The following is a 71,813-nucleotide window of genomic DNA, read 5'->3' on the forward strand; positions in this document are numbered from 1 at the left end:
TCCATAGCTATATGGAACCCTATGATAACTAGGCACATCCTTTTTAGCTTTGGGTTTGTATCCCAAATCTCTATGACCATTGGATGGCTTTTGTACCCCTAAACCTAGGTTATGCTCATTTTGCCCTTTTAGGATATTTTCCATTCTTTTTAGGGTCTTTTCAATTTTATCAAGCCTTGACCTCAAGACTTGATTTTCTATCACTAAGTCCTTAGTTTTTAGTCCATGAGCATTTTTGTTTTTGGGCATGTATCTATTATCCTTAGTGTTCCCGCCCAAGTGTCTATCTACCTTCCTACCCTTAGGTTGGGTAGTTTTGGCATGTAGGGCCACATGCTTTTCCTTAAAGCCCTCATGCTTTCTATTCTTATGGTAAATTGCATTGAAATGATAAAAGTTAGAACTATCATGCTTTTTACCATAATGTAAAGGGGTAGACTCAATAAAAGTTACCTTCCTTTTTACCTTAGAGGCTCCCCCTTGACTTAAGCTTCCTCCTTGAGCCTTGACCATCTTCTTCCCCTTAGAAAATTGACTCCGGTAATGCCCCTTTTGATTGCAAGAGAAACACACAATGTGCTCCTTGCTCTTCTTTGTTCCGGGGATGGTCTCCTTTGGCTTCTCCTTGCCTTTTGGTGCCACTTGACCCTTCTTCTTGGCCAATTTAGGGTACTTACTTTTGTAGTGCCCATGTTCCCTACATTCAAAGCATATAATATGATTTTTATTATTAATTGAAATATTTATACCTTTGCTTGTAGGGGTGACATCTTTTCCTTTGGATCCGGAGGTAGAAGCTTCCTCTTGATCCAAATTTGATACTCCTCCATTTGATTTTGCTTGACTTGTGGAGGTGGATGCTTCTTCATCCTCTTTTTCTCTTGACCCGGATGTGGAGGATTCTCCTTCTTCTTGATCCGGTGTCAATGAAGATTGCTCCCCCTCAATCCTAGAGGTGGAGGCTTCTCCTTCTTCTTCATCCTCTTGTACATGAAACAAGGAATATGCTACTTCCTTGCTCTTTTGATTGCACTCCTTTGAGGATGAAGCTTCCTCTTGGACTTCTTCTTCGGAAGTTGAGCATCTCTCAACTTCGGAGTCCTCCTCTTGATCTTGATCCATTGAGTCGCCCTCTTTGGATTCCTCTTGATTTGGTACAGTGGAGGGGATCTCATGGATTAATGCCAACTTGCTCCAAAGCTCCTTGGCATCCTTGAATTTTCCAACTTGAGCCAAAATATTGCTTGGCAATAAGTTGACCAAAAGCTTGGTCACTTTATCGTTTGCCTTGCTCCTTTGAACTTGCTCTTGACTCCATTTGCTTTTCTTGAGAGGCTTGCCCTTGGAGTTTGTTGGAGCTTCAAATCCTTCCATGAGAGCAAACCATTGCTCTATCTCCATCATCAAGAAATTTTTGATTCTTGATCTCCAAGAATCGAAGCTTGTGGATGTGTATGGTGGAGCCACCCTTGTGTCAAATCCAAGTCCATCTTGGAATTGCATCTTGAAGTTGAGCCTTTTGATTTCTTTGACTTTGATGAATTTGCTCCAACTTCTTCGCCCTCTAGCTTTGCTTGTTTTGTTTGCCCCTTCCGGCGATGATTCCGGTGAAGAGCGGCCTCGCTCTGATACCACTTGTTAGGACCAAAAGTAGCTAGGGGGGGGGGGGGGGTGAATAGCTCGTCGCGTGCCCGGTGTTCGGCGTTGCTTGTTTCTTCGAAGATATGCAGCGGAAAATACAGAAACAAATCACACAACGCTAACACGGTTGGTTTACTTGGTATCCACCTCACAAGAGGTGACTAGTCCAAGGATCCACACCAACACACACACCCTGCACTAAATAAAACTCTCCTTTATGGTTACTACCAAGGGCGGAGAAGCCCTACAAGACTCAATACAAGAAGAAGAAAGGGTAGTAAAGAAATACAAGCTTACAAGCTTACAATGAGTGTACAAACCCTAACCCTAGTTTCTTCTTCTTGCTTTGATCGGCCTCTTGACTTGGAAGAGCCTCCAAGAACCTTCAAGAACTGGCGATCTCGAGCTTGAGAAGAGCTGTGGAGGAGCTGGTGAAGATCTGAAATGAATCGGTGAAGAGATGCTGAAGACAACGCTCGCCTGCGGCTCAAATACGCCTCAACGGTCGGATCCCGATCGATTCGATTTTTCCCAATCGATCGGGGAGGCTTTGGATCGATCCACGGATCGATCCAGAGCGCCTCTGTGCTCTGGAAAAGCGCCTGGATCGATCCACGGATCGATCCAGCGCTTATCGCGCGAAGCAGCAGCGTCCCAATCGATCCACTGATCGATTGAGACCTCTGGATCGATCCACTGATCGATCCAGAAGCTTTCTGTTCGCTGGGAAAGGTCTGGATCGATCCACTGATCGATCCAGAGCCTGGTTTTTGCCCAAAACCAACATCCAGTCAACCTTAACCTGTTGGTACGTCATGCCTAGCATCTAGTCAATCCCTTGACCTGCTAGGACTTCCTCACCAAGTGTCCGGTCAATCCCTTTGACCCACTTGGACTTTTCTTTCATGCCAAGTATCCGGTCACTCTTTTGACCTACTTGGACTTTTCTTTCATGCCAAGTATCCGGTCACTCTCTTGACCTACTTGGACTTTCAATCTGCCTAGCTTCACTCACTAGGACTTTCACCTGGCTTCTCTCACCAGGATTTCCATCTGCCTAGCTTCACTCACTAGGACTTTCACCTGGCTTCACTCACCAGGGTTTCCTTCCAGTCTGGTATACCTACTTGACTCTTCTTCATTCACACTGATCAGTCCATGATCAGAATCTCCCCATATGAACAACTGCACCTGCATTGTCCATGTGTCTACATGTATTGTCAAATATCGAAACTATGACCAAGACTCAAGCTTGATCAAACCAGTCAACCTTGACCTAAGGGATATTGCACCAACAAAAAATTCCTATAATATACCATAGTTGAGATTCAAATCTTAGACATCGGATTAATTATTTAAAGGACCTAATTACTACACCGTAACTTAGGGAAAAGAAATATATTTTTGAGAAATATGAAAGTAAGACTTCACTACAAAAAATCTGCTAGTTAGGGACGAAATTTGGGATGAATTTGATAAAAAAATTCGTCGCAAAATTTTTTGCGACGAATTTTGGGACGAATTTATATTCGTCCCAAAAATGGTGTTGCAAAAATATTAGCGACGAATACATAATTTCGTTGGAAATATTTGCGACAAATTTAAATTTTCGTCGCAGAATTCGTTGCAAATTTGCAACGAACATTTATTCGTTGCAAATTTCATAATTTTTTATCTGCAACAAATATATTCTTTTGTCCCAAATTTGCAACGAAAATTTTTCGTCGCAAAAAAGGTTGCCTAATTACAAATGACTAGAGGGGGAAAAAACTCGAAGATTTGCGACAAAAAAATATTTTCGTCCCAAATTTGGGACGAATACAGATTCGTCCCAAATTTGGGACGAATACAGATTCGTCCCAAATTTGGGACGAATCTGGTTTCGTCCCAAATTTGGGACGAATCCAGATCGTAAATTTGCAACAAACCTAGATTTGTCCCAAAAATGTTGCTTTAAAGACGTTGGGTAAAAAAGCTATTTGCGACGAATTCTGGGACAAATCTGAATTCGTCCCAAAAGTTGTTCCTAATTTGCGACGAAAACCTTAATTTTGTCCCAAATCTGCGACGAATTCTGGGACAAATTTTGATTAATCGCAAAAGATTTACGATAAATTTGCGATAAAAACATATTTGTCGCAAAATTTGTCCCAAAAATAAAAAAAAAATCCAGAATCTTTTTTTGATTTTTCTGTTATTCTGTTTACATATTACACTTATAACATCTTCAACAATTTATATCAAATACATCCATATACAACATCCAAACAAATCATCCCAAAACTAAACTCATCATATCCAACACATCCATAATCCATATATCTTATATCCAAATAAATCATTCCAAAACTAAACACGTCATATTCATATATACAACTAGCCAAAATCCAAACAAGTTCAACAACTCATAATATCAAACATGAAAGTTCTAACAATCCAAACAACAAATGTAACAAGTCATCCAAAGGAAAATAAAATACATATCGTCATGTCTCAGGAGCTTCGGTCGCCTTCCATGCTTCTTTTCCTGCGTTAAATTACAAACAAACAATAAGTAACATTTATAACTAAAAAAAATATATCAAACATATTAATAATATCTGTATCTAACATTTACATACATGAATGAAATTTGTTACTAAGATTGTTTGTCATAACATGCAAAGTATCATCATGACAAAATGCAAAGTATCAATGTGAAATTAAAGTTGTTTGTAATTCATATCCTTTGTTCAAGCCTCATGTTCATATATACAAATAACCAAAATCCAAACAACAAGTTCAACAAATTGATAATGAAATAAGTACATTGATAATCCTTTTACTACTTGTGTGCTTAATTTTGTATAGTTAAATGTGTGTATAAGTGCTCTTAAAAAGGGTTCATCAGTATACTCACATTTTTACATATATACTCATAAAATCCACTATTAGTATGCCTGTTCAACCGGTCGGTTAACCGGTTTACCGGTTTATCGGTTCCGGTTAATTCCGGTTTACTATGATTTATTTAAAACCGGTTAACCGACCGGTATCTTATTGATTCTACCGGTTCCGGTTGAACCGGTTCCGGTCGGTTAACCGGTTCCAACCGAGAACCGGTAAAGACTATTGAGCTTGGGTATGTGTACTTAGTGAAGTGGGAACCAACCGGTAAAAAAAATAGCTGGTAAACTTGGCCATGAGCGGAAATATTCGGCAGGTGAACATTTATGTGGCAAAAGAAGCTCAGTCAGTGGAATCTTGTAAGGCTGGCACCTTAAACTCACTGGTGCCCGAAGTTCTGGTTTCAAGTATTGCTTTTGTCAGATAATTTGAGAATCCTCTTCCGCATAGTTTCCTTCATAATTTCCAGAAATGCCACTTCCATAAAAAGGATAATACAATTATACAAAACTTGAACCCAAAGGGCACATCTCTCAAAGTGTGAAACTCCAGTAGTCACATTGCTAAGAACTGGATCCTACAAGCAATGGTTTTCAAATCATGCCACAAGGTACGTAAAAATATCTCATGCACTAAAAAAATGACTTGCTTCACATTCATACTAACCCATAAACTATTCCTATATTCAAATCAAGCGTTGGGAGTATTATTGAAGAGGCTGGAGCTACTCAAAAACTAAATCTAAATGCACATGATACACACCCTTGTATGACAATTGAAATTAATGGCTTAAATAAACCTTAGTGTATAAATTAAGCCATTCATCCTCCTCTGATATCTCACACCACTAAGTTATTGTGGTTCTTCATTTTTAATAGCTCTTTGCAATTTATATTATGAATGAGAAAACCAACTCATCTCATGCAATTGAATTTATCTAAACCCAATTTTATAGAAGATACTTAAAGAGTGAAGCAATAGTGCAGACCAAATAGTCATTACTTTCTAGCCATTAATATCTATGGAATAAATATATCTTCTGCAACCTAAACTCTCCTGCATATTTAAAGAGAAACACATCTTATAGAGAAAAATGACCAGGCCAGTCTGATCAAGCACAGTTACTATGATATGAAATGAGAAATATAAATGCAGATGACTCCTGTATAATGAAATAATGAACTAGTAAATCTATGAGTTTAAAGGCCTTGCTTTTCAACGTATTTCCCTTTTCTTAAGTTCAAATAGTCAACTACAGAGCACTGTCAAGATTTTGTACTAGAACAAGATTTCCAGTGCCAACAAAAATAATAACAAATGATGGTAAAAGAATTGACGAAAGAACTCAAATCAATATTAGAGATAGTTACTCTATGAAAGGTTCAAAAGAATGATCACCAAATTAAACTAGTCACTGCATCAAAAAGATGACATAATTGTAACTCAAACATCAAAATTATGCAAAGGCAGCATAGAATTAGTATAACACATCACAGTATAAGGCGTTCTAAAAAACAATCAAAAGAGCAAGGACATGAAGATACAAAGCTAAATTAATAATAAGGTAGTAGAATTATTTTGCAGTGTTATCTTATATAGATAGCAAACATGACATAAGAAGCAATGCATCAAGGTAAAATGAAAATATAGAATCAACTATAACATGACATGAAAAAAATTCAAACATAAAATTTACCATAAATTTATCAAGAATCACCACCATCGCCATCATCATCATCACCATCATCACCGTCACCGGGAGGAATTTGACTTGAAACAGAACTTAACTGAAGATGCCGCATAATAAAATCTTGTTGTCGACGCATTTCTCTCATTTCTTCATCCCTGTCCTTTATAATGCCCTTCAACTGGGAAACCTCTTCAGTCAAGTTATGCATCTGCTGGGTATGTGCGGAGGAGGAAGAAGATATATGACCAACTCTATGGGTTCTGCTCAATGAACTCATTCCGAATATCTTTCCTCCCCCTTTTGGCCCCCCACTCGCCTGTAGCCATAAATTGAAATCACTACCAACAGACGGCTCAGACCCCTCAATATCAGAACTAGCAGAAGCTGAACATCTCTGTGCTACCTCTAGCTCAACATATTTTTCCTGCATTGTAAAAAAAAATAAAACAAATTTATAATAATAAAATTTTAGGAATGCAAGAGTATAAAGTTAGAACAAATACATTAATAATAGATTCTAAGTTATAAATTAAGATCCAAAGTTTATTCAAACCTTAATTGCTTTAGTAGCTCTGTTCCCGCTCCAAGTCTTATCTTTTTTCTGACAAATTAGACTCTGACTTGACATTCAACAATCTTGCGGTGAGAGATAATTTCGTGTGAGTGTCACAACCAGCCCATAATGGTTCATCAGCAGCACTCAACACTTCTTGAAATTTATTATATGTTTCATCAACACCTGGTATTTCTACCTCCTCCAATGGTGATGTATAAGTATTAAACATTTGTTCAACTGGTGGAGGATAACTAGAACTTATACCATGCATGTCGGGATTGAAATTCTGACCTGCTGCATCAATTATCATCCTCTGATATGGATTTAGTTGATTATAATAACTCTGATCACCACTAACTGAGACTTCTATATTTCGTTCATAATCCTCATCAGATATAAACAGCTCACCATGAGATGTCCAATTATAGTAATTCGGGGTAAATCTAAATCTACAAAGATGCTCTTCAACTTTATCAGAGGGTAAAAATTTACCATTGTGACACTTTCTACATGGACACCTTATCTTATTGCCATCCATATACTCAGCTTGACTACATGCAAAATTCAAAAATTGCCTCAAGCCAGTGATAAACTCATCAGTTAAACCCCGACGATTAGGCAAATTCTTCTTATACATCCAACTTCTTTCATTCTGCATTTTGTTTGTTTACAATAAATTACAATAATAAAAAACTTCTAGACAACAAACTAATGGTAAATATGAAGCAAGTGAACATACATATGAAAATACTATATAACAACCAAAATAAAAACAAGAGATAGTACAATAGACAAATACAGTAACATTATTAGTAAACAAGTATAAATACATATACTTGCAAAGGAGAACAACAATGAGCGTCTCTCCAAACTGTGTCGGTGTACAAACCTACACAAGAAATAATAAAATGTTTACAATTGTATATAAGATTCAAAAATAATTATATCCTCCGACACCGATGGAAAGCAACAGCCGATCGCCGGGGTCAGTAGCAGCAGCTAGGATCCAGTAGCGGCTGCCAACAGTGGCACGAGATTGGCAACAGCCGGCAACAGCTGCTGACGGCAGAAGGAGACCGACAGCAGCCCCCTAGGCATCATGGGGGGGGGGGGGGGGGGGGGGGGACCGGCAAGCCAGCGTCGCCAGGCGGTCGGCAACGACCTTGGGCCGGCAGCGGCCGCCAAGGCCACTAGCGGCCACCAAGGCCCAACTGCAGCATATAGGGGGTCGGAGATCCGTGCGTGCAGTGCAAGAACAGCCGGCGCGACCAAGCTTCGGTCGCCGCCTTACGCTCTAGTATGGTTGGGAAAAAAGAGGGGGAGAAATGAACTTTACCTGCTGGAGATCGTGGCCGGAATAGGGCAGAAGGTTAGCCGCCGCCGCACGAGCTGATGGAGAAGAGAAGAAAAATAATTAGGGCACGGGAGGGATTGGGATTATTGCGATTTTTGCGACGAAAACAAATTCGTTGCCAATTTCGTCCCTAATTAGGGATGAAGTAAATTTCGTCACAAACTTTCTATTTTTTTTTAAGTGATTCTAAAAATTTAGAAAATCACCTTAAAGAGCTCAGAATGACATGAAACAAATTTCTTCGGGTTCGTATCGTTCTCCTGATCTCATTAATGGGGTCAAACATAATTTTTAACAAATATACTGATGATTATAAATTTTTTACCCCGAACGAGTAATAAATATTTGATTCTTGTTGCAAAAATTTATTAACATCGGTATATTGATTAAAAATTATGTTTGGGCCCATTAGTAAGATCACGAGATTGATACGAACTCATAAAAACTTGTTTCGTGTCATTCCGAGTTCTCTAGGGTCATCTTCCAATTTTTATAAGTTTAACCTAAAAAAATAGATTTTTGCGACAAACTAGAAATTTGTCCCAAATTAGGGATGAACTTCTGAGTTCGTCCCTGATTTGGGACGAATTTCAAGTTTGTCGCAAAAATTAATTTTTTCATAAATCAAATTAAATGCGTATAAAATATGAAAGATGGATCTAGAGAGCTCGGAATCACAAGAAACAAGTTTCTATGGGTTCGTGACGATCTCCTGATCACAATGATGACCTCAAATATTTTTTTTCACACAATATATTTAGGTGAGTGATTTTTGGATATCAAAACCACCTAATCATTTTCAAACTCTAACTCTTTTTTACCAAGTCTTAAGGTTTATAGAGTGCATCTAACTATTATTACGATTAAAAAATTTTATTAGTTATTTGAGGCCATCATTGTGATCATGAGATCGATACAAACATATAGGAACTTGTTTCATGTGATTCCGAGCTTTCTAGGCCCATCTTCCGTATTTTATACGCATTTATTTTGATTTTACAAAAAATTAATTTTTGCAACAAACACGAAATTCGTCCCTAAAATCTATTTTTTAGGTTAAACTTTTAAAAATTAGAAGATGACCCTAGCGAGCTCGGAATGATACGAAACAAATTTCTTTAGGTTCACATAGTTCTCCTGATCTCATTAATGGGGTCAAACATAATTTTTAACAAATATACTGACGATTATAAATTTTTTACCCCGAACGAGTAATAAATATTTGATTCTTGTTGCAAAAATTTATTGACATCGGTGTATTGATTAAAAATTATGTTTGGGCCCATTAGTAAGATCACGAGATTGATACGAACTCATAGAAACTTATTTCGTGTCATTCCGAGTTCTCTAGGGTCATCTTCCAATTTTTATAAGTTTAACCTAAAAAAATAGATTTTTGCGACAAACTTGAAATTCGTCCCAAATCAGGGACGAACTCAGAAGTTCGTCCCTGATTTGGGACGAATTTCAAGTTTGTCGCAAAAATTAATTTTTTCATAAATCAAATTAAATGCGTATAAAATACGAAAGATGGACCTAGAGAGCTCGGAATCACATGAAACAAGTTTCTATGGGTTCGTGTTGATCTCCTGATCACAATGATGACCTCAAATATTTTTTTCACACAATATATTTAGGTGAGTGATTTTTGGATATCAAAACCACCTAATCATTTCAAACTCTAACTCTTTTTCACCAAGTCTTAAGGTTTATAGAGTCCATCTAACTATTATTACGATTAAAAATTTTATTAGTTATTTGGGTTATCATTGTGATCATGAGATCGATACGAACCCATAGGAACTTGTTTCATGTGATTCCGAGCTCTCTAGGCCTATCTTCCGTATTTTATACGTATTTATTTTGATTTTACAAAAAATAAATTTTTGCGACAAACACGAAATTCGTCCCAAATCAGGGACGAACTCAGAAGTTCGTCCCTAATTTGGGACGAATTTCCAAATTCGTCCCTAAAATCTATTTTTTAGGTTAAACTTTTAAAAATTAGAAGATGGCCCTAGCGAGCTCGGAATGACACGAAATAAATTTCTTTGGGTTCACATCGTTCTCCTGATCTCATTAATGAGGTCAAACATAATTTTTAACTAATATACTGACGATTATAAATTTTTTACCCCGAACGAGTAATAAATATTTGATTCTTGTTGCAAAAATTTATTAACATCAGTGTATTGATTAAAAATTATGTTTGGGCCCATTAGTAAGATCACGAGATTGATACGAACTCATAGAAACTTGTTTCGTGTCATTCCGAGTTCTCTAGGGTCATCTTCCAATTTTTATAAGTTTAACCTAAAAAAAATAGATTTTTGCGACAAACTTGAAATTCGACCCAAATTAGGGACGAACTTCTGAGTTCGTCCCTGATTTGGGACGAATTTCAAGTTTGTCGCAAAAATTATTTTTTTCATAAATCAAATTAAATGCGTATAAAATACGAAAGATGAACCTAAAGATCTCGGAATCACATGAAACAAGTTTCTATGTGTTCGTGTCGATCTCCTGATCACAATGATGACCTCAAATATTTTTTTCACACAATATATTTAGGTGAGTGATTTTTGGATATCAAAACCACCTAATCATTTTCAAACTCTAACTCTTTTTCACCAAGTCTTAAGGTTTATAGAGTGCATCTAACTATTATTACGATTAAAAAATTTATTAGTTATTTGAGGCCATCATTGTGATCATGAGATCGATACAAACCTATAGGAACTTGTTTCATGTGATTCCGAGTTCTTTAGGCCCATCTTCCGTATTTTATACGCATTTATTTTGATTTTACAAAAAATTAATTTTTGCAACAAACACGAAATTCGTCCCAAATCAGGGACGAACTCAGAAGTTCGCCCCTAATTTGGGACGAATTTCCAAATTCGTCCCTAAAATCTATTTTTTAGGTTAAACTTTTAAAAATTAGAAGATGACCCTAGCGAGCTCGGAATGACACGAAACAAATTTCTTTAGGTTCACATAGTTCTCCTGATCTCATTAATGGGGTCAAACATAATTTTTAACAAATATACTGACGATTATAAATTTTTTACCCCGAACGAGTAATAAATATTTGATTCTTGTTGCAAAAATTTATTGACATCGGTGTATTGATTAAAAATTATGGTTGGGCCCATTAGTAAGATCACGAGATTGATACGAACTCATAGAAACTTATTTCGTGTCATTCCGAGTTCTCTAGGGTCATCTTCCAATTTTTATAAGTTTAACCTAAAAAAATAGATTTTTGCGACAAACTTGAAATTCGTCCCAAATCAGGGACGAACTCAGAAGTTCGTCCCTGATTTGGGACGAATTTCAAGTTTGTCGCAAAAATTAATTTTTTCATAAATCAAATTAAATGCGTATAAAATACGAAAGATGGACCTAGAGAGCTCGGAATCACATGAAACAAGTTTCTATGGGTTCGTGTCGATCTACTGATCACAATGATGACCTTAAATATTTTTTTCACACAATATATTTAGATGAGTAATTTTTGGATATCAAAACCACCTAATCATTTTCAAACTCTAACTATTTTTCACCAAGTCTTAAGGTTTATAGAGTCCATCTAACTATTATTACGATTAAAAAATTTTATTAGTTATTTGAGGCCATCATTGTGATCATGAGATCGATATGAACCCATAGGAACTTGTTTCATGTGATTCCGAGCTCTCTAGGCCCATCTTCCGTATTTTATACGCATTTATTTTGATTTTACAAAAAATTAATTTTTGCGACAAACACAAAATTCGTCCCAAATCAGGGACGAACTCAGAAGTTCGCCCCTAATTTGGGACGAATTTCCAAATTCGTCCCTAAAATCTGTTTTTTTAGGTTAAACTTTTAAAAATTAGAAGATGACCCTAGCGAGCTCGGAATGACACGAAACAAATTTCTTTAGGTTCGTATTGTTCTCCTGATCTCATTAATGGGGTCAAACATAATTTTTAACAAATATACTGACGATTATAAATTTTTTACCCCGAACGAGTAATAAATATTTAATTCTTGTTGCAAAAATTTATTAACATCGGTGTATTTATTAATAATTATGTTTGGGCCCATTAGTAAGATCACAAGATTGATACGAACTCATAAAAACTTGTTTCGTGTCATTCCGAGTTCTCTAGGGTCATCTTCCAATTTTTATATGTTTAACCTAAAAAAACAGATTTTTGTGACAAACTTGAAATTCGTCCCATATTAGGGACGAACTTCTGAGTTCGTCCCTGATTTGGGACGAATTTCAAGTTTGTTGCAAAAATTAATTTTTTCATAAATCAAATTAAATACGTATAAAATACAAAAGATGGACCTAGAGAGCTCGAAATCACATGAAACAAGTTTCTATGGGTTCGTGTCGATCTCCTGATCACAATGATGACCTCAAATATTTTTTTCACACAATATATTTAGTTGAGTGATTTTTGGATATCAAAACCACCTAATCATTTTCAAACTGTAACTCTTTTTCACCAAGTCTTAAGGTTTATAGAGTCCATCTAACTATTATTACGATTAAAAAATTTTATTAGTTATTTGTGACCATCATTGTGATCATGAGATCGATACAAACCCATAGGAACTTGTTTCATGTGATTCTGAGCTCTCTAGGCCCATCTTCCGAATTTTATGCGCATTTATTTTGATTTTACAAAAAATTAATTTTTGCGACAAACACGAAATTCGTCCCAAATCAGGGACGAACTCAGAAGTTCGTACCTAATTTGGGACGAACTCATAAGTTCGTCCCTAATTTGGGACGAATTTCCAAATTCGTCCCTAAAATCTATTTTTTTAGGTTAAACTTTTAAAAATTAGAAGATGACCCTAGCGAGCTCGGAATGACACGAAACAAATTTCTTTGGGTTTGTATCATTCTCCTCATCTTATTACTCACCTCAAAATAAATTTTTAACCAATACACCAATGTTTGTAAATTTTTGGAACAAGATTTTAATATTTATTACTCGTTCGGCGTAAAAATTTTTTAAACATCTGTATATTTCTTAAAAATTTTGTTTGAGCCCACTAATAATACGAGGACAATGGTACGAACCCATAGAAACTCATTTCGTGTCATTCCTAGCTCTCTAGGGTCATCTTCCAAATTTTTAAAGTATCACTTAATAAATATAAATTTTGCGACGAACTCGGGAATTCGTCCCTAATTTGCGACGAAAATGGCGACGAATATATATTCATCGCCAATTTGCGATGAAACTAGTTATTTTTTCGACGCTGATTGGCAACGAATTTTGCGACGAAAATAAATTTATTGCGAATTTGCGACGAATTTCTTTCGTTTCTATTTTCGTTGCTAATTTGCGATGAATTAGGATATCGTTGCAAAATTAGTCGCAAATTTACAACGAATTTTATTCGTCCCAAATATTCATCCCCAAATTGTATTTATTTTGTAGTGCTTGTAATTTGATAATTTTAAAAAATTATTGGCTCCCTTGGTAAAACGCTGTCAATATACAATTCAAGTAATTCAATTATAGTAGAAGGTAATTATACCGGTAGTGAGCATCCTTAGGTTATCTATTCTATAAATATATCATCTAATAACTAATTTAGTTATATCCTGGAAGTGTTCTTAGGTTATCTAAACAAAAATAATTAGATTAGATAACATTGAATACCGATTTTATTTCATGAAAGTTTTTCACCAATTAATAGGATAAATTAAAAAATACTTACAATAATGAACTATCTAAAAATTCAATATCCTTTAATTATAAGTCTTATTTAAAGGAATTTTTTTTTATAAATATATTAACTAGAAATCGATTCATGGTACTTGAGAAATCATTGAGTGCCTTTAACGCTGTATTATAATTCTAGAAGTAATCCTTACATTATCTAAATTATATAATAAAAATAAATTATGAACTTATAAATTATAATTTACTGTAAAATGACTAAACATTGAAAGAAGATACGCGTCCACTGGGTATTGACTGCCGTTGGAGTATTTCATCCAAGTTTGACCACCTAGGAAAAACAGCTCAGCAAATATACAGATCCATAAAAAGAGGTGAAAACTAATTTCGCTAATTTAGTGATTCTCGTTTGAGTATAATTATTTTTTGAATGTTAGAATATTCATATTAGTTATCTTATATAAAAATTTTATTTTAAATTTTAGATAGAATAGTTAAACCTATTTCCTAAATTTAAATTTAATAAATAATGATTTTCTAAATTTAGGGAATCAAATCTCTATCTTAAATATATAATAATATTTTTTTTAATCTCTCTTCTTCCATTAATTCTCTTTCCTTCTACTCATTCTTTAAATATAATAATAAAAAATAGAAGAATGAGAAGAAAATAATAAAAAATTAAAGATAATGAAAATTTTAGGATAATGAATGTAATGTATAGTAAAAAATAATTATTTAAATTTAATAAAGTAAATTATTTAATCTAAATTTTAGATATAATGATAAGAAAATTGATATGCTGATCATCACAAATACCTTCATTTAAGAGAATATTTTAATATAAAAAATTTAAAATTTAAAATCTTCTCAAATTTAGAGCCCGTCCTTCCTTCTATGAGAAGAAAGAATCTTTCTCCATCAATCCTTTGCCCCATTATTTTTCAAAAATATATTTTTTTAATTTAAATTTATTCATCTTCTATTTATTTATTTTACTTTATTCATTATTTTATTTTATTTATTTTTAATTCCCTTCCACGTTCTTTAATTTCTCATAAATTTATGAATCCCTTAAAATCTAACCCATTTTTTCATCGCTATCCCATAACAGAAATGCCCCTCATCAGTATCCCATATTCCCATAACATAAATAGGACATTTGAATAACCTCAAGAAATACTCACGATAAACACTTCCTAATTTATTTTAATAATTAATAAAAAATTATCATAAATGAATTAGTCATCTCAGATTCCGTATTATTTAATTTATCATATTTTTTTAAGAAAAAATACCTTTAATCTCCCTATATTTTCAATCAAATAATATTTTACTCCTGTATTTTAAAAAATAACATTTAACTCCTATTTGATAAAAGTTAAATGTAAAAAAATTATAAAACATAATTTTAATAATATTAAGAGGAAAAAATTATATTGAATTTATTGATACTTTATGGCTATTTCTATTTTCTTTGTTGATATATTAACTAATTCTAGATAATTCAAGACCTAATTGATATTTTCAACATGTCTATAGTTGCTTATTTACTAATTAAAATCACTAAATTATTTATAATCTCCAATATATAAAGATTAATACTTAATTATACAAATAAAATAAAATTAAGTAGTTTAAAATGTATATTTTCATCGCCCCGGTTGCGTAGCCTTCGAATATAATGTCTAATAATTATTTTCTTCTCTTCTTCCTAAATTAAAAATTTTAAATTTACCTTTGTCCACAATTATATAAGATTCTGTAAAAATAGATAAAGATATAATTTTCTTTTCTTATGCGAAGATAAATTTTCTTTCTTTTGCTTTCTCATACATGCATGTGAGCCACACATTTCAGCTCATCATTGACTTGACCGTCAAAGAGAATAATGTTGGACGTTGCATCAATTGCAATGTTAGGGAGGATGTTGCATCAGTTGCAACGTTAGGAAGATGAAGAGGGTGTCTTTTCACTTTCATCTTCCCCCATTGAGCGTCATCAAAGCATCGGTTTATAATCGATGCTTGCTTCCTATATAAATTGTCGTCCAAGAACAATCAAAATAGAGGTGTGCGACAGTGATCAGTGTGTGCGTAGTGGAGCGACGATGGGCAAAGGGAACATCTATCGAGAGGGATTTGACTTGTGAAACTTGAAGGGCTTTTCGGTTTTAATTTGTGATCACACTTCCGACAGCAGTAGCATCATCGCCTGCAGCTTCTTCGATTTCTTCTCGGGAGATCACTGTGAGATATTACATGTTTCATTTCCTCTTTGTTTCGTGCTATTAGGAACAACAATGATATCAGAGCATTAATTCTAATGAAAACCCCCTGGAAGTTTTCTCTATTCTACCCATGATTTTGTTGACAAAATCGTGATCTGCCGCCTCTAAACGAAATTGTGATATGCAATTAATGTTGGCAGGCTACTGACTTTCATGGCCGGCGAACATAGATGACCGGGTTTAAAAGGTCGACGATCGACTAGCCACCGTATTTGTTACGAGAAAAGGAGCACGGGAAAAATGAGGAAGATGAACAATACTTTTTGACGGCACAATAAAATTTTCTATGTTTTAATTGATTACTCAATCGATTCATTCATTTGAATTGATTGAAAAGAAAATTTGAATCGATTAATTTCATGGCACAGTGATTCATGTGCTTAATCGATTCATCAATCGATTGAATGCATGTCAAAAATTTTTTTGTCATATTTTAATCGATTCAATTAAATGAATCGATTGAAATTTTATTGCAGCTTGACTGTCACAGTACACTTTAACAGGACTCCTGCTACCCTTAACAATCTTCAGATGCTTTAGAAACTTTTTTAGCTAGATAACCTCTTGCACAGTCGCTGCACAAGCCACATACTCAGCTTCCATTGTCGACAAGGCTACACAAGCCTGCTTCTTGCTGTTCCATGAGATGCCACCACCATTCAGCAAAAAGGTATAGCCAGATGTGGATTTTCTATCATTAAGGTTCCCTGCCCAATTTGTATCTGTGTAGCCACTCAAGCTCATATCTGATCCTTGGAAACAGAGACAATAATCTAATGTTCTTTTGAGATATCTCAATATCCTCTTCACCGCTTTCCAGTGTCTCAATCCTGGGTTTGACTGGAAACGATTAACTAAGCCAACAACATAACTTATATCAGGACGAGTATACAACATATTGTACATTAAATTACCCATAACACTGGCATATGGTTTTTTCTTCATTTCGGTTATTTCCTTAGGAGTCTTGTGATACATACTTTTGCTCAAAACAGTACCTCTCGCTTTAGGCGTCTGTTCAATGCTACAATCTGACATATTGAAGTGTTGTAGCATCTTAGTGATATAAGCTTCTTGAGACAAACCCAAAAGCGTACGCCCACCATGTAGGTTGAGCTTGCAAGTGTCAATTCCTTTAACTTCAATTCTTGCATTGTTTCCTACATATATCTATTTGTTTTCAGTTGATACCCGACGGTACTCCACATATGTAGCTTGATCACGAGCTATATGGTTTGTTGCTCTTGAATCTACAATCCACAAAGGATAAGAATCAACTAACAACACTGTACTTACAACATAATGCTCATGGAAAAGAAGCTAAAGATGGATATACCTTTTTAGGCTCAGTACAATCCCGAGCAAAATGATCCTTCTTGCCACAGTTGAAGCAAGTCAGCTTACTTTTAGGGTTTTTTTTTCCCATATCTCTTTCCTTTCTTCTTGATTTAGGTTATTATGTAAATTTTTATAGTCATTGTGTGAAATTTCGAATTAACTCTGTGTTAATTGGGCATGGTTATATGGTTCTTAATGTAGAACCAAATAATAATGATGGTTGTTTTTCAAACATTGCTTTTACTAATAATGTTGATGTTAATGATGAAATTTGACATGCTAGACTATGACATATAGGACAAGAACAAATGAATAGATTAGCTAAGGAGGGCATTTTAGACACTCATGCTAAGATTAACTTGTCTATATGTGAGCATTGTCTTGCTAGAAAGACAACTAGGAAACCATCGAAAGAAGGGGAGGATTTTTGCTGTGGTTTTCTCCTCGGCCGCCACCATAAATCGAAGAAAAAGCTTCTTCTTCGTCTCTTGCCTCCACCACCGGGGAGATTCACCGGTGACGACCACCTCTGGGCCACCTCCTCCCTTCTCCACGTCGACGCCACTACGCTCTCTCCCTCACGCATGCCACCGCCCTCCTCACACAGACCACTGGCCGTCGCCGCCCATGCTGCCTCGCTCTCGCGCACGCTGCCTCCGATGTCACTCGCCGTTGAGGCCTTCCGTTGCCGGGACAGGACCGCACCTCTCCTCTCTTCCTCCCCGACGGCCAGTACCGCATCCAGTGGATACCATCGCGTCTGGCCACCAGGACACACCTCGTCATCTTCTTCTCTCACGTAGGCAGCATCTCTCCCCCCCCCCCCCCCCCCCACCCACGATTGTCGTCCCTAACCTCTGTCGTCATCGATGGTCGCCTCTTGCTTTCCTCCTCTTCTCTACTCGTGAGACATCACTGCCTCGCAGTGTCGTTGGCATCGCCGACCAGTCGCTGGCCACCCACAACTCGCTCCAGAATTGAGGGTGTTGTCATCGCATTCCATGACCCTCATCTTCACGCGACAGCTAGTTGTCGCCTCCTTTTCTCCCTCTCAACCTTTGTTGACCACAGCGCCCGCGAGAGCACCCGTTCCATAACCCTTGGCGAGCACTCCTCAACCGTTGGCCCCGCTGCTGGCACCTCAGATTCGTCTGTCCGATTTTCTGACTCGATACGTATTGTCGTACACCTCTGATGTCGATCAGGCCCCCGAGCCCTCGCTGTCATTATGTTTTGACTTTCTTGCCGCCGTTGTATCCCATCCTGTGCGTCGATATCTTATCTCGATCTACGTGCCAATGTCATATCTTGGCCTGCACGTCGATATCACATTCGGTTTCATGCCATCGCGTCTAGCTCCGTGTCATCAGATCCAGCTCTCCAACTTGTTCAGAGTCATCTACTCTTCCAGGTCATGACAACTCGACCAGAGTCCCGACCAGCTCACCGATCCATCCGAGGGCATCCCTTAGGTCAGAGTACGTTCTCCATTCATATTCTATATGCATTTCATTATTTTATGTCTTAGTTTATTATTTATATATTCGTTGGATCTGCCTCGAGCATTGGGGTACTAGGGATCGGGTCAACCCGGTCGCTGGCTGCAGGTAGCGTTGATAGAGGACTTTTGACGACTTGGTCAACATAGAAGCCATCTCAGCATACCCCCCTCCGGGACATCGTAATTCCGTCAACATTCCATCTACCTCACCCGTCAGTCCGTTTGACTCAGATTAGGATTTCGACAAATATACTATCTTCACTCGTCGCTCCATAGGTATTCGGGAGTCGAGGGATTGACTTGGAGCTTCAGTTGGCCGATAGGTTAGTTTTCCATTATATTTTTCCTCGACTCCACGGGTATTCAGGGAGTTGAGGGACTGAGAGAGATCCTCAGCCGATTGACACAACTCCTTGATCAGGTATGTTACGGGCTCTGCTCCCTTTTTTATTGTTATAGGATCTGCTATAGCTCATTGATAAGAGAGTAAGATCCAAGTTCCTTGATCAAAGACTAGGGCCTTCGATCTTTGATCGGACACTAGGAACCCAGCTCCTTGATCAGACATTAGGGGCACAACTCCCCAGATCAAACACTAGGGACACAGCTTCCCGATCAGTGACTCGTAGTACAACTTCCCGATTGGGATCTAGGGGTTTCGCTCTTTGATTACAGGCTAGGGCGTTACTCTTCGATCAGGGACTAGGGGCCCAACTCCCTGATTAGGTGTGCTACAGGCTTTGCGCCCTCCACCCATGTGACTCTGCACCCTATCACTACTATATGCTCTGCACTCTCCACCTATGTGGTTTTGCATCCTCTGACGTCTACAGGCTCTGCACCCTCCACTTACAATACTCTTCTTCCTTCCATTGCTACGGGCTCTGCTCCCTTATATTGCCCATCCCTTTGATGGTTATAGCTCAGATTATTATCTTCTTCCCTTGCTCCACAGGTATTCGTGAGTCGAGGGATTGACTTGGAGCTTCAGCTGGCTAACAGGTATGATAAAGGCTCTGCCCTCTCATATTGATACGGGCTCCGCTTTTATGGACTTCAAAGCTTATCCTCCCTCGTTCAGGGTCGAGCTATCGCCACTGGTCTTAGACTAGAGTATTGCCACCGACCTCGGATCGGAGTATCGCCAATGACCTCCTGGTCGGCTCTCTAGACTCTCTCCCCAACGCGAGTTATAAGCGAGCATGCTCTTGCGACCAACGACCTCCTGGTCGGGCTCCAGACTCTTGCCCCAGCGCGAGTTATAAGCGAGCATGCTCTCGCGACCAACGACCTCTCGGTCGGGTTCTAGACTCTCGTCCCAGCGCGAGTTATAAGCGAGCAAGCTCTCGCGACGAACGACCTCCCGGTCGGGCTCCCGACTCTTGCCCCAGCACGAGTTATAAGCGAGCATGCTCTTGCGACCAACGACCTCTCGGTCGGGTTCTAGACTCTAGCCCCAGCGAGAGTCATAAGCGAGCATACTCTCGCGACCAATGACCTCCCGGTCGGGCTCCAGACTCTTGCCGCAGCGCGATTTATAAGCGAGCATACTCTCGTGACCAACGACCTCTCGGTCGGTGTCCTAGACTCTCGCCTTAGTGCGAGTTATAAGTGAGCATGCTCTCACGACCAACGACCTCCCAATCGGCGTCCCAGACTCTCGCCCCAGTGTGAGTTATAAATGAGCATGCTCTCACGACTCCCAGATTCTCGCCCCAGTGCGAGTTATAAACGAGTAGGCACTCACCGCTCTCGTGTCTCACTCGCCGCTCTGGCTGACACTCATCGCTCACGTCTCACTTATCGCTCTGCTTGGCACTCATTGATTGTGTCTTGCTCGCCGCTCAGCCCGACACTTGCCGCTCACGTCTCACTCATTGCTTTGCCTCGCATTCGCAGCTTGTGTCTCACTCATCGCTTCGCCCCGCATTCGTTGCTTGGTCGATACCCGTTTTCCTTCTTGCTTGGCATTCGCATAACTGCCTGATCGCTCTGCTCCCGTTCGCGCTCGACCCACGGGCTCTACTCTCATTCTCATGTGGTCTCATATGCTCTGTGTCTATCCAGCACACAGGCTTTGCACCCACTTAGCATTCTTTCGGTCACCAAGTCAGCTTTCTCTTAGTCGACCGATCAGTATTGCCTGGTCGTCCGACCACTCATTTGTGTAACTAGACATTCTCACGGTCATCCGCTCAACGTTCTCTCGATTGCTCGGTCGGCATTGTCACAGTCGTGCGCTCAGATCTGCTGGCCCGTTCTCTTTCCACCCGATCAACATTGCCTCTGTTGTCGGGTTGGCACTCTTATGGTCGCTCACTCGGCATTTGTCCTATCGTTAGTTCGGCATTCGATCGATCACCTGCTTGGCATCCGATCGACATTGTTGTTCGTCGCTCAATCAGCACTTGTCCTACTCGTTGCTCGGCTCACTGGTTTCATGCCCACTCTGCTCATGACTTTCTATCCCTTGCGCCTTTGATTTCACGAGCTACGCTCCTGCTGTTTTCGGGTTTCATGCCCGCTTGGCTCATGGGTTTTACTCCTGTTTATTTTTGATTTCACGGACTATGCTCTCACTCAATTTTTGGGTTCCACGCCTGCTCGACATCGTGCGACATACTCTCGATTTCCTAGTCGACATCAGGTCAGTCATTTGCTTTGCATCTTGTTCAGATTCGTTTGGTTGTTCGTTAGCCACTCGCTCAACATTCTCTCTGTTACCCGGTCGACACTTTTTGGTCGCCTGGTTGCATTTTACGGACACTCGGTCGACACTTTTTGGTTTCCCAGTCGTGGTTTATTGTCGTTCAGTCACGCGCTCGGCATCGCTCGCCTAGCATCTCTATACCCAATCGACGTTCTCTAAATTTTCTGGTCGACATTTTCTCAGTCGCGCGCTCGGCTTCACTAGCTCGTTCTCATTCTACCCGATCGACATTATCTCTATTGCATGGTCGACATTTTCTTGGTCGTGCACTCAGCTTCGCTCGTCTATCCTCTTTCCACCTGATTAGTATGTATCTCTGTTGCTCAGTCAACACTCCTTCGGTCGATTGCTTGGTATCTTCGTAGCCACTCGATCGATATCGCTCGGCTATTCACTTTGTTCCATTCGGCCTATCGCTTAACGTTTCTCTTAGTCGCTCGCTTGGCTTTCGCTCAACAACACTCGGTCGTTCGTTTTGTCTCGTTTGGTAGCCCGCTCGGCATCGATGTAGTTTTTGGCTCAATGTCGCTCGACTATCTGCTCGGTATTGTTCGGTCTCTCGCTTGGCATTCGACCAATTGCCTGCTCGGTATTATCTTTCATCGCTCGCTCAGTATCATTTTCGTCACTTGTTCGGTATCGCCACAACTATTCGTTTGATGTTATACGATTGACCTAGAGATCTGACTCCACATTCAGGGGCGATCCTAGTTTACGTTGGACTTGGTCTAGTTAGTCGGACTTGCGTCTGCTTCGACTAGACTTGAAGGGGAGACTTGTGATACAGATATATCTTGAGGACCCCAGTGGAATTAAGGAGAAAGGGGAGAGTATTTTGGTAAAAACACTGTTTAGGGCATAAGGGGGGGGGGGGTATGAAGTTAGCACGGTTCACGGGGGAAAAGGGGGTTGGGGGTTTATTTTTTGCTCCGTCGCCACAACAAGCAGGAGGGAGCTTATGCTCTTCGTCCCAGGATCTCGTCGCCACCACGATCACAGGGAGGATGCACAGCCATCGGCATCGGCATCTACTCCGGCACCATCCTCCCTCCTCGTTTCCCTATTCAAGGCTGCCTTCGCCATTTCCGCCGACGCCAACAACCACCTCCCTCTCCACGCTGATAGCACACATACTGCCTCCCCTTCTCTCCCTTCCGACATCCACAGCTACTTGTTGGTAGCCTTCTCTCCTTCGCCTGCAGTTGGCCATCGTCAGCACAACGTTGCCGCAACAGACTCATCCATCTCGTAGCCCTCTCGGTCGGTTAGCCCTTTGCTAATTAGCCACGCAATTTGGCGTCTCTCCCTCCTCAGCGATATCCTCCTATCCCTCATGTGGGAACATAGCTCCGTTTGCTAGCGTTGTTCCATAACCCCCGGCAAGCACTCCTCAGCCGTCGGCCCCGCTGCCGACACCTCAGATTTGTTGGTCCGGTTCTCCGACTCTCAATACGCATTGTCGTACGTCTCCGATGTCGATCGGGCCCCCGAGCCTTCGCTGTCATTATGTTCTGACCTGACTTGTGTGATATTCTTATGTTCCGGCCTTCGTGCCGCCATTGTCTCCCGGCCTACGCACTGATGTCTTATCTCGACCTGCGTGTCAATGTCTTATCCCGGCCTGCGTGCCGATGTCTTATCCCGGCCTACGTGCCGATGTCTTATCCTGACTTGCACGCCGATGTCTTTTCTCGGTCTACGTGTCGATGTCTTATCCTAGCCTACGCGCTGATGTCTTATCTCGATCTACGTGTTAATGTCTTATCCCGGTATGCGTGCCAATCTCATATCCCAGGCTATGTGCCGATTTTATATCCCGGCCTGCGTGTCGATGTCATATCCTGGTCCGTGTGTCGCTGTTAGGTCCCGACCTGCGTGTTGTCTTCCAATCGGATCTAGGTCGTGCTCGACTAGGTGTCGTCAGATCTAGCTCTTCATGTTGCTCGGAGTCATATGCTCTTCCGGGTCACAACAACTCGAGCATTGTGCCGACCAGCTCACCAATCCCCTTGAGGGCGCCCCCTGGGCCAAGGTACGTTCTCCGTACTCACTCTACATTCATTTCATCTTTATACGTCTTAGTTTGTTACTTATATACTTCTTGGATCTATCTCGAGCATCGGGGTACCAGAGACCAGACAACCCGATCACTAGCTGCAGGTAGTGTTGACCGGAGGACTTCTGATGACTTGGTCAGCATAGAAGTATCTCAGCATACCCCCCTCCGGGACATCTCGATTCGGTCAATATTCCATCTACCTCACCCGGTGGTAGGGGTGTCAATTCGGGTGGGTCGGGTCGGGTTGGGTCGGGTTGAGTTTTTTTTTTTTTTAACCCGACCCGAACCCAAAACACCTAAACCCGAACCCGAACCTGACCAACCCGATCAACCCGAACCCGACCCATATAACCCGAAAATTCGATTCAAAATGACTTTTTTTGGGCTATTTTCCCTATAATTCTTCATTTTTTATCTCAATACTTCATCATTATCATACAAACATGATATTAATATACATAAAAACAACTAACTTTTTAAAATAAAATTTGATTTAACCCATAAAACCCTATATTTAAGTCAACCCGGGTGAACCCGAACCCAACCCGACCCAATCCGAAAATTTTTAACCCTCCAACCCGAACCCGACCCGAACCCGAAAAATGTCCAACCCGAACCTGATTTTTTTCGGGTCGACTCGGGTTGGGTCGTTGGGTCGAGCTCATTTTTGACACCCCTACCCGGTGGTCCGTCTGACTCAGATTTCGAGCAGGATCAGTGACCAATTAATATCGAGCTTTGGCATTGTGACATGATCATCTTGTAGTCTATGTGACTAACGTGTTCTATGTGACCGAATAACCTTTTTGGATTGACTTAAATGAGTGGGAGATGTTGGACATTGCATCAGTTGCAACGTTAAGAAGGACGTTGCATCAATTGCAACATTAGGAAGATGAAGGGGGTGTCTTTTCACCTCCATCTTCCCCCATTGAGTGCCATCAAAGCATCGGTTTATAACCGATGCTTGCTTCCTATATAAATTGGTGTTTAAGAACAGTCAAAATAGAGGTGTGCGACGGTGATCAGTGTGTGCGCAGTGGAGCGATGGTGGGTAAAGGGAACATCTATTGAGAGGGATTTGACTCGTGAAATTTGAAGGGCTTTTCGGTTTTAATTCGTGATGACACTTTCGACAGCAGTAACATCATCGCATGCGGCTTCTTCGATTTCTTCTCGGTAGATCACTGTGAGATGTTACATGGTTAATTTCCTATTTGTTTCATGCTATTAGGAACAACAAGTAACACCAACAATGTCAACATGTAGCTGACAAGCTCAACTTTGTAGGACACCGAGAACGGATGCACCGATAAATCGACATCAACTACAGATCCGAGTAAGTGACGAAAGACATCATCATTAAATACTTATATGAGAAATGATATTCATCTAGAAAATTCTTAAGGATAGACACATAAATGATGGGACCCATCATTTCACTTTTTGTGGGTCCCATCATTTATGTATCTATCCTTAAGAATTTTCTAGATGAATATCATAGCTCTACTTATATATATATATATATATTCTTTTATATATATATATTTTCTATAGATATACCATCGATCCAACTAATTAATAATTAAACAGTAAATCTTTAAGACATATATATAATTATTTTTCACATAATTAATTTTTTCTTCTTAAGGTTATCTTTTATATAAGGACATCATTAATTTTTTATTAATTTTTTCATATTTAAAGTTAAGTGTTATTTTTTATATATAGGGGACAAAATAGAGGACAGATCCTCTGGTCCGCAATTTACGGATCAGGAGATGGTCCACTATTGTAGACCCTTGATTTAGATGGACCTTATCAACTTAAAGGTGGACTTCATCCAAATCAATGGTCCTCGTGCAGTGGACCAACCCCTAGTCCGCAAATTACGGATGAGAAGATCCGGCCCCGACAAAATACTACCGGATAAAAGCTACAAGAGGGTTAGAAATGATATTCATCTAGAAAATTCATGTAGAAAATTTTTAAGAATAGACACATAAATGATGTGACCCACAAAAAGTGAAATGATGGGTCCCATCATTTATATGTCTATCCTTAAGAATTTTCTAGATGAATATCATAGCTCTTTTTTTATTTTTATAATTAGAATATTTGAATCAATAAAGAACCCTTTATTATAAATGAATATTATAATATTTCCATTCCTTGATAAATCACATATATTAGAGAAATACAAACATCTAAACTAGGGACATTACCTGGTTCAAGATTTTTCTCTATCTCGAACAACTTGAGAAAACAACCAGGCTTAACAAGGAGTTCATATAGATAGGTCATGGAAGCACCTGAATTTTGTTTTTTTAGGCACTTGGATCATAGAGGAGTGTTAATACCGTAGGTACTGATTGAGAAATTATAGATTGTAACTACTTGAGGGAAAAGCAATTGATAATCCGTTTGATATGGAGTAAAAAGGGAAAAAAAAATAATAAAGGACCAAAATAAATCATTATTTTGCTGATCTAAATTTTAATTTTGAATGTTGATCTAAATTCTAATTTTGAATGTTGAAATTATTCTAAGCGAAATATCCTTATTAAAAAGTAACCTCAGACATCTAGATAAAAAATGAAAAGCTAACCTTAATTAAATATGATCTATATATAGGTCAAAAATCTTACTTCTTCTTGAAAGAAAAGCCTTCACAAAATTTCAAGGTTCCAAAATTCACTAAGCGCTAATCGGGCACTAGACTAGCGCCTATGCCACTTAGGCGGGGTCTGGGCACTGCTAGGCCGATTCTATGGAATCAATATAAATTACATAATAAATCACATTCTATAACTCCAACGCAATAACATCAAATTTAAAATGAGTACAAAATGACATAATTAATAAAATATCACAAATTTATTCTACTTTTCTTCATAATTTAATAACTTATTTTTCATCGGACACAAACTCAATATTATCATTATGATCCTCCTCTTCTTCTTCGGATGCAAAATCATCCTCGTGAAATTCTCTCAAATTCTTTGGGATTGTTTGATGAAATGATACTTCAAAAGGATGAGCCTTTGGCCAACCTTTAATTCAAATGCATCCAAATTGCTTAATTGAGGAAAAATTAGACAACAAATTTGTATTCAAATCGATTTTTTTAACCTTTTAACTCTCCGATTTCTCAAAAATATAAACTTCTTCATTCGCTTTGATATCTCCAGCTTTGATTACTCAATACAATGAAGATGAAGTTTGGTATTAACCACTAGGGTAAGCCAATAAATCGATTTTCTTATTGGATCAAAATTTAGGGCTTATAAAACTTAAGCTTAACATACAAAAAAGATTACATTTAAATTTTTTAGATTGTGCTTTAAATTTAAAAGCTCAAATTAATAAAAATCATGAAAACCCTGTACTATTTCCATGATGCCTAGATGATTCGACCAATTAATCGACGCTTAGGGCTGCAAAATTGCGCCTAGATGCCAAGGCTAGCCGACAAGGCTGCCTAGGCTAGCCGATTAGCATGTTTTCGGTGCGGTTGGTGTATAGCACCTAAGTTGACTTTTAGTACATTACAAAATTCATATATGCACCCACATAAACAAAAAAAAGATAGCAATTCTGAAGGAGATAACCATCCAAAAACTCATTCCATCACCCTCATCAAACCAAAAAAAGATCTAAAATTTTAAATTGATAAACCAAAATTAAATGAAGATAGAATAAAGTTTATCATTAAAAATATCTTCATCATCAAATGACATACAATAAAGTTGGAGTAAAGTGTTGGTATAGCAAAATTACACCAATACACACATCAAAGGCATTACAAAATCCAAGAAGGAAGTTTATAAGCTATTGTGATTATAAAGTTAGTACTCAAACATTTTAATATACCATCTAAATCCAAAATCACTAACATCTAATGAATGTCATCTACTATTTGCATGCAAAAAAATGATGAATGCAGATACTTCTAGTGGATGGATGAAATAGAAGAAGAAGCACAAGACTTCAACAACTTCACTTTCCAAGTTGAAGTTAAACTTTCAACAGACATGTAAGTTTTTTTATTTTTGCTTTTCATTTTTTGTCTAAAAGTCTGAGATTACTTTTCAAAAGTGTTTCAGTTTGAATAATTTGAACATTTAGAATTAGGATTTAAGTCAGCAAAATAATGAATTATTTGGGTCATTTACTATTTTTTTTCTTTTTGACTTTAGGTCAAAGGAAATTAAGTGTTGTTGTTTAAATATAAGGGGACAAACTGCTACTTGATAGAAAACACAGGTGCTACTTGATAGAAAACACAGGTGAGCTTAAAGTTATTTAGCCATATTACAATGATATCTTCTAAAATGCCTAAGAGATAAAATTGATAGATAAGGTATTCGGCATAAGTGGCATTGAATCAAGCAAATAGAACTAATCAATTCATAAACCAACCAACAGGAAGATTATGAAAGTAGATTAACATTGAATATAACAATTCAGTGGGAAAATTCTAGCATTTTGTCAGAAGCCAGTGACATAATAAATGATAAATCCTCAAGAAACATTTGGTAAAAGAAACAATAAGTGTTATCTCATTCTAACAGGTAATAACAGAACGAAGCCCTCTAGTAGCACTCTCTAATCAAATAAGCTGAATCCCATGTCATCATCACTTTCTTCCTTCGGTTCCTCCTGCATTACAAACACAAAAAAGTGATTAAAGAGTCTCTACAGCATAATGCGAAAGATATGAATCCAGTTAAACAGAAAGCTCTCACCTTTTTATCCTCAGCAGCTTGTGCAGCGGCGGCAGGAGCGGCACCACCAGCAGCGGTAGCAGCAGAGACAGCAACCGGAGCACCACCACCGCCGCCTGCAAGAACATACAAATGGGATTTGTTAAAAAAAACATTAAGTAATAAAACAACAATAAATCAATAAACATAACAAAAAGTCGAACCAGATCCAACGCTGAGGATGAGGTCATCAACGCTCCTCTTCTCGAGGAGCCTGGCAAAGAGGGCAGCCCAGTACGATTCGATGCCCACGTTGGCGGACTTCACCAAAGTTGAGATTTTCTCTGACTGCTCCATTCACGGAGGTAATGTGTGAATGGGATAAATCACGAAGATGAAGATGACAAAAAAAGGAAAGTACAAAAAGAGGCGAACCGTGATGGGGATGCCATCGTCGTAGAGAATGAGAGCGGCGTAGCTGCAAGCGAGCTCCGAGACCGACATAGCAACGCTGATTCCTCTGAAACAATGGAGGAGTGCAGCGAAGAAGGAGACTGCAGAAGTCGGCGCTCGGTTGAAGTGCGCGAATGATATATAAGGGTAAAACTAGGGTTCCACTCGGGGCGTGGGTAACGTGAAATGGTGTGATAGCAAAACAGATTGGCTTGTTACCAGGCCCAAATTGGCCCACTGTATCGTATTCCACCAATAGGGCGTTAGAAGATGATGGACTGTGGCCGGCGCGAATTAACTCTCCTGGTCTCGGGCTTATGGCGGGCTTGGGACCCCACTGCGGGAAAGGTCTGCACCTCCGCCGTACGATTAGGCCGTATTGAATCTCGACCGTTGGTTACCGTTTGTATTGAGAAAAAGTCCGAGGACGGATATCGCCATTTATAATAATTCCATTTGGATGATCTCGACTACGCGACGCGTCTCTTTGATTGCATCGGCGTCGATCTCTCCTGGAAGTTTGCAGGAGCGAAGAGGGGAAGGAAGTTATCCCCCAAATCCGATCGATCAATCGAGGCTTGGAATCGGCTCCTTACGAAGGTTGATCAATCGTTTTTCCCCTTCTCGATTCGCGTAGTTTTTTATTTTGAAGAATTTCGAACGAATTATTTGCTGACAATTTATCTTTTTCCTGCCTTGCTTGATCTCCTTTCCGCCGATCTGTAATCTTTTATAAAAAGTAATAGTTTGATTTTTTTTTTAAATTTTTAAAATTTTTGTGCAGATAGATCTTACGGATCTTTATCTAGGACTTTGGACCTGGACGAGGGATTCGCGGCTAAAACTTTGTTTTTGTTGAGGGCGGTTGTTTAGGAGCCGGCTAAGATGTTTACTCGGCTTTTCGGAAAGCCCAAGGAACAAACCAATACCTTGGCCACTCTCGATAAACTAAATGAGGTTATTGATTTCTTCTTCCTCTAGTTTTGATTCATGTATTATACTTGATTGATTGTTAAGTTTTCATGAGGCCTGATCCTGAAAGCGTTTATTCGATTATAAGTCAAAATAATTACTTGTTTCTTACCATTTCAGCAAACTGGGAAAACAATTGGTTGTAGCAGACACAGAGAAATTGTTTGATCCCTTTATTTATGTCGATTTTCTTTTTTGCATCCTCCAAATGCCCTGATCTTGGTATGTTTAGATACATGAAAACAGAACCTTACTCTCAGTGTTATTTTTACTGATTTCTTTTAAGAAGTACCTTTTCTGCTAAACCAAGCTAAGTTTTATATCCCTTGAGAGTGTTTCCTGGGATGTACTATTGCGGCAAATGCAAGTATTTCGTGCATTTTCTTGAACTCTTCCCGATTAAAATAGGAATTTGAGTCACCATAAATCTGTATAATTATAGAAGAGGCTCTTCAATCTGGGTAAAGCATCTTGTCTGTGTTTTCAATCTTAAGCTGAATGAACAAGTTTTTTGACATGTAATGAAAGAATTATGTAGGAGGTTTCTTGCTCTTCAAGAGTTAGAGCGTTAGACCATTTAAACTTTTTCAAGATTCTGGTATTTTGTTCCTCAAGCTAATGGTAAAAAAGAAAGAAGCTAAGGCTTTCCAGATTTGAAGAAAGGAAACTAAATGGTGTAATGGAAAGGGAGAAGATACCTAAGGACACATGGACTCCAAGAAGAATGATGGGGTTCTCCATACAGAAAAGAATTTAGGTGTTCAAATGTGATAAGAGAGTGCAATCAAGGATTTCGATACCATGTAGTTATCAAATTCTGTTGGCGTCAAGAAGGACAAGAGAGGCATTAAGGGGTGTTGAAGGTACTGGTGAGGTGCCTAATGGATAGATTCTCGGTGATTGATTCATCATCATCATCCACACTCATAGAGTTGTAGATTGCCTATATGTTGTTCATATAGGCTTGGAACCAACATGGATAGTGTTATAATGAGTTATAATGGTTGGGACACACTGTGGCATACCTAAGGACACATGGACTCCAAGAAGAATGATGGGGTTCTCCATACAGAAAAGAATTTAGGTGTTCAAATGTGATAAGAGAGTGCAATCAAGGATTTCGATACCATGTAGTTATCAAATTCTGTTGGCGTCAAGAAGGACAAGAGAGGCATTAAGGGGTGTTGAAGGTACTGGTGAGGTGCCTAATGGATAGATTCTCGGTGATTGATTCATCATCATCATCCACACTCATAGAGTTGTAGATTGCCTATATGTTGTTCATATAGGCTTGGAACCAACATGGATAGTGTTATAATGAGTTATAATGGTTGGGACACACTGTGGCATACCTAAGGACACATGGACTCCAAGAAGAATGATGGGGTTCTCCATACAGAAAAGAATTTAGGTGTTCAAATGTGATAAGAGAGTGCAATCAAGGATTTCGATACCATGTAGTTATCAAATTCTGTTGGCGTCAAGAAGGACAAGAGAGGCATTAAGGGGTGTTGAAGGTACTGGTGAGGTGCCTAATGGATAGATTCTCGGTGATTGATTCATCATCATCATCCACACTCATAGAGTTGTAGTTTGCCTATATGTTGTTCATATAGGCTTGGAACCAACATGGATAGTGTTATAATGAGTTATAATGGTTGGGACACACTGTGGCATACTAACAAACATGTGATGGTTTCATGTAGGCTTGGAAGTGACATTTGATAGTCTTATAATGGGCTGTAATGGTTGGGATACACAGTGACACACTAATAAACTCGTGCAACACTTTTGATCAATTACTTAAAGTTCAATCCTTTCTCGAAGAAGTTTCTGTTAATTGTTAACCACATTGTTTAAAAAAGAGGATCGTGCATTTGCATGCCCATATAAAGTAAAGCAATTACTAGTTGTTGAATCTGTGTATTGTGCAGAAAACAACAAATTGAACATGTGTACAATTTGGGCCATTTAATCACATGATGTTTAGTTGATATATTACGGCTAATTGTGATGGTTAGCACTTATCAGTACAAAGTTCTTTGTCCTTCCTCATATGAATTGTGACTTAGGGTATGTTTTCTAAGACTGAAAAAGTTAGGGAAAGAAAAAGTGGGCTGCGCAATGAGGGTGAATAGCCATTTTCTCTTGTTTCCTTGAGAGGAAAATTATCATGGGGGATAAAAATCCCAAGGGAATCAAATCACCCCTTTTCCATAGAAAATTGTTTAAGTCAAAGAAGCAGAAAATATATTTCTTCCTTTTTCCATCGAAAACTGCCAGAAGCACACAAATGGGCAGAAAATGTATTTATTCCCACCTGGACACTTGTGAATCATGATCCCTAGCCTTTCCAAGCAAAACCTATTTTCTCCTATTGCATTCCAATTGATACAGGTGATGGCACATGCCTTCTTCACACGGTTGTGTTCCCAATTCACACGACATAGGCGATGATGATATTTTTATTCTCAATCCACATGAAGATGGTGTATGTGTTCCCAATCCATATGATGATGGCTGTGGTTGGATTTTTCAATCCACGAAATGCAGACTTTGCTCTTCCCAATCAGACGACTCTCCTTGATGGTGTGTCTTGTCTTACGTGTTTTCTCCAATCTAGCTTTCACCCTTTTCTCAATCCAAGTTTTTCTTCTTGACTACTTTGAATGTATGAACATCTCTAGCTGGTGTGTCTTGTCTTATGTGTTTTCTCCAATCTAGCTTTCACCCTTTTCTCGATCCATGTTTTTCTTCTTGACTACTTTGAATGTATGAACATCTCTAGCTGATGTGGGAGGTGACTGGTGACCCTTGGCAAACAAGATAGGTCTATGACACTGGTTAAAATTACAAGAATGGGCAGCAATGAGTTAACTGCGAGGGTTGGCTATGCCGAATGAGAAAAGTGGAGTTTCGGGTATGCAACTCTATGCAGATTGATGAAGGCGTTTTGGGAAAATCAATGAATATTTGGTTCTTTTCAGTCCAAAGAAATGTAAGAAAATAACTCCTACAGATTTTAATCCCTTTCCATAAACTCAAGATTTGATCCTTGTCTGTGTAACTTCACAATAATTATCCATGATGAATGTAAATTTTTTCTGAGTTTTTTCCTTTCTCCCTAAGAAACAGACTCTCAAGTAAAGTCTTTTTTTTTTCCTAAGAAAAGATCCTAGAGCATATACAACAAATGATCCCAAATAAGAAAAGGCAAGAATGCTCTATTTTTAATTCTGTCCTACAATTTCAGTCTAAAATTGCACCAAATGTCATTGTTGAACCTTGAAATGCTTAACATGTTAAATCTATACATTTCATTGTTTTTTATTTTTTTACTTGAACAATATAGAATTTATTTAAATATGATGATGAGATAGTATGAGATAGAGCCCAATAACTTAGGAGGATCCATATAGCCGACTCCACCTAGTGGAATAAGGCTTGGTTGTTATTGTTTGTTTAGTATTGCAAAATTAAATGCTTTTCCACGAATCATTTGAATAAGGGCATAATCAAACAAGAATCTCAAAATACACAGTTTTAGATAAAGAACTCTTGAATAAAAATTGCATGTTTTAAACAATCATGAATCTAAAAATATGCTAATAAATATTATATCATATTATCACGTAGAATATGAAATGAGCTATTCTGGATGCAGTACACAAACTTCATTTATTATATAAATGTATGAACTATACAAAGAACACAATAGTTTCAGTTTAATTACTCAATCAGTTACTAATTGATTGCAATAAATTAGTCTAACCAATGCTAATTACTGCAGCAAAAATCCCACAACACCTCTTTTATGTTCACCACCCATGGGCATGCTACTAATGACTTGTAGCACAAGATATTGTTGATTCTGGCCATTACTTAGTGCTTATCCCTCATAAAGTTGGTGCACTCCCGAAGGAATTCCTTCTACAAAATTGAGCACTCAAATTGATCCAATTTGGCTCATTTTTCGATCATTTTTTGGATGGTTTTTTCGAGGTTTTTTGGATGGTTTTTCCCTAGGGTAGAGAAATCTATCCAATTTGAGATCCAAAGCTAGGAATGCTCTAATCTGTAACTCACTTTCACGAGAGGATTTCCTTTGAAATGGATCGTGACCCCACTTTCTCCCCCTCGGGGGGATTTCCTAGTCTAGACTGACCCTATATGAACCCCAAGGCCAATGACAGCATCCTTTGTTGGTGGTTCACAATGGCATATGTTCACGGAATCGAAACATTTGTTGTTGAGACGTGTTGCTGTGATGGGGAAAGATGCATTGAGCGAAGGAATTTAGATGGATGAGGGGTGGTTTTTGCGTGACAACCCTCCCCAAACAATTATCTTTTGAAAGACCTAACCCTAAGATGAGGGGCTAGTTATCTTTTGAAAAACCTAAACCTATGTTTGGAGGAAGGAAAATGTTGCATTACAAATTATTAGCTAACAACTACAAGGTATATTAGACTCAACTTAGGCCCTAACCCTGAAATATCTAATGTGGGACCAATATCCCCATGACTCGTACTACCTAATACTCTTGACACATAAGTTCTTATCATGTAAATAAATGTATGTTCCTTATTCCTAAGAATATTTAGTTCCTTATATGAATATTTTATGCTTACTATTGTTGCATTAATTCTCAATAGTTCTTTCCTTGTACATGCTTTAGACACTTGAAATGCTTGAGAAGAAGGAGAAAGTTTTATTGAAGAAGGTTGATGCGGAGGTTGAAAAGGCTAAGGAGTATACCAGAGCAAAGAATAAGAGAGGTAAACATCTGAGTCTGATTGTGGAGTTTCTCGTATTCATACTTGATAATTTTGCCAATTTAAGTCAGTAGCATTTCTTTGTATAATCTTGCAGATAAACATTAGAGAATAATATTTGTGCTTGATGGTGAAGTTTTTAGTTTTCATGTTTGATAATTTTGCTAATTTAAGTTACTAGCATGACCTTTGTCAAATCCTTGATAGACATCAGCTACTTTATCTGTTACATATCTTAAACTTCTATCTTAATTAATAATTTTGCACATCTTAAGATGCATAAGTATTTTATTTTGATTGAGAACACTTAACATATTAGATTTGATTGAGTCTGTTGGATTTAAATCCCACTTTCTCCTTTGGGCATCATTGCAACTATTTGATATGTGGATCTTTTTTTGTTGTTGTGTTGGTGTAATCTTCAAGGAAGTGAATGATTTGTGTTCTGATTCTTTGGGCTTCCTGTCCTTTGGCCCAATTTCCACTGATGATGTGTCTTCTCACTATATTATATATGTTTTTTATTTACATATAATAGTAATGAAACTGGGTAGGATTTTAATCTCCCCGTTCATTGGAAAAATGAAATGTTTGATATGTGGATGGGGTTTAATTAGATTTATGGCAATGAAGCTCTTGCACAAACTTAATACAGTTATTTTCATAGCTAGCTTAGCTAAGACACAATATTTTTACATTTATTTATGGTACATAGAAACCCACTTGAGTCGTTTCTGAATAAAATGTAATCCTGGGATTTTCTTGCTTCTAAGATAATAGCTAACGCCATGGCTCTATTTCTTGATGTAATCCAAGATTCCAAGGGACATATTTGATTATTCTATCTGTGATTTTTCAAAGGATATGTATGTTAATACCCTTGGGATAATTTTTTATTGACAATTTTATTTACCTTTTTAGAAATTTATATTTCTGTAACAGCATATGAGAACTGAATATTTATGTTTGTGCAATCACTGCTGCCTTTGATACTCACCATCTTATGTTTATTTGCTGTGCTAACTAATGAAAAACTGTGTTTTCACCTGTATTAGCTGCTATACAATGCTTGAAGAGGAAGAGACTTTATGAGCAACAAGTTGAGCAGCTTGGCAACTTCCAGTTGAGAATTCATGATCAGGTACCACTTCAGCCTGAAGATGATAAGTTAATTTGCAAAAGATGAGAAATTCTGTCACTAAACATCACAGCTATGCTGAGTATTTGTTTTATTGCTTTGGAATGCAAGATGATAATGCTGGAGGGTGCAAAAGCTACTACAGAGACAGTTGATGCCTTAAGAACTGGAGCAGCAGCAATGAAGGCCATGCAAAAAGCAACGTAATTCATTACATTTTTGTGATGAGACTTAGAAATATCCTTTTCTTGCTATTAGATTGTGCATGCCTTTCCAAATGACTAGTCTAAGATTGCTTAGAATGTTATAGCAGTAAGAACTATGAATGTCTTAATGTCGCATTCTCTGAATTTTAGATTAGTTTGAATCAGTTTATTGTTCCTTGATGTTTTGCTGATTTTAGCTGACTTCAGTTTTTATGATGACTTTGGCCATTGCATTTCCAGCCTCTTTTATTGCTTCAAATTTTGGGTACTCATGGGCTGTATTGTTGTTTGTTTTATCCTACAGTAACATTGATGACGTTGATAAGACTATGGACGAGATTAATGAGCAGACAGAGAACATGAAACAAATTCAGGAAGCATTGTCCACACCAATTGGAGCAGCAGCTGATTTTGATGAAGTACACCTCCTCATGTTCTATAGTTTACTTTGTTCTTGATGTCTTAACATTCAATTCAACCTTTCTGTTCAGGATGAATTGGAAGCAGAACTAGAAGAGCTTGAGGGAGCAGAGTTGGAGGAACAGCTTCTTCAACCTGCTACAACTGCTCCTGCTGCTCCAGTCCATGCTCCTGCTGGTAGAATTGCTCGACCTACTCAGAAAAATACTGCTGAAGAAGATGAGCTTGCTGCTTTGCAAGCTGAGATGGCAATGTAGTCAGGTACAATGATCCTTACAAGTTGCAATTCTCTAATGTATGCATGTCGAATACTTGTATGAAAATTTTATCTTGTTTTCTCATGTTCTAATCTTTTCTAACTACTGTTAACTTCATGTCAAATAATTTGGAAGTGCTGTCTGAGAAGGGAAATTTTGTTACTTTATGTCCATGTCTTGCTTGGAGAGTCTCTTTTTTCACGTTGGAGTGGTTGATGTTTGTGAGGTGCTTTTAAGTTAGTTGATATTGGTGCTGTTCTGCTTAGTGGACATGCTGCTCATTTTTGAAAACAAAGAAACTGTAACATTCATGCTAACTGAATGACTTGAATAGTTTCGTGTAACAGTAATGAAATAAAAATATGTTTGGATTCCTCAATCCTTGGTGATAGCTCGAAGCTGTGATGTAAGAAGGGAATAGGGGTTTAATTCCTCATTAATATCCATTCTACTCCAATATGTTTATCTCCATAGATTAGTGGAAGCGTAACCTTTGACTGATTCTTAGTTGCAATGTAATGACGACAACAACAACCAAGTCTTATCCTATTAGGCGGGGTTGGCTATATGGATCTTTCTACGTCATTGGATTATATCCTCTATTATATCATCATCTATATTTAAATAAATTTTATCTTGTTTATTGCTGCAAATTTAAATTTTCTTTGGTCTTCCTCTTTTAATGTATATATTTTTCATAGTTTCAGATGAGTGAAATTTCATGTTAACTTACACACATGTTTTCTACTCATTCGATTCGACCAGAAAACACACTTTCACGTGCAATGGATCTTAAATCCAAACTTTTTTTTTTACAAAAAAAATCACTTCAAATCTTTTTTAATTTATATATTTGTTTTAATCTTTAGCAAATAATTTTTATATTTCCCCCCTCTGTTTTCTTATGGCAAAGGAAATGGCTGGATGGAAAATATTTCACAATTTTTTTCCTGTGAGTTTTTTCCCTTGTCCTTTTTCTTTCCACTGGTTCCTTCTGTTGTAAGAAACAGCATTTTCCAGAGCTATGTCATTTTGTACTTCATGAGTTCAAAGACATCTTCAACTTCATTTCTAGCTAGTAATATCCTTACCCTGTTTTTATGAAGTGTTGGTTGATAATTCTATTTTATTTATTTCATTTTCTGCTTCATTGTCAAGTGGTCTGCTTTTGTGTTCTCTCTTGCACAGCAATTAGCTTTAACATTTTGTTACAATTCTTCTTATTGAGGAAACTGATGAATATCCTTTCTTTATCTAGTCTATTTGTGTTCTGCCAGACATTCATTTGAATCAATAAACAAAATTTCTCTCTACTTGAAAGCGTAGGCTGTCATATCTTCTTATTGTGGATCTTCCAGCCAAGGAAATATTATAACTATCATGACTACCTCATTCCTTCAATGATTCTAGTTATTCTATCCAATCCTTTTAGTGAGTCGTGACTATTGTGTACTGCAGCTTCCTTGTTGATTTGCTTCAGTAGGCTACAACATCATCAAATATTTTTCTTTCTAGCCATTAACGGAATGGCTTCCAACTTCAATGCTGACCTCCTGGAATTATCTTGCTGGAAAACACAATCATCAACCGTCCATCTTGAATTATCTTAAGCTGTTCAGTACTACTTGCTGCCCTGATTTTCTTTTCTGTTTGATTCCATGCATAATGTTTGGACAAGATTGGGCGATTGCATATTTTTATAAAATTGTTTTTGTTCTATTTTTTAATTATTGTTGTGGCAAGCAGTGAAGGCCAGATTTATTGGTTCCAAATTTTGGTGCTGTCTTTAAAACTAAAGGTCCACTAGATTTCAACTACAATGTTTGCCTATTGGAATTAATTTTGGTCACTAACCTTCCATCGAGTCATTATCTCTAATTGTTCAATTGCAACTTGCTCCCATTTTCTTCAATTACTTGCAACTCTCTGCTGCCTGTATTGTTTGTAACTCCTTGATCACAAATTAAGTCTCGGCAACTTAATATGGACATTTATTCTACTCCATTTTTTTTTAATTAAAACATTTTCTTCACTTGCAAAACGATAGGTTTCCTCTTCGATCAACATTGCCTATAAGTTTCTTATCATATTATGCGCACAAGTATCTTGTTAATGATGCTGATATCAAACTAATTCTTCTGTGTCATTATTTCAGTGTTTGGAGTGTTTTTATTCTTCTGCAGGCTTCTTTATTCTACTGTGAGAAAGTGATGCTGAATAAGTGAAAATGACTTGTCCTTCAAGGGACGGTGGAAAATTTGAGTTGAAAATGCAACAATACAGTCTGTATGATAAACTGAAGTGGTTAAAGAAACGAGTTTGCCATTGACTTAATATTATCTATTTGTGGTTCCTTGTGTCTATACATACACATTCTTGATGTAACTATTGAACCACTATGCTGTACCCTGACAGTTGGTGTGTTTATTAGCTCTTTTGCCGCAAAAGTTTACATCGAAGGGCCGGCCCATTCACTCGAGTGTCTAAACGAGTTGATGGTGGAAATTTTCATATTTGGATTGACCTTAACTGCCCCTCCAGAGTGTGCAATCTCCGCCTGTTAGCAGCGTAAAAGTCTTTTCTTTATCATGTATTCAAAGTTGGACAACAAATTATTCAAAGCACGCACTTGAGTGTGCATCAAATCATGCATCCATCAAACTAGATAACTTGTTTCATTTATAGTCCCTTGATGACCATTTTGGTTTTTTTTTAAAACCTGAAATGATATGATTGGAGTCATATATAAATATAACTAAGGGGGAGTGGTCTGACTTTAAGGAGTGTTATATTTGTGAATTGGCCATTAAAGATTTTTTTTTTTGTTTAAAATATCATTTTGATAGCAATAAGCTAAGTTTGCGAAGCAGTCTTAAACCCAAAGCTTTTCTTAAACTTTAGCTCCCCTTTGATCCTAGATATTCGTAAAATCTTGCACCTCTAAATCAGGCTGTTCCAAATAATGAATTCAATGAAATCACAGAAGAGCTGTACCAATTGGAACAGTGTGCAATAATACAAGTCATTAATGCGTTACAACAGTTTAGACTCATCCACTCTCTAAAAGGATAAGAATACAATAAATGCATAGAAAAGGATAATTGATAGAATGACTGGTACCCAGTTGTAAAACAATACGACGAGCAACTTTCACAAGCAGCATATTTTCTGCAAGATTGCATGTCTAGTGATACGGTTGGTGATGGAGGCCCCCAAAAGGAAAGGGGAGAAGGGTCAAGGCCATATGACGGTCAAAAGTCAAGAGGATGTGGCAGTCAAGACGACTTGACGGTCAAATAGTCAAGCTGACGGGGCAGTTAGAATTGAGCATAGGGGATAGTCGGGTAGCCGGAAACCCGACAGACTTGTTGATTAAAGGGGATAAGCAGTAGGAGAACGAAGGGAGACGACAGGCGAGGTACCAATCACAGGTCAGAATCAGCAGAGCTGAGCAGAGTCAGCTCAATCTACAGGCCTGCGGTAGAGGGCCAGGAAATACAAAGCATAGAGGCAGGTCAGAATCGGCAGAGCTGAGCAGAGTCAGCTCGATCTACAGGCCTGCGGTAGAGGGCCAGGAAATACAAAGCATAGAGGCAGGTCAGAATCGGCAGAGCTGAGCAGAGTCAGCTCGATCTACAGGCCTGCGGTAGAGGGCCAGGAAATACAAAGCATAGAGGCAGGTCAGAATCGGCAGAGCTGATCGGCCGAACTGAGCAGAGTCAGCCCATCCGGCATGTAATACTTAGAGGCTAGAGCCGGTCAGAAGAGGCGAGGCCGGTGCAGGTCACAATGGATCAGAGAAGCTAAGTAGTGCGGGTGCCGGGGATCTTAACGGCCCGTCGAGGATAATCATTACACACCAACAATGCGTGCGAAAGCGGAAGTTCCTAAAACGAGAAGATGCCCCCATAACCAGTAGTAGCCTGCCAGCTGTCCCCCACTACAAGACAAAATTCATGTACGAATGCGGAGGTTCCAAAATGGAAAGATGCTTGCACAACAAATGGCAGTACGATAGGTGTCCGGAACTAGGCGACAAAGCCCAGCGTCTAACGTTTTTTCTGACAGGATGGCAGGTTCCAAAAGGAGGAGGCATAAAAGGCGAGAAATCCCTCGTATGCAGGTACGCGCACACACTCTCTCGTCACTTTTTTCCACAACTGTTTTTCTTTCTTTTTCTTCTCTCTGCTTTTTTCTGGGGAAAAAGGACCTGACTTAAGCGTCGGAGGGCCTGATCCGAGGACTTTTTCCCTGGGTTTCGGTCTCTAACGTGAAGGGGGAGATCGTCTGAGTGTGCGTAGGGTCCTGCAGCAGCGTCAGCCACCCGTGGGAGCCGAATCACCTGCGACTTCCCGTCAACAACCAGGCCACCGCGACCAGCCTCCGTCCGACTCAGCCTCCGGACGGGATCAAATTTGGCGCCATCTGTGGGAATCACAACAGCCTGATCCGGAGCGTGAAGATGGAGGACTCTGGTCGAAGCTCTAGCAGGAGGATCAACGTAACCATGACCGCGGGGGAGTACGAGCTCTTCAAGGAGGTTAGAAAGCAAGCCGCCTCTGAGAAGCAAGGAACAGTTTCACGTCCCCGCCTAGCACCTGAAGTGTCCAAAGAACCAGCTCCTGCCTCCGACAGGGGCTCGAAGAGGAAGCAGCCGGATGAACCCCCCCGTGCCTCTTTCCGGGAGCCTCGCCGCAACTATCATCAAGTTGAACCCCGTGAGCACAGTCCAAAGAAAGAGGAGCCGCCGGCATCGGTAGCGGAAAGCTCTTTACATCCACCTCGGGATTCCGAAAGGGGAAAAGCTATAATCCCTGCCGGAGATCTGCCTGAAGATTCGGATGACAAGGTACCCTTCTCGGCTCAGATCCTGAGGGAAAGCCTACCCAAGGGGTACCGAGCCCCGAACATCGGAGAATACGACGGGAGCAAGGACCCGGAAGAGCATCTGAGGAAGTTCAAGAACACGGCTATCTTGTACCAATATAGTGATGCTGTCAAATGCCGAGTGTTCCTACACACCCTGTCCGGGTCGGCGCAGAAGTGGTTCGATGGATTGCCCCCAGAGTCCATCAATCGCTTCATGGATTTCAAAACGGCCTTCCTACGCCGTTTCGCCAGTAGTCGTTAAGTATCAAAAAATCGACCACTGTCTTTTTGCTCTCAAGCAGGATTCGACTGAGCCCTTGCGAAGCTACATTAACCGGTTCAGTCAGGTGGCCAACGACGTCCCCTCCGCCACCTCAGAAATATTGATGAGCGCCTTCTCCCACGGATTGCGAGAAGGGGAATTCTTCAGGGACCTCATCAAAAACCCCGCCCAAGCTTCGGATATGGTGGAGAAAGCTTCTTGCTACATCAAGGTGGAAGAAGCGCAGGGCCGCTGGCGGAAAGCCGAAGGCGGTGGCTCGGGCAGGCACCCCAGGACTGCCCCCCAGCCCGCTCAGGGAGTCAGGCCAGCTCCGCGAGTCGCCGCCGTACACGCGCCCAGGCCTGGACCAAGGGGGGCACCATATTGCACATATTATCGGTCCATGACGCACGATCTCAGTAACTGCTTCCAATTCGCCCGTGACTCCAGGCGAGCTGCGGAGCAGGGCTTGCCTCCCCCGGCGTTGGCTGCAGCTGGGCGTGCTCGGCAGACCCGGCCCGACCTAACCGGCCCATTTAACCAAACTGGCCTCGGGGAAGACCGAAGGGATGCCGGAGAACTGGAGAACCGGGGCAACGTTGCTGTGCGAGAGATCGGTATGATCTGAGGAGGACCCACTGACGGGGACTCAGGCCGAGCCCGCAAGTCGCACGTTCGGCGGTTGTATGTGGGAGCCTTGGGATGCAGCCACGAGCAGGCCTCCGACCCTGTTAGTAGCTTTGGGCCTCAAGACCTGGAGGGTCTGGAACTGCCCCACGACGACGCCCTCATAATCAAGGCCGTTATTGCTAACAGCCGAGTGACTCGGGTCTTTGTGGATACCGGGAGCTCGGTCAACATTTTATTCAGAGCTGCGTTCGAGGAGATGCAGATCGACGCCGCGGAGCTCCAACCTGTAACCACTTCCTTGTATGAGTTTAAGGTAATGAAGTCAAACCCATGGGTCAGATCAAGCTGGCCATTTCCATGGGCACTGAGCCATTGGTGCGCACCCGGAGGAGCACCTTCATTGTGGTGGATTCGCCTTCCTCCTACAACGTCATCCTGGGAAGGCCAGCTCTGCATGAGTTCCGGGCTGCCGTCTCCACTTCATCAGAAGATCAAGTTTCCGGTCGGCGAGCAAGTCGGGGAGGTCAAGGGAGAGCAGAAGGTGTCTCGAAGCTGCTACATAGATATGGTCCGGGTGGAGGCGCGCAAGAGCCGGCGGACTCAGGATGGTGGAGTACATGCTATCCAAGAAGAGCCTCTGCCTATTGCAGAGGAGCCCATTCCTTGGGAAGAAATTCGGCTGCATGAGGACAGAGCAGAGAGCATCACCCGCATTGCTAGTGACTTACCGCTGGAGCTTAAGTCTGAGCTAATACAGTGCTTGATCCGCAATAGGGACGTTTTTGCTTGGTCACCAGAAGAGTTACCCGGGGTCAAGCCAGAAGTAGCTGAGCACAAGTTGCATATTATACCCGAGGCTAAGCCAGTCAGGCAGAAGAAGAGAAACTTCTCCGCCGACCAAAATAAGATTATCCGGGCTGAAGTGGATCAACTCAGGAAGGCAGGACATGTTCGAGAGGTGCAATTCCCATCCTGGCTTTCCAACGTCGTATTGGTGAAGAAGCCCAACAACAAGTGGAGGGTGTGCATAGACTTTCGCGACCTCAACAAAGCCACCCCCAAAGATTGTTACCCACTCCCGCGGATCGATCAGGTGGTGGATTCAACTGCTGGCTGTGAGAGGATATGCATGATGGACGCTTATCAGGGATACCATCAGATACCCCTGGCTAAGGAGGATCAGGAGAAGGTTAGTTTCATAACAGCTGATGGTACTTTCTGCTATACAGTCATGCCATTTGGACTCAGGAACGCTGGGGCTACCTACCAAAGGATGATGGACAAAGTCTTTCGGAGTCAGATCGGGCGGAACGTAGAGGTTTATGTGGATGACATCCTGATCAAGTCCCCCCTGGCGTCCAGCCTAATAAAAGATGTAGAAGAGACCTGTGGGACTCTGAGGCAATATGGGGTGAAGCTGAATCCCTTGAAATGTTTGTTCGGGGCCAAAGGAGGGAAGTTTCTGGGCTATCTGGTGACCGAACGAGGGATAGAGGTCAACCCTGAGAAGGTGCAAGCACTTCGGAACATGCAGATCCCTCAGAATCTGAAGGAAACGCAGAAGCTGGTCGGCAGGATAACAGCACTATCCCGGTTCATCTCCAGATCTGCAGATAGAGCGGCGCCCTTCTTCAAAGTGCTCAGGAAAGCGGCCAAGTTTCAGTGGACGGAAGAATGCACACAGGCTTTTGAGGAGCTAAAGCAGTACCTGGAGTCCTTACCATCACTGTTCAAGCCTGTTGTGGGAGAGCTCCTTTGGGTCTACTTGTCAGCTACCCCCGAGGCCATGGGGGCCGTGCTGGTTAAGGAGCAAGACAATGTACAATGACCAGTGTATTTTTTCAGTCATCTATTGAAGGGGGCTGAGTCTCGGTACACGGCCCTGGAAAAGTTGGTTTACGGACTTGTTCTCATGGCTCGACGCCTCCGACCCTATTTCTTGGCACATCCTATTACTGTCTTGACAAATAGCACAATGGGGCGGGCTCTCACCAAAGTGGAGGTAGCAGGTCGGCTTATCAAATGGGCAACCGAGCTAGGGGAATATGATATACAGTATCAGCCCCGAACCGCGATCAAAGCACAGGCTCTGGCGGATTTCTTGACAGAAGTTTATTAGGCCGACTCGGAGGAAGTCTGGAAGATTTATGTAGACGAATCAGCTACCCATCGGGGAAGTGGTGTAGGCGCACTTCTAATATCTCCACAGGGAGATATTATGCAGCTGGCTGTACGGCTGAATTTCAGAGCTACCAACAATGAGGCAGAGTATGAAGCCCTATTGGCAGGTTTGCAAGCAGCTCGGCATGTGGGGGCGAGCAAAGTCGTGATACATTCAGATTTGCAGCTAGTAACTCAGCAGGTGACCAGACACTTCGAAGCAAACAACGAAAAGATGCAAGTTTACAAGGAAGCCTATGAGAAGATGAGGAAAGATTTCAAAGAAGTCACAGTTACCAAGATTCCCAGGGCTGAAAATGAAAGGGCAGATGAACTAGCTAAAATGGCCAGCTCTTTGACTACTTGGGTACTTGACAGACCTATAGCGCAGACCTTCCTTATAGCTCAGATCGATCTGCAAAATAATCTGGGAGAAGTAATTGATTGGAGGGCGCCCATAATAAGTTTCCTCCAGCAGGGAATTATACCCACCAACCTAGAAGAGGCACGAATGCTCAGGAGACAGGCTCATTCTTATGTTATGATTGGAGATCAACTGTACAAAAGATCTTTCTCCAGACCTCTGCTCAGATGCCTGAATACGGAAGAAGCAGATCAGGCCTTACGAGAGATACACTTGGGGTGCTGCGGTAATCACGCAGGCGGGAGAACGCTGGCTCGGAAAATACTGTTGGCCAGGTATTTCTGGCCTACTTTGTAGAGGGACGCGCAAAAGTTGGTGAATACTTGTCTGTCATGCCAAAGGTACCAGAACCTGACACACCGACCTACAGAGCTGCTGAGAACTTCTACAGTATCTTGCCCGTTTGATCAGTGGGGTATGGACATCGTAGGACCGTTCCCAATGGCTACGGGGCAAAGACGTTTCCTGCTGGTGGCAGTAGATTACTTCTCCAAGTGGATGGAAGCGGAAGCTCTGGCCAAAATCACCGAAGATGCGGTGATCCAGTTCCTATGGAAAAATATCTTTTGCAGATTCGGCTTGCCTCATAAATTGGTATCGGACAATGGCAGACAATTTCAAGGACGCAAAATACAGAAGTGGTGCGAAGGGTTCGGCATAACTCAGGCCTTCACTTCGGTGGCTCATCCGCAAAGCAATGGTCAAACAGAGGTAGTCAATCGGGAAATAGTGCGAGGGCTCAAAGTCAAGCTGGATCACACGGGAGGCAGTTGGGTGGACGAGCTGCCGAGCATCTTATGGGCCTATCGTACGACACCCCGAGAAAGTATAGGGCTGACACCTTTCCATTTAGTGTATGACAATGAAGCAGTGGTGCCTCTGGAGGTCGGGATACCGTCCGTGAGAAGAATGATGTACGATGAAGGGAACGCGGAGCGACGGATGGCTGAGCTAGATTTTATCAGCGAAATCCGTGAACAAACAGCGGCCAGGTTGGAGGCCTATAGACAGAGAATGAGGCAGAACTATAATAGAAGGGTGACCCCCCGATTCTTCGGAGAAGGAGATCTCGTTTGGAAGTAGATAAAGTCCTTAGGGGAAGTGACGAAGTTGGCTCCTCAATGGGACGGACCGTACAAAGTTATTAAGAAATTGGCATCGGGAGCCTATTATTTGCAGGACGCTCAAGGAAGGAAGCTGGATCGACCTTGGAGTGCCAACTACCTACAACCCTATCAAGTTTGAGGGGTCTGGCTCTGTGGACGTAGGCCAGATCAGACGAAGGGCGTGGAAACAGTAGGACAGTTAAGTGAAAACTCGAAAAGACATGTGTACATGTAACAATTTCCCAATTTAAGTGGCTAGTACAGATCATTTGAAAGGAGCAAAAATCTCATCCGGAAAGCCTTGAATGATTTGGTCGTGATTCAAGAAGTCTGCCGGGGGGATAGAGCTCAAGAAGCCCTGTGCGTGCAGTTGCCTGATAACTCCAGCCGCCGTATATGGCACGGTAGTAGCAAAGCGTGCCCCAGCCTGGGATAGAAATTCGGGAGAAGTCAGATACGACATTCGGCTTCGCAGGCAACGTGCCTCCTCTCCTTCTTGATAGACGGTTAAGGCGGTGGATACTCCAGTTAACGCCGCTCGGGACTGTGACAGTTCTGCTTTCAGCGACCTCAATTCAGCTGCTTGAGTCTCCAACTGTGCCGCCTGGACCTCCAGTTTATTGTTCTTGTCCTGCAGAAGAGTATTCTTGGATTGTATTTCCTGAGCTTGGTGGGCAAGTTGCTGCTGATACCCTGCCTCAGATGCAGCTCTCTCCTCCCTCATATCTCGGAGCTCATCCTTCACCTGTATCAGGGACCGTTTCTGTCGGTCGGTCTGATTGGTTAGGGCTTGAATCTCCGCTCGCAAAGCATAACTGGCTTGGACGGGATCGTTCAATTGCAACTCTAATTCGGAGACTTTCTCCTGGAGTTCCTTGCTTTCATGATGGAGGGTGTGGAAAGATTGATTTAGCACTAGGGATTCTGCATGAGTCTGGAGGAAAGATATAGCCCTCAGTTAAGGCCAACCACTACCCAGTATAAGGTGAAGAGTACTTACTTTAGCCCAGGACTTCGAGAACCTGTCCATCTGGGCTAATGGAGATGCGTCACCCATTTGATCCATACTCTCTGCCCACAAACTGCCGAGGCAGCCTTTCATCATCAAAAGGCTTGTGGGGGCGTCAGGCCGCCGAGCTAGAGCAGCTTCAGAGGGGATGGTGGTCCTGTAACGATGGCGGACGGAGAAGGAAGGTTGAGAAGGGTCGGCGTCAGCACCAGGAGGGGCCAGAGGTGGCTCGGGAACGGGCTCAGTGGGCACCGGGTTTTGATGATCGCCGGGGCTATCTCCCTCTGCAGCAGTAGGAGCAGAGCGGAACGCAGCTAGTCGCCCCCTGTACGGGTTAGGAGAGGCTGCCAGATAAGGGAAACAGAAGTAAAGAGGGAAGTAATGTCAAAGCCAGTCACGACAGTAGCAAGGGGCAGTATGGTCATATGAAAAAATAGAACCAAGCGTTAATGAAGTCAGACCTGGTCTTCGGCGCCGCCTGTGAAGCAGGGGCTGGTTATCAGAGTCAGAATCATCAGAGCGAGGCTGACCCTGTGAAGAGGCCGCCACACCGCTGTCTGTGGCGCCCTGGCCGGATGAGCTCGGACCTGAGCGATGAAGAGCTGCGCGACCGCGTTCGGATGCCCGCGAGGCTCCTCGGAAGGCGCTTACGGCCGGGCGAGTAGCTTGGCCCCGACCCCGACCTCGGCTCGAGGCGGCAGGGGAAGGAGAAGCGGCGTGTGAAGCAGGGCTGGGAGCAGGCTGAGTCGCTGCCCCGAAGGAAGCAGATCCAAGATGAGGAAGTAGCCTCCTGTCCAAGATTGCCCGACCGCGCCGCATTATCTCCAGGTCATCGAGGGGCAGAGGCAGAACCTCTGACGCACGATCCAGAACCTTAGCTGAAGGCGCCAACACGAGAGGTCATTCTCACAGGGAAAGTGATCAAAAAGGAGGCACTCAACACGAGCTTACCCAAGGAGCGCGGTGTGTTAGAGGTACAGCGGCTTAGCCTGAAGAAAGAAAGTAGATCTTCAGATAGTAGTCTCGTCAGATTCAAGCGCCAATCCTCCATTCCATCAGCAGCCGTGGCATAGGGGAGGTCCATGTGGAATTCGTCCAGCGCTGGAGTCAGAGGCAGTTCAGGTTGCCAGTGCATGGGCCAGTCAGTTTCCTCCGGAAACCGGAGAAAAAAGAACTTTTTCTTCCAGTTAGCACTGGGAGGAGGAAGAGGAGAAAAGAAGGCGGTTTGGCTGCGGGCTTGGAAATCAAAGAGACCATCGGCACGCCGAACGAGAGTGAAGAAGCAATGAAAAAGGGGAGTTGACCAAGAAATCTCACAAACTTCACAGAGTACTACAAAGCCACATAAAATCTTTATGGAATTGGGGGTTAGCTGACCTAAGGGAATCTTAAAGTAGCGGCACACTCCGGACAAAAAAGGATGCGGGGGTAGACGAAGGCCAGATACGAATTGCTCAGTAAAGAAAGTACAAGAACCCGGCGGGGGATCGAAGTACAAGTTCACACCAGTAGGAATGATGGGGCGAAAGCTAGTAGGGATTTCGTAAGTGTACCGTAGGTCATCCCAATCTAACTCAGCGAAAGTTGAAGCGCCTGGGAAATGCTCCGCTAGCAAGTAAGCCCAAGAAGGAGAAGCCATTGCAAGGAAGATTATCTCAGAAGGCAGGAGGAACAGATGAAAGAGGGAAAAGCTTGGAGAAAAAAGAAGAAGCGCGGCGCAGTCTCAGAAACGATCAGTCGGCGGCGGCGACGTTTGAGTACTTCGTGGCGATGGCGAATCATAACAAAAGGGAGAGAGGAAGAAGATACTTATAGGTATGGTGGAGGAAGGATATTTTCGTAAGTCTGCAACGGACAGTGGATGCAGGGGCGGAGGCAGGCAGGGAGCGCTCTGTGATGAGCCCCGAAAATATAACCAGAGGGCATTATGGGAAAGGCGAGGGCTTGAAATACGAAGCGTCTCCTAAAGGAGTCGCTCCAACCAAGACAAAAGTGTACGGAAGAGCCAGTAGAAAGACAGGCAGTGCAGATCAGCAGGCTTCAGGGACATGCGAGGCAAGAGTTGGCCCAGGCCGGGCTAGGTACAAAGGCAGCTATCGGAGGAAGAGCTACGTGGCCGAACAAAGCAAGCAAAATAAGCAAGAGCGAGCAGGTTAGCATAGATCTACTAAAACCACGGACGACCTACTAAGGAAAGAAACAAGTTAAGGATGCATGAAGGGGAAGTGAGACAATTATTCGAAATTCAATACGACCATACGATCAAGTACAATCATGAAAGGTTCAGCATCAACACCCAAAAGGTGAACATTACAACACATCGCTCGTCATACAACATCCGGGAGAGAATGCGCAGAATCAACAGAAGCCAAAGGAAGGAGCCCGAGGTCGGCTGGCGCTATATCGGAAGACGCAGGATCAGCGGACGCATCAGATGCAGCAACAGGAGGGGCCTGGGCAGAAATTTCCCCGGGAACTGGATCGGCCGCAGGCGGCAGAGCCTCCAAAAGGAAAAGTCCCTCATCTGCTTCGAAGGACGGGAAGGTTTCCTGCGGCAATTCCCTGGTTAGGCGAGCTGTGTCCAGGAAGGTGGTAGGAGGTGCCGAACGAAGGAAGCCTTGCTCAAAGGCCTGTGTGACCCCACCAGCGGCCCCATGACAAAGCAATAGGACCATCCATCACCCCAGCTTATGGAGGAAAAAGGAAGAGCGGACGTAGGCTAGTCTGTACGTCTTCAGCCGCTCTAATTCGCTAGCCCGGTACACCTCCAAACTGTTTTGGTTCGCCACAGCCTCGGCGCGGCCCACGGATAAATCGCTCTGGCCCTGAGTAGCTGTTTCCTGGGCCTTCAAGAGATCCGCTTGCAAGGATTGGAGAGTGACTTGGCACGCATGGTTGTTTCTCGGGCAGCGGCAACACTAGCCAGGGCCTGGGCATCGGCCAGCCTCATTTGCAAGAGCTCTTGACCTTGCCGAAGTAGCGTCAACTCCTCTGATTGGGAGAGCAGCTCTGCCTCTTTGTCTTTCAGCTCAGAGACTGACGCTTGACGACGATCCACTTCAGAAGCCAGGGAAGACTCACTTGTCTTCAAAGCCGCCTCCAGCTGTTGAAGTTTATCAAAGGCAGCATGGGAAATGGCCCGAGCAGAGGTCGCCGACTCCCCGACGGCACGCAAATAGGCATCCAAGCTTCCCAGAGAAGGTTCAGGAGGAGCGGAGGAAGCCGCAGGGTGCTCAAGTTCCTGAAGACGTGCCTTGAGCGCCGCGTTCTCTCGCTGAAGCTCGGTCGCTCGTTGCACGGCGCTCAGACTCGCGGAGCAGGTCTGCCAGTAGCCGAAAGAAGAGGAAGGAGGTTACAGAAATACACGGATACAAGGAAAAAGAGGAGAAAGGGCTTACCGCGACCAGGGAACGAGCAATTTGATCGAATTCCCCCAAAGGAGAACCGCTCTCCCAGAACTGCTGGCTGGCTGATTGCCAGGAGATGGCCAGGTCCCCATAGAAGTTGACCCTACCGAAGATAGGCGATGAGTCGGCAGCAGGCGTACAGGCCAGATCGGTCTCCGAGGGGAGCCTCCATAACGCTTCGAAGGCTGGGTCTGTAGAGGGCAGGTTCGGGGTCGGCGTGGCGGAGCTCGGAGGCGCGAGAGGAGGAGACGCGGAGGGCAGCAGTAAGTCCGGGGGCTGATCGCCGGAGGACGAAGGCGGGGCAGGTAGTATATTCTGGGCTGTCACCAGGACGGCCAGGTCCAATGGTGGGTCTGTCACCTCCAGATCAGAGGCCTTCTCCTGGATCAAGCTTGCCTCTTGAACCGAGCTCGTATCCGAGGACCTGGGGGGGGGGGGGGGGAAGAAATGCTCACTACGCGTTGACGGCGGAGAGGTGGAGGAGAAGTTGCGGTGGCTGGGGCTGTTCTCTTGCCCTTGCGCATAAGGCGCAGCTTCATAGTTGGCGGGAGAGAGGACACTGGCTTTGCGGGCGATGGCTCGGCCGCAGGTTGATCAGCGATGCGGGGTAGGGCTGAGTCTGCAAGGCTGAGAGCTGGTGGCTCAATAAGCATCGGGGCGTCCTCTGCCTCAGAAGTCCGGGGTTCCGAAAGTTGTAAACCGGCGACGGCGGGAGCAGAAGGTAGACCTTGTGTTAGCTCCTCATTCAGAGTTTGTAGAACGGCCACCGCGGGTGTCTCTTGACTGGCGAAGGAACGGAGGATTGCGGGCACTGCAAAAATAAGAAGAAAAAGCACCTCAGTTAGCGAAGAGCAGTATACGAAAAGATGATGACTTACCAAAAGGAGCTCCAATTTCGGTAGGGACAGGACTAAGACCAAAAGCGTGCAGAATGCCTTCTAGCATCAACACAGACAGGCGAACAACAACACCACTTAGCTTAACCGCAGCTGCGGAGCAGGCAGGTTCGTGAACATGTGAAGGGAGGTCCGAAGCGGAGAAAGAACGCCATTGAGAAGGCCCTGTTAAGGGGGAAGGGGGTTTGAGGAAGAAAAAGCGAGATCTCCAGCCTTTATTGGAAGAGGGTAGGTCATCGAAGAGCTTCTGGCCCGGCTTGGCCTGGACGTTGAATACCCCCGCCTCGGCTCGCCGGAAAGAATAGAAGTGATGGAACAGTCTAGCGGTCAAGGGAATTTGATAGATGCGGCACAAGATGATGGTTCCGCAGACCGCTCGGAATACATTGGGGGCAAACTGAGAGATACCAATCCCGCAATACTGACTCAACTCAGAGAGAAAATGATGTAAAGGGAAGCGAAGACAGCCTACGACCTGATCCTTAAAGACTGTGATAAACCCTTCGGGAGGAGAAGAGGGATGCTCGTCTGTCATGGGAAGGCGAAGCTCATATGTGGCGTCTAGCCCCAAGTTGGATTGCAGTGAAGACAGGTCATGATGGTCCAAATCAGAGATGTAATGTGAATACCAGAGGGGGTCCTTACCATCCATGGCTGTGAGGAGCAAGCAGGCGAGGGGGATGAAGACAAGAAGGGGCACAGGTCAGGCGCAAGCAGGAAGACGAGGAGTTGCACTGCCAGAAACGGCCGCAGACGAGAGGAGGAGGATAGCGAAGCGTCGAAGTAAGAAGAGCGGACTGCCTTTAGGGTTTATAAAGCCCATTCATTCCTAGGGAACATCGAGAATCGAGCCGAGTATCTTTCTGGGGTAACGTGCCTCAACGCCGTCGGATGGGAAATAAGCGCCGAAGGGTGCAAAAGGGGGTCAGATGCTGGCGTCAGGGGGCGTGCGCAGTAAAGGCGTCGGACAGGTGTCATCGCGAGAAGGAACACATTAAAGGTCGACAAGGCAAGGTAATCATGAAGGGGCGTGGCCTCAAAAAAGAAGCATTCTTCGTGAAAGGCTCGAGGCTAGGCGGGAAGTTTCATGAAGCTGCAGAAGCCAAGCAATTCAAAAGGATCGTAGGTAAGACGGGGCAGCAGAAGCGATTGCCAGGCCAGAAAAGTAGCAAGCAGGTCTGCGGGGATGTTCCTCGACCGAGCAAGCAGCTCTGCGTAGGTAGCCCTGATCCGAGCAGCTGACCGGGCGCGTAGCGGGAATTGAGGGGTCACCATAAGATGCAAGGGCACTGTGGCCCAGGGGTTGAGTAAGGGTTTTTACGCTCCCTCTTCCATTCTTAATTCTATACTGTGCGTAATGCAATTGCAGGAAGAAACGCGACACAAATGAGTACGCCCAAAGCTAGCAATAGCGACCAGATTAACTAAAGCAATGAGGCCGGCGTAGGCGGCACGGATGGAAGTGAAGAAGAGTGATGCATCTAGGCCTTTGCCGTTTGGGGGTTATTACTGGTCTCGAACTAGCGCCATCGCCACCGGTCTCGGACCGGAGTATCATTACTGGTCTCGGACCAGCGCCATCGCCACCGGTCTCGGACCGGAGTATCCAGACTCTCGCCTCAGTGCGAGTTATAAGTGAGCTCTACTCTCACGCCCAACGACCTTTCAGGTCGGCTCCCATGCGAGAATTATAAGTGAGCCACCGTGCTCACTCGGTGGCCGACTCTCGCCTCGGTCACGAGTTATAAGTGAGTTACGCTCTCACGCCCAGCGACCTTCGGTCGGCTCCCATGCGAGAATTATAAGTGAGCCTTGTGCTCACGCCCAACGACCTTTTATCGCCTCAGTGCTAGTTATAAGTGAGCTCTGCTCTCACGACCTTCAGGTCGGCTCCCATGTGAGAATTATAAGTGAGCCTTGTGCTCACGCCCAACTACCTTTTAGGTCGGTAGTCCCGGACTCTCGCCTCGGTCTGAGTTATAAGTGAGCTTTGCTCTCACGCCCGACCTTTCGGTCGGCTCCCATCTGAGAATTATAAGTGAGCCACATGCTCACGGCCTCGCCTCGGTCACGAGTTATAAGTGAGTTCTGCTCTCACGCCCAACTTTCAGGTCGGCTCCCATCTGAGAATTATAAGTGAGCCTTGTGCTCACGCTCGACAGGTCCCAGACTCTCGCCTCGGTGCAGGTTATAAGTGAGCTCTGCTCTCACGCCCAACGACCTTTCGTCGGCTCCCATCTGAGAATTATAAGTGAGCCTTGTGCTCACGCCCAACCACCTTTTAGGTCGGTAGTCCAGACTCTCGCCTCGGTCACGAGGTTATAAGTGAGCTTTGCTCTCACGCCCGACCTTTGGGCTCCCATCGAGAATTATAAGTGAGCCACTGTGCTCACGTTTAGGTCGGTGGCCCAGAACTCTCGCCTCGGTCACGAGTTATAAGTGAGTTGCTCTCACGCCCAACGACCTTTCAGGTCGGCTCCCATGCGAGAATTATAAGTGAGCCTTGTGCTCACGCCCAACGACCTTTTTAGGTCGGTAGTCCCAGACTCTCGCCTCAGTGCGAGTTATAAGTGAGCTCTGCTCTCACGCCCAACGACCTTTCAGGTCGGCTCCCATGCGAGAATTATAAGTGAGCCTTGTGCTCACGCCCAACGACCTTTTAGGTCGGTAGTCCCAGACTCTCGCCTCAGTGCGAGTTATAAGTGAGCTTTGCTCTCACGCCCAACGACCTTTCAGGTCGGCTCCCATGCGAGAATTATAAGTGAGCCTTGTGCTCACGCCCAACGACCTTTTAGGTCGGTAGCCCCAGACTCTCGCCTCAGTGCGAGTTATAAGTGAGCTCCGCTCTCACGCCCAACGACCTTTCAGGTCGGCTCCCATGCGAGAATTAAAAGTGAGCCTTGTGCTCACGCCCAACGACCTTTTAGGTCGGTAGCCCCAGACTCTCGCCTCAGTGCGAGTTATAAGTGAGTTCTGCTCTCACGCCTTCAAACTCGGCTCCCATGCGAGAATTATAAGTGAGCCTTGTGCTCACGCCCAACGACCTTTTAGGTCGGTAGACTCTCGCCTCGGTGCAGGTTATAAGTGAGCTCTGCTCTCACGCCCAACGACCTTCAGGTCGGCTCCCATGTGAGAATTATAAGTGAGCCTTGTGCTCACGCCCAACGACCTTTTGGGTCGGTGGTCCCAGACTCTCGCCTCGGTCGAGGTTATAAGTGAGCTCTGCTCTCACGCCCAACGACCTTCGTCGGCTCCCATCGAGAATTATAAGTGAGCCTTGTGCTCACGCCCATCGACCTCGGTTGAGTCCCAGACTCTCGCCTCGGTCACGAGTTATAAGTGAGCTTTGCTCTCACGCCCAACCTTTCAGGTCGGCTCCCATGCGAGAATTATAAGTGAGCCACGTGCTCACGCCCAACGACCTTTAGGTCGGTGGCCCAGAACTCTCGCCTCGGTCGAGGTTATAAGTGAGTTCCGCTCACGCGACCTTCGTGTCGGCTCCCATCTGAGAATTATAAGTGAGCCTTGTGCTCACGTAGCGACCTTTAGGTCGGTAATCCCAGACTCTCGCCTCGGTCACGAGGTTATAAGTGAGCTCTGCTCTACGCCCAACGACCTTCGGTCGGCTCCCATCGAGAATTATAAGTGAGCCTGTGCTCACGCCTTTTAGGTCGGTGGTCCCAGACTCTCGCCTCGGTGCGGGTTATAAGTGAGCTCACTCTCACGCCCAGCGACCTTCGGGTCGGCTCCCATCTGAGAATTATAAGTGAGCCACTGTGCTCCATGCCTTTGGTCGGTAGTCCCAGACTCTCGCCTCAGTGCGAGTTATAAGTGAGCTCTGCTCTCACGCCCAACGACCTTTCAGGTCGGCTCCCATGCGAGAATTATAAGTGAGCCTTGTGCTCACGACCAACGACCTTTTTATGTCGGTAGTCCCAGACTCTCGCCTCAGTGCGAGTTATAAGTAAGCTCTGCTCTCACGCCCAACGACCTTTCAGGTCGGCTCCCATGCGAGAATTATAAGTGAGCCTTGTGCTCACGCCCAACGGCCAGACTCTCGCCCCAGCGCGAGTTATAAGTGAGCTCTGCTCTCACGCCCAACGACCTTTTAGGTCGGCTCCCATGTGAGAATCGAAAGTGAGCTCTGTCCTCACGCCCAACGACCTTTCAGGTCGGCCCCCACGCGGGGATCAAAAATCAACTCCTCTGCGAAAATCATAAGCGAGCTCGGTGCCTATACCTGATTACCTTTCTGAGGGATGTGCCTCACCTTGAGCGGAGCGTTTTCTATAATCAGGTTAGCTACATCTGACTTTATTTTACGCAAATTGCAAATATGCAGCAAATGCACAGGGCAAAGGATGCGAGAGGCCATCTGCCCTACTCCTACAGCGTCGATATTAACTACGAAGTCAGGTTTTCCATGTCTACTACAGTTTTTAAGCTTTATATCAGTTTTATTATCCAAAATTCATACATGAAAAGGAATCATGAAGTAATTCTGGGCTCTTATATACGGGCCAGCTTCTAAAAAAAATACTTGCTAGATGAAAATTGAGCAGGAGAAACTTGGCCAAAAGGGGACGGATCTACAAGCGTACCAGCGCAGGTCAGCAAGAAAGGGATACAGCCAAGGTCGCAGGCAGAAACGCCTCCTGACAAAGGAGTCACTACGACAACTATTCCCCAGGCCGACTTTGACTCGGGGAAGGAATTGGCCCTGGGGAATGAACACTTCCGCGTGAAGACCTGTCGGGAGATTCAGGGGCGTTCACAGCTCGAGCCAGCTCCGCGCGTAAAGATCTGATGGCCGCTTGCTGCTGAGTGATAGTGCGTTGCTTATCCTCGAGGCCCGCGTGGAGGAGGGAGAGCTCCTTTTCATGCTCTCGACGCAACTGTTCCTGGAGACCAAGTTGACGTTGCAGGCTAGCCTGACACTGCTCCTTCCTCGTCTTCTCCACATCCACGCAGTACTTTGCAAGGCGATACTGGTCTTCCATGGAACGCAGGGCAGCCTTCTGGCGATTCCGATCCTGGGACACGCGCTCCAATTCGTGTTCTCTCGCGACAAGTAGCGAGGTGAGCTGATTTACCAGCGTTTGGGAGGGCGGTTGATCAACTTCATCAGAGAAAGGAGAATGCATCTCGGGGGGAAGAAGTTGGCAGAACGCGGGTTAGCAAGAGAAAGTAGGGAAGCAGGAATGAAGAATGATAGAATAAAGAAGTGACTGTGAGGCTCTTTATAAAGAAGGCGGGTGGCCAAGTCAAAGCAAAGGCGTGAGAGCAGCGCCCCAAGCGACTGGCGACGCAATAAATGAGGCATGACATCCCAAGCGACGCGACACAAAAGTTGACGCCTGAGGCAGGAAGCAGGGTGCGCAGAGATATGCTGAGGTCATAGAGATACGCTGAGGTAGATAACCAGAGATACGCTGAGATCATAGGGATATGCCGAGGTCACAGAAATGTGCGGAGGTCTAGTCAGTCAGACTGTCGTCCTCCTTCGACTAGACTTGTGGGGAAGGCTTGTGATACGGTTGGTGATGGAGGCCCCCAGAAGGAAAGGGGAGAAGGGTCAAGGCCATATGGCGGTCAAAAGTCAAGAGGATGTGGCAGTCAAGGCGACTTGGCGGTCAAATAGTCAAGTTGACGGGGCAGTTAGAATTGAGCATAGGGGATAGTCGGGTAGCCGGAAACCCGACAGACTTGTTGATCAAAGGGGATAAGCAGTAGGAGAACGAAGGGAGACGACAGGCGAGGTACCAATCACAGGTCAGAATCAGCAGAGCTGAGCAGAGTCAGCTCAATCTACAGACCTGTGGTAGAGGGCCAGGAAATACAAAGCATAGAGGCAGGTCATAATCGGCAGAGCTGAGCAGAGGGCCAGGAAATACAAAGCATAGAGGCAGGTCAGAATCGACAGAGCTGAGCAGAGTCAGCTCGATCTACAGGCCTGCTGTAGAGGGCCAGGAAATACAAAGCATAGAGGCAGGTCAGAATCTGCAGAGCTGAGCAGAGTCAGCTCGATCTACAGGCCTGCGGTAGAGGGCCAGGAAATACAAAGCATAGAGGCAGGTCAGAATCGGCAGAGCTGAGCAGAGGGCCAGGAAATACAAAGCATAGAGGCAGGTCAGAATCGGCAGAGCTGAGCAGAGTCAGCTCGATCTACAGGCCTGCGGTAGAGGGCCAGGAAATACAAAGCATAGAGGCAGGTCAGAATCGGCAGAGCTGATCGGCCGAACTGAGCAGAGTCAGCCCATCCGGCATGTAATACTTAGAGGCTAGAGCCGGTTAGAAGAGGCGAGGCCGGTGCAGGTCACAATGGATCAGAGAAGCTAAGTAGTGCGGGTACCGGGGATCTCAACGGTCCGTCGAGGATAATCATTACACACCAACAATGCGTGCGAAAGCGGAAGTTCCTAAAACGAGAAGATGCCCCCATAACCAGTAGTAGCCTGCCAGTTGTCCCCCACTACAAGACAAAATCCATGTACGAAGGCGGAGGTTCCAAAACGGAAAGATGCTTGCACAACAAATGGCAGTACGACAGGTGTCCGGAACTAGGCGACAAAGCCCAGCGTCTAACGTTTTTTCTGACAGGATGACAGGTTCCAAAATTAGGAGGCATAAAAGGCGAGAAATCCCTCGTATGCAGGTACGTGCACACACTCCCTCGTCACTTTTTTCCACAACTGTTTTTCTTTCTTCTTCTTCTCTCTGCTTTTTTCTGGGGAAAAAGGACCTGACTTAAGCGTCGGAGGGCCTGATCCGGGGACTTTTTCCCTGGGTTTCGGTCTCTAACGTGAAGGGGGAGATCGTCTGAGTGTGCGCAAGGTCCTGCAGCAGCGTCAGCCACCCGTGGGAGCCGAATCACCTGCGACTTCCCGTCAACAACCAGGCCACCGCGACCAGCCTCCGGACGGGATCATCTAGGATGAGGAATTTCAAAGTCTAAAGCAGCGGACATGATGAACCCAATGAATCGACTACTCAAGCTTTACTTTAGTTAAAGTAGATTCTCGTGAGCTGTAAACATCTGCTTTATAAAAGTAAGTGGTTTGCTGGACGTCCTAAAAAAATAATGGACCGTCCTTTATAGGGTTTCCTCTTATCTTCTTATCACTAGACGTGTCGATGGAGCTCAATGATCATCCGACGTCGGCTATAAAAAAGGAGGTAGTTTCCTCTTGCAGAGCATTCAAGCATCAACTTGAGTCTTACTTGAGGATTTAGTTTCTCTTCCTCTGTAAAATTTTGGTGTGTTTCTTTCGATAAAAATCACGGATCACGCTTCTCCTCTTTGCACTACTCTCTCTTTGGTAGCTTTAAGGTAATGATTTCATTTTCGAATGGTTTAATATTTTTCCTTTTTCATATATTAAATATTACTAAACATGCTATAAATTAAATATGTAAGTGTGATCTCAAAGATATTATATTTAAGTATAATGATAAAAAAAAATAATGTTCTCTCATGATTACTCCCTTCGACTATTAAAGTATGATGAACATTTAGGATAATCTTGGATAGGATTGAGTTGGCTAGTGCAGGATTATCACTTTCTTATAGATGGTCGTGATTAATGGTATGGGACTATTGGGATGGTGAATTTAATCTTTTGCTATCATGATTATTTATTTATTTCCTTTGACGTGTATGAATCTCAAGTCTAAGGACTAGTTATATTTATTTATAAAAAAAATGACTAATTGTATTTATTTATAAAAAAATAATTAATCATGTATATATATATAAAAGATTTCACATACACTAGGTGAATTATCAATTAAACTATCATGGAACTCATATTGCTATCACATAACAAAAACTAGCCGTGTATTAGTTATAGTATGAAGTTGATATCCCATCTCAAAACTACAAAGATTAGAGAGGCTAGGGAGCTTCTAATACAAACTATTTGAATTTTTATTTTACTTTCTCTCTTAATCCATAATTAAAGCAACAATGTTGTGGAAAAAATTTATTGCAAGCTATGAGTGATACAATATTTTAAGATCATGAATAAAAATCTAATTTAATTTATGAACGTAATTACATTTATATAATAAAATTTTTATTATAATTTGATTGCTTTAAATCACTATCACTAATCATTTCTATTTGCACTATAGTCAATCATCTATACACCACATATCAGACAATCAAACATGACACTGATGCTGCAAGGGACAACATTTTAGTATGTAGGTCAATAACAATGACATTGTTAGTAGATACATTTTTCATTTCATTACGAGGCTAGCGATGAGAAATGTTTGGGATAAGCAAGTCACTTTTTGCCATTTGGATTGTCGATGAGTTCCTTCTTCCTTTTCATTCTTGATGACCTTGGTTCAAATAGTTGTAGCCCATACTAGATTTTAAAATTGATTATCTAATTATATTACTACAATCAACATTAAAAATTATTTATTATTATTTTTAGAAATTTATTATAACTCATTAATGGCAACTCAATTGATTCTTGTGAGCACAAACTCTAGCTTTCCTAAATTTCTTTAATTTTTTAATTTGCTTCTCTATGTATACATTTTACATTAGAATTAAAAGATAACTCCAACTTGAAATGATATTTCAAAATTAGCCTTGGAAACTTAATAATCTATCCATAGATGCCTATTATAGAAAACATCCTAAAACACAATTCTTAGATGAACTGCTATAGGGTGAAATATGGAATGACAATTCTTTAATGTTACTAATAAGTGCACAATTGTGCTATTCATTTAGGTTGGTACGACCAACAAACCCAGTCATGTCAATATCTAGGTTGACATCAGCATGTATGTTTTTTTTTAAAAAAAAATTAGGTAGGCAACTTTTAACTGCCTATCGGATAAATCCGAAATATAGTTTATAATTTATGTACACTTAGAATTCAACTTCTAAAATATTCATCTCCCGAGGGATTTGAATATTGATTCTCTTAACTACACCACACCAAGACTAATTAATCAAAGGAGATGGTATAATACATAGTTGTTACTTAAATAGGAGTCAAGAAATTAAGAGATTGCTGGAAGGATACAAACAATATTGCATCATTGATTCATTTATGTAAAATCAAAGGCATGCTTTACAACAACCATCGAGACCAAATGATCATTTCAAAGTCACAAACATTAGATCCCATAAGAAAACTGTGATTTAACAACCGAATTATAATTCCGTTGTTAAATAGTGACCGTATAAAACTTTTGGTTGCAAATTAGCGATCGAAAATAATTTCATCATTAAAGACCGAACATTATAATTGATAGTAAATTAATGATGAAATTTAATTTGATCTTAATTAGTATAAAATAATAATTATATTATCAAATTAGTGGTCGATTATGATTTAAATTGTAACTTAACTATATTAGCCCCCGATTAAATATGCCATTGTAAATTAACAATGAAATTTAGATTCTGTTGTTAAAATAGTGATCAATTGAAATTCTATTGTTAAATTAGCGATAGATTGTAAAATCGATCTTTAATTAGTGACTGACTTTAAAATTGATTGCTAATTTAACAATAAAAATTTTATTTGATCATTAATTAATGATCAAATAAATGCATATCAAATATTTAAAATGATACGGATATGTACTTAGACGATCAATAAATGTTCCAGTTAGACGATGTGAAAATATGATAAACATGCATATCAAACAATAAAACAAGATAAAATTTATTTAAATATAGATGATGATATAATAGGAGATAGGGCTCAATGGAGTAAAATAATTCATACAGCCGCCCCCACCTAGTGGGAAAAGGCTTGGTTGTTGTTGCATTAATTAATGATCAAAAGTTTATTCGATCGTTAATTAATGATTAAATTTAAAATCAATCTCTAATTAATTAATGATCAATTTTAAAATTAATTACTAATCGTGTGATCTAGAGTACTTGTTACTTTGCCCCCGGGGCTATGGTGTAGCGGCAGGATATCTAGGTTGTCATCTAGGTACTCGTGGTTCGAGTCCCAGCTATGACGAATTTTTAGGAATTTTTTCTTCAAATGAGGCACACAAACTAAAGGATGCTGGGCTCCTGGGCTACTCGTTGCGAGCACTTCCTGATTTATCCTGATAGCGGGTGGAAAATTTTTATAGGACCAGACCGATCACCTTAAGTTCAACGTTACCTATTTAATTAATTATTTTTTTAGAGTACTTGTTACTTTACAAAATGACAAATACAAGAAATCAAGGATTTATTAGAATGGAGTAAACAAGCCTTACAATGTATCCTATGTTCCAAACAATTCTTGGAAATAGATGAATAAAAGCAATATGCAACAACAAACTACACAATAGCAACAACAAAAAATCTTTTTGGAAATGATAAAACAACTAAAACCAACTACAACTTCGGAACTAGAGATCTTGACCTCCCAATTTGGAACCCTAGCAAAGATACAAGAAGCCTCCATGGTAGAAAAAGAAGCTTTTATTATAATTAAACAGGAAGATGAGAAGGTAAATTCATCCGAAAATGGCTATCATGCATGCATGAAGATAGTTACTTATAACGAAGCTGGAACACAAATGGAGTTTTAAGTTAAAATACTAAATCACTAGCTTTCTAATGAGACTCAATGTACATTAACTCAGAGTCACAAAATATGCCGAACTTGTTGACTATCGGACAGAAGGTCACAATAAATATAAATGGTCTTTTATGTCAACGTTGTACAAACTAAATAGATACAGGAGACTATACTCGCCCCTAATATCCTCATCAATTTATCTGGACTAACACATAAAAGGTAAATCATGGATAATTACTAATCTTAGAATAGTGACTGACGCATGAGGAAAATATTTATCTTAGTTATGTCAAAATTCGAACCCTATATCTTATGTATTAACTACTAGACCGTCCTGAGAGGATAATGTTGTACAAACTAAGTGTTAATGGAGAATGGAATGATAGTTTTTAGTTATGTAGATAGGCCCAAAGATGATCGATCAATTCATCAATGAACATTTGCAAGGTCAACTAAAAGGTAAAACTGGAGGAGGAGAAACAATAGAGAGGATAATAGAGAGAATATTGCGACCCTCATCCTTCTCCTAAGAGGAAATATTAGATAAATATTTTCTATGGGAATTAGGAAGATGGCTAAAAGATTCAGGATGGGTCAAGCAATATTTAGGGTTCATAGTGCTAGTGCTTGTGCCTCGAGACTAATGGCTGCACACGAGCCTATGGGTGCTTCTGTACTTGATGTTCCTCTAAAGGCACTAACTTTCACATCCTTGATCTGAACAATTTTTAGAGGAGCTCGCAAACAAAAGATGATAATCAATTACTTTATATATATATATATATATATATATATATATATATATATACACACTAGATAGAGTGGCAAAAGAGGACTACGCTCGCTCTGTGTCTTCGTCAATCCGTCCTAAGATCAACAAAGAGAAGGTAAATTACAAGTGATTACTAGTTTTTGAAATAGTACTAACTGACGCATGAGTGAGATATTTACTTCGGTTATGTCGAGATTTGAATTCCAAACTTTATGATGACAGTAACTCATACGTTAGCCATTAGATCATCCTGAGAGACATGTACCACGGTGTTACAGAGAGAGTACGGACAGTTCGTTTGGTTGATTATTATTGGACATATCTAAGCAGAGAGGGTATAGACATTTGCTTGATCCTGACTTCATTTACCAAAATCACGCACCTAGATATCTTAATTTACCAAAAGGCGTATGCTACTTTGGTATTTACCAAAGGACGCACTTTTTCAAGTGCACTTCCCTTTTTATCCTTCTGACCAATCAAACTTTTTTTTTTTTATCGTTTTTCTTTTCTCCCTCTTCTCTTTCCTATCTCCTTTTTCATCAACAACATTTAAAATTTAGTTAATTTTTTGATAACATTTTAATATATTTAGATAAGCTAAAATAAACTATGAATAGAAAATTTGAACTCCTTGCAACATCAGGAATCTACAGGAACTGAAATGGGTGTAATCGGAGGTCTCTAGGTCCATCAGTGGGTTTCGGTCAAAACCCACTGATGGACATAGAGAGCTCCGATTGCACCAATTTCAGTTTCAATGGATTCTTGGTGTTGCAAGGAGTTCAAATTTGCTATCCATTATTTATTTTGACTTTTAGAAGGTGTTAAAATATAAGAAGAAAGAATCAGCAAAAACAATTCATATCAGGCCTAACGTGGAGCATTTTTGCTGATTCTTTCTTCTTATATTTTAACACCTTCTAAAAGTCAAAATAAATAATAGATAGCAAATTTGAACTTCTTGCAACACCGGGAATCCATAGAAACTGAAATGGGTGCAATCGAAGCTTTCTAAGTCCATCAGTGGGTTTTGATCGAAACCCACTGATGGATATAGAGACCTCAGATTACACCCATTTCAGTTCCTGTAGATTCCTGATGTTGCAAGGAGTTCAAATTTGCTATTCATAGTTTATTTTGACTTTTAGAAGGTGTTAAAATATAAGAAAAAAGAATCAGCAAAAAGGCTTCACGTTATGCCTGATATGAATCATATCAGGCCCACGTTAGGCCTGATATGATTCCATATCAGGCCCAATGTGGATCCCACTCTATTAGGAATGCTCAACTGTTTTACGAACTCTTCATTTCATAATAGATGTGTTTATGATTGCTCTAAGTAGAAAAATAGATAAGGGCATCAATGCATATCCTCCTACATAAATGTTTCAGCTAGTGATGAAATCAAGTGGAAAAATGCAGTAGCAAAACGTTGAGAGTTCTCTGACAAATTAGAGAATGTATAATGTTTCATTACCTATAAGAAATACATATGCAAATGTTGGGTTCGTCGGGCTGCGAAAACCGCTTTTTCGCGTCGCGGAAACCCCGAGTCACCCAAAGCCGTAGATCCGTGCAAAGATTCGTAAACAAAAACTTTTCGAAAAAACTTTTCTTGTACGAGTTTGTAAAACCTTTTGATCTACTCTAGATAAGGGTTATACCTTCGAAGCGTGACTTTCGCTTATCCCGCTCGTCCAAGGAGTTGCCGGATCTCTACACCGTCAAGCGCCAGTCCTCTAGAAGTATCCACACGGATACGTAGGTGGAGAAAACCTCACACAAAGGTGTGCTAGCACCTTGGTGAGATTCGGCCAAGCAAGGAGGAGAGGGAGAGGGAGAGCTTGAGAGGAAGAAGGAAGAAGATGCACCACACTTGAATGAAAATGAATTCACCTCCATTCACAAAGTGGACGGCCACTTTCTTCACAAGAGTAACTCCCCATTAAATGCAATTAATGTGGAGTTAATAAGAAAATGGCTTTGTAACTTCCATGAGGTGGCACACCATGATGATGTGGAACATCATCATTGGTCCACCTAATGCCAACTCACCAATGAGGTGGCAAAAGGTCAAGTCAAAATTGACCTTTGGCCTTCCTTCTCTAGTCAAGTCCAACTTGACCCAATCTCTACCATGGTTGATCTAATCCAACCATTTGATTCGAGCCAACTTAATATAATGAATCTAATTTATTAAATTAAATTGATTTAATAAGTCATAATCTAAATTAGACTCATTAAATACATGAATCAACTTGAGTCGAACTCAAGTTAGCCCAATTAGGATTACTCTTAATCCAATTTGATTCATCAAATGAATCTAATCCTCTTGGTTCATCATACGAACCTAATCTCCATCTAATTGTCCTAAGTGTGTGACCCTATAGGTTCTTGTAACGTTGGCAATGCCCTAAACCCATTTAGGAGCATAAGTAATGAGCGGTATCTAGCAACACATCATTACTACCCAAGTTACAAGAATGTCGAGATCCGACATCACCTTGTGACTACTAATTGTGACTCCTCACAATATGTGACATTGTCCTTCTAGCCTAGACATCTAGATTGATCAATGTGAGGCATAGACCGTGTCATCCTCTAATCAATCTAAATCTTGAACTCCAAGTAGACTCACTCGATCAAACGAGCTCAACATCTAATGTTGACTCATTTGGGCATGGCCATGCACTTAGTGGTCTCACTCAATTAAGAATAGCGATGTCGCTCCCGTCATATGGGAGGGATAGATCCCATCTACATCACTCAAATCCCTCTGCATAATTCGTTACATACCCAGTAATCGCCTTTATAGTCCACCCAGTTACGGGTGACGTTTGACGAAACTAAAGTACATAACTCCTTATGTAGGGATCCATGGTGACTTCAGGTCTAAGGACTAATAGTCATACTAATAGCCACATGAGAAAGTATATGACACTCATATAACGATCCATGATACTTTCTCATGGCGGGTCATTCAGTATACATTCTCCAATGTATACCCATGTGTCAGCTTGATATCTCTATATCCATGACTTGTGAGATCAAGTCATCGAACTGACCTACATGCTAGTCTTATTGCATTAACATTGTCCCTGAATGTTAATACTCGACTAGGAATGATTTAGAATAGTGTTCCCTATATCATCTCACTATCGATTCAACTAATCGATTGATATAGGTATGAACCCTCTACTCAAGGACGCTATTATACTTAGTCTATTTGACACTAATACAAATAAGTATAATAACCAAACAAATGCCTTTATTAATATACAAGAATATGATATACATGAGTCCATACAATCATCAAATGATTGGCTATAGGGCTCTAACTAACAGCAAACACTTAGAACAAATAGTCATAGTATAGTTATTGAAAAAAGAGAAGATACGTATAATTCCAATAAATAGAATTGACACAATACCAGATAGACCTAATTCTTCTATTAGCATGTAACTGCAAATAAGTCATGACTCACTTATTTCTTCTTTCTTTGTAAAAGAAAATTAATCCAGAAAATGAGATCACTTACGAGAAATAAGGGAAAAGGACAAAGAGACACCACTCCAAATTCTGAAGGCTGAAAGAAAAGTGTGTCAATTATTTAAATAGGAAAAAGATACCGAGCAAAAGGTAGAGGAATTGCAAAAATCGTTACTTTTCAATATCCAATCCAGCATATTTAAAGAGGTATTCAGCAGTTAAGGTTTTTCTGCATAATTTTTCAAACCCCCAACAAAGACATACATCATGAACTGAGATTTAAGTCAAAATAAAATGCTACATTGGAAATGAAGAGTTCCTAAAACAATTGAGCATTCCTAATAGAGTGAGATCCACATTAGGCCTGATATGGAATCATATCAGGCCCAACGTGGGCCTGATATGATTCATATCAGGCCTAACGTGGAGCCTTTTTGCTGATTCTTTCTTCTAATATTTTAACACCTTCTAAAAGTTAAAATAAACAATGGATAGAAAATTTGAACTCCTTACAACATCAGGAATATACAGGAACTGAAATGGGTGTAATCTGAGGTCTCTAGGTCCATCAGTGGGTTTCGGTCAAAACCCACTGATGGACCTAGAGAGCTCCGATTGCACTCATTTCAGTTTCTATGGATTCCTGGTGTTGCAAGAAGTTCAAATTTGCTATCCAGTATTTAATTTGACTTTTAGAAGGTGTTAAAATACAAGAAGAGAGAATCAGCAAAAAAAATTCATACCAGACCCACGTTGGGCCTGATATGGAATCATATCAGGCCCAACGTGGGCCTGATATGATTCATATCAGGCCTAACGTGGAGCCTTTTTGCTGATTCTTTCTTCTTATATTTTAACACCTTCTAAAAGTCAAAATAAATAATGGATAGCAAATTTGAACTCCTTGTAACACCAGGAATCCATAGAAACTGAAATGGGTGCAATCGGAGCTCTCTAGGTCCATCAGTGAGTTTTGACCGAAACCCACTGATGGACCTAGAGACCTCAGATTACACCCATTTCAGTTCCTGTAGATTTCTGATGTTGCAAGAAGTTCAAATTTACTATCCATTGTTTATTTTAACTTTTAGAAGGTGTTAAAATATAAGAATAAAGAATCAGCAAAAAGGCTCCACGTTAGGCCTGATATGAATCATATCAGGCCCACGTTGGGCCTGATATGATTCCATATCAGGCCCAATGTGGATCTCACTCTATTAGGAATGCTAAATTATTTTAGGAACTCTTCATTTCCAATGTAGCATTTTATTTTGACTTAAATCTCAGTTCATGATGTATGTCTTTGTTGGGGGTTTGAAAAATTATCCACATTGGAACAAATATGCTGGATTGGATATTGAAAAGTAACGATTTTTGCAATTCCTCTACCTTTTGCTCGGTATCTTTTTCCCATTTAAATAATTGACACACTTTTCTTTCAGCCTTCCGAATTTGGAGTGGTGTCTCTTTGTCCTTTTCCCTTATTTCTCGTAAGTGATCTCATTTTCTGGATTAATTTTCTTTTACAAAGAAAGAAGAAATAAGTGAGTCATGACTTATTTGCAGTTACATGCTAATAGAAGAATTATGTCTATCTGGTATTGTGTCAATTCTATTTATTAGAATTATACGTATCTTCTCTTTTTTCAATAACTATACTATGACTATTTGTTCTAAGTGTTTGCATATGTATTTTCTTATAGGTAATGAAACATTATACATTCTCTAATTTGTCAGAGAACTCTCAACGTTTTGCTACTGTCTTTTTCCACTTGATTTCATCACTAGCTGAAACATTTATGTAGGAGGATATGTATTGATGCCCTTATCTATTTTTCTACTTAGAGCAATCATAAACACATCCATTATGAAATGAAGAGTACGTAAAATAGTTGAGCATTCCTAATAGAGTGAGATCCACATTGGGTCTGATATGATTCATATCAGGCCTAACGTGGAGCCTTTTTGCTGATTCTTTTTTCTTGTATTTTAACACCTTCTAAAAGTCAAAATAAACTATGAATAGCAAATTTGAACTCCTTGCAACATCAGGAATCTACAGGAACTGAAATGGGTGTAATCTGAGGTCTCTAGGTTCATCAGTGGGTTTCGGTCAAAACTCACTGATGGACCTAGAGAGCTCCGATTGCACTCATTTCAGTTTCTATGGATTCCTGGTGTTGCAAGGAGTTCAAATTTGCTATCCATTATTTAATTTGACTTTTAGAAGGTGTTAAAATATAAGAAGAAAGTATCAACAAAAAGGCTCCACGTTAGGTCTGATATGAATCATATCAGGCCCATGTTGGGCCTGATATGATTCATATCAGGCCCAACGTGGGCCTGATATGAATTTTTCTTACTGATTCTTTCTTATTATATTTTAACACATTCTAAAAGTCAAAATAAATAATGGATAGCAAATTTGAACTCCTTGCAACACCAATAATCCATAGAAACTGAAATGGGTGCAATCGGAGCTCTCTAGGTCCATAAGTGGGTTTTGACCGAAACTCACTAATGGACCTAGATACCTCAGATTACACCCATTTCAGTTCCTGTAGAATCCTGATGTTGCAAGGAGTTCAAATTTACTATTCATAGTTTATTTTAGCTTATCTAAATGTATTAAAATGTTATCAAAAAATTAACTAAATTTTAAATGTCGTTGATGAAAGAGGAGATAGGAAAGAGAAGAGGGAGAAAAGAAAAACGACAAAAAAAAAGTTTGATTGGTCAGAAGGATAAAAAGGGAAGTGCACTTGAAAAAATGCATCCTTTGGTAAATACCAAAGTAGCATACGCCTTTTGGTCAATTAAGATATCTAGGTGCGTGATTTGGTAAATTGCTGTATAAAGTTGATCACTAATTTTAGGATGAATTTTATAATCGGTCAAGTAATTTAATAACTATAATTAGTAAGTGATTGTTATTTTATATTAATTAACTATTGAAATAAATTTATTTATTAATTTATGATCAATTATAATTTTCGATGTCAAATTATTGATGGAATTAATTATCACTTCTAATTTACAACCAAAAACTATATACAGTTAGGGCATGTTTGATTCGGGGTTATCGCTGATAACCTTAGTTGATTATCAACGATAATCTTATTTGGTTTAAGTAATTGGTGATTCCTGGTAATGCAACATTCCCACCACATCAGCAATTAGGAAATAGGAATCAGAAAACCTTAGAAATCTTAGGGGGCGTTTGGTACGCGCGTTTTCCATTTTCATTTTCTGGAAAACGCGCGTTTTCTGAAAAACGGTGTTTGGTTTGCATTTTTCGCACGCGTTTTCTAAAAAATTGGTTATCGTTTTCTAGAAAAACAGAGAATGACAAAAAGTCGTTTTCTGTTTTCTAGAAAACGCGCGTTTTCCAGAAAATAAAAATGAAAACGGTGCAAACCAAACACACCCTTAGGTTTTCTACTATTCCTGGGTTATCAATATTTTTTTTTTCAAAACTACCCTTCGAAGAGGAGATGAGCAGGGATGTCATCCGAGCTCTGTACCCATTCGTTCTTCGTGGAGATGGTGCACCAGCGGGGAAGGGTCGGCCATAGGGAAGGATAGCGGCTGCTTGACGATGTTGTGGAGGGTTTGCAGGTTGGTGGGCCCGGCGAAGGGAGTGCGCCCGTAGAGGAGCTCGTAGAGGAGGATGCCGTAGGCCCCCCAGTTGACGGCGCTGCCGTGGGGCTGGCTAGCGGCGACCTCTGGCGCGACATACTCGTGGGTACCCACAAAGGAGCACGACCGAGCGTCGACAGGCTCCTCGACGAAGCGCCAAGGGTCGACCTTCGTGGCCATGTGGGGCGGCGACCGACGAGTGAGGAAGGGGAGGCAGGAGGGATCGGCAAGGAAGCGCTCGCCGTTTTCAGCGGCAGAGTGGCCCTTGTCCGCGGCGGTGGAGGTGGCGATGGGCTCGAGGGTGGGCGAGGAGGTGGACTCCATGGAGAGGTCGAAGTCAGAGAGCATGATGTGGCCGTCGGAGCGGATGAGGATGTTCTCCGGCTTCAGGTCGCGGTAGACGATACATAGCATGTGAAGATACTCTAGGGCGAGCAGCACCTCTGCCGCGTAGAACCTACGACCTTTCAATCAACAACGTCAAAGCCAGAACAGAGCCAAAGGGAAGCATCTTTCAGTTACAACTACAACAAGGTCAAATAGTTGGAAAGAAGGAATCTTTCAGTTATGATTGAGATCGCCAAGTAGTCTCCGATTGAAGAGAAAGTACAAAATTGTGTGAATTCCGTGAAGGTAATATGAAAAAGTTGGTGGAAGATGGGAAAAGGATTCAAATTTTTTAGTCGAAGAAAAGAGGTTCAGTGGAGCACCTGGTGGCGACGATGGAGAAGCGTTGGCGGGGCTGGCGGTGGCAGAGCGTGTGAAGGTCTCCGCCGCTGCAGTATTCCATCACGACGCAGGAGTAGTGCGGCGAAGCATCGAAGTCGGCGTAGAGAGTGGGGAAAAAGGTTTTCATTCAATTAAATTAATTCAAAAAGTTAAAGGGTAAATTAGTAAATGTAAAACTAAGTAATTGCTTAATCTTAATTGAACCAAACACCTAATAAATTATATTGTATTCCCTATAACCTTGGTTACGTGATTACCTGGTAATCACATAACCAAGGTTATAGATGATGACTTGAACCAAATGCATCCTTAGTATTTAATGATGGAATTTTATTTGATAGTTAAATCCGTCGTTAATTCACATTTTTTTAAGTAGTGAATATTAAAAATTACTTATCATTATTTTTAAAAATTGATTAGAACTTATTAATCACAACTCAATTGATTCTGGAGCACAAACTCTATTTTCCTAAATTTTTCTTCAATTTTCTCAAATGCTTATCTATGTATACATTTTATAGTAAAAATTGATCAGAATTAAAAGACACCTCTGATACGGATTATGACATAGGGATTCAGAAGGTGATGTGGTGGTCAAAATTAAGATAACGTAATAGTTCTATTTCAAAAGGAGTAATATCTCTTTGTTTGACCTGGAGGTTCCTAGTGTTAAAATCCTTGGATTAATCAGACTGGATTTTAATCCGACAAGGAGAAGATGGTCAATTGTTAAACCGAGCGAACCAGGAAGTATAATGTCTCAAGGGTGGCCGAATCTTAGGGAGATCTTACATAGCAGCCAAAATGACTAATTCAATTTACAACATATCAATCATAAATAATAGTGTGCATGTGTATTCGTTAGGTCTTAAAGTCAGGGCGAACATGTATGCTCTGATCGTACGAATATTCGGCCAGGTTAAAGGTCCTTAGCCTCATCAGTTCCCATATATGTGGTCGGCCGAATAAAGTCCGGTCTGGATAAAGGTGCTCAGCCTCATCACTTCCTATCTGTGTAACCGGTCGGATAAAGCCCGACCGAGATAAAGACACTCAGCCTCATCAATTCCTATATGTGTAACCGATCGGATAAAGCCCGACCGGGATAAAGGTGCTCAGTCTCATCAGTTTCCACATATATAATCGATCGGATAAAGATTGGTCGGGTTAAAGGCACTCAGCTTCATCAATTCCCATATATCCGACC

General features: G+C 41.5%; 3 protein-coding genes and 1 long non-coding RNA gene across 7 annotated transcripts; 1 reads left to right on the forward strand and 3 right to left on the reverse strand.

Annotated features, from left to right (window-relative positions):
- Window positions 1–4,035: 4,035 nt before the first annotated feature.
- Window positions 4,036–6,784, reverse strand: LOC121990451. The gene is made up of 3 exons (XR_006114599.1): window positions 6,771–6,784; window positions 6,224–6,641; window positions 4,036–4,168 (listed from the first exon to the last, which is right to left on the reverse strand). It is a non-coding gene; the product is annotated as an uncharacterized LOC121990451 (long non-coding RNA).
- A 21,370-nt stretch (window positions 6,785–28,154) lies between these two features.
- LOC121990452 (60S acidic ribosomal protein P1-like) lies at window positions 28,155–29,026 on the reverse strand. The gene is made up of 4 exons (XM_042544583.1): window positions 28,863–29,026; window positions 28,652–28,775; window positions 28,470–28,564; window positions 28,155–28,383 (listed from the first exon to the last, which is right to left on the reverse strand). The coding sequence occupies exons 1-4, from the start codon at window positions 28,929–28,931 to the stop codon at window positions 28,330–28,332; spliced, it is 342 nt and encodes a 113-aa protein (XP_042400517.1). The 5' UTR covers window positions 28,932–29,026; the 3' UTR covers window positions 28,155–28,329.
- Window positions 29,027–29,312: 286 nt separating this feature from the next.
- Window positions 29,313–39,078, forward strand: LOC121993265 (vacuolar protein sorting-associated protein 32 homolog 2-like). 4 transcript variants are annotated; one of them, XM_042547992.1, is made up of 8 exons: window positions 29,313–29,480; window positions 29,665–29,837; window positions 34,531–34,630; window positions 35,683–35,768; window positions 35,877–35,968; window positions 36,276–36,390; window positions 36,463–36,652; window positions 38,804–39,078. In XM_042547992.1, the coding sequence occupies exons 2-7, from the start codon at window positions 29,766–29,768 to the stop codon at window positions 36,646–36,648; spliced, it is 651 nt and encodes a 216-aa protein (XP_042403926.1). In that variant the 5' UTR covers window positions 29,313–29,480; window positions 29,665–29,765; the 3' UTR covers window positions 36,649–36,652; window positions 38,804–39,078. The 4 variants fall into 4 exon arrangements, with proteins under 4 accessions (XP_042403926.1, XP_042403927.1, XP_042403928.1 ...); XM_042547993.1 differs by having other exon boundaries at window positions 29,669–29,837; window positions 38,832–39,078; XM_042547994.1 differs by having other exon boundaries at window positions 29,690–29,837; window positions 38,832–39,078.
- Window positions 39,079–49,956: 10,878 nt separating this feature from the next.
- On the reverse strand, window positions 49,957–52,063 carry LOC121991266. The gene is made up of 5 exons (XM_042545275.1): window positions 51,810–52,063; window positions 51,394–51,731; window positions 50,971–51,326; window positions 50,507–50,896; window positions 49,957–50,430 (listed from the first exon to the last, which is right to left on the reverse strand). The coding sequence occupies exons 1-5, from the start codon at window positions 52,061–52,063 to the stop codon at window positions 49,957–49,959; spliced, it is 1,812 nt and encodes a 603-aa protein (XP_042401209.1).
- Window positions 52,064–71,813: the final 19,750 nt, after the last annotated feature.

This window comes from Zingiber officinale, chromosome 6B (assembly GCF_018446385.1).
Source record: "Zingiber officinale cultivar Zhangliang chromosome 6B, Zo_v1.1, whole genome shotgun sequence".
NCBI classification, from domain to species: Eukaryota; Viridiplantae; Streptophyta; class Magnoliopsida; order Zingiberales; family Zingiberaceae; genus Zingiber; species Zingiber officinale.

What these genes read in the sequence shown, in the direction of transcription:
- LOC121990452 (XM_042544583.1), bottom strand. Translation starts at nt 28,931, where the DNA reads ATGTCGGTCTCGGAGCTCGCTTGCAGCTACGCCGCTCTCATTCTCTAC. An exon ending in CATCCTCAGCGTTGGATCTG is followed by an intron (nt 28,565 to 28,651) that starts GTTCGACTTTTT and finishes ATGTTCTTGCAG; the next exon opens with GCGGCGGTGGTGGTGCTCCG. An exon ending in AAGCTGCTGAGGATAAAAAG is followed by an intron (nt 28,384 to 28,469) that starts GTGAGAGCTTTC and finishes TTTGTAATGCAG; the next exon opens with GAGGAACCGAAGGAAGAAAG.
- LOC121993265 (XM_042547992.1), top strand. Translation starts at nt 29,766, where the DNA reads ATGTTTACTCGGCTTTTCGGAAAGCCCAAGGAACAAACCAATACCTTG. An exon ending in CTCTCGATAAACTAAATGAG is followed by an intron (nt 29,838 to 34,530) that starts GTTATTGATTTC and finishes TACATGCTTTAG; the next exon opens with ACACTTGAAATGCTTGAGAA. An exon ending in CAGCAGCTGATTTTGATGAA is followed by an intron (nt 36,391 to 36,462) that starts GTACACCTCCTC and finishes CTTTCTGTTCAG; the next exon opens with GATGAATTGGAAGCAGAACT.
- LOC121991266 (XM_042545275.1), bottom strand. Translation starts at nt 52,063, where the DNA reads ATGGATGGTAAGGACCCCCTCTGGTATTCACATTACATCTCTGATTTG. An exon ending in CGAAATTGGAGCTCCTTTTG is followed by an intron (nt 51,327 to 51,393) that starts GTAAGTCATCAT and finishes TTATTTTTGCAG; the next exon opens with TGCCCGCAATCCTCCGTTCC. An exon ending in CTCTCCGCCGTCAACGCGTA is followed by an intron (nt 50,897 to 50,970) that starts GTGAGCATTTCT and finishes AGCTTGATCCAG; the next exon opens with GAGAAGGCCTCTGATCTGGA.